Raw genomic sequence first — 61,318 nt, 5'->3', positions numbered from 1 at the left:
AAAAAAAAAAAAAAAAAAAAGGGTTTTGTGGTATTTGAGAGGGTGAACATTCACTATTATGTAATTTTCAATATATTATTTCAAAATGGTCTCAAAACAATATTATATATTGCAATAATTTCTGGAACAATTTATCGTCCAGCAAAATTTTTCATGACATGTCAGCCTACTCAGTTCACATTTTGAGCTTCTCAGAAAATTTGAATAAGATCAATAAAAAATAGTTTTCAGGCATTTTTAAATCTATAATCATTAAAACTAATAGAAACAAAAGCTTGAAATATTTCACTTTGTGTGTAATGAAACTGAGTCACTTCCTGAAGTTTTCATAATATTCTAATGTTGTGAGATGTACATGTAGCTTAAAACAACCTGATCATTTCTATTTCAATCTGTCTATGGTTTCCTATATAATGGTGTATTATAACTTTGTGAGAAATGTAAAAAAAAGAAAGAAAAAGGAATCTACACATGATATTTAGTTGACCTGAGAAACCCTGAGTAAAACAATTGAATCACTGTAATCGACAGAGAACATTTTAAAAAACAGAATCTATTAATAGCAAAAAAACCTTAAAGCATTTGCCAACTCAAAGCGTCTCGTCAAAAACACCAACCGAGGAAAAATCATGTGAAGACTGCAGGCAACTGCTCTTATTAAGATCCGACTCTGTGAAAACATCATTTCAGGACAGTATAGTCCAAAAATAATAATGAGTTAAAAAATATCTCTGGAAGATGAACAGAAAGTGAACTGTGACACCAACAACCACCAGCAACAACCAATGCAGCCAAATTGAACTAAAATTAACAACTTTTTATCTCAAATGTTCAGCAAAATGTTGCTTTTATGAAAGAAATCTGAAGAAATAAAATACTCAACGAGGAGTCACTAAGTTATAAATCATTAGTAAAGCTGAATAACCAAATATAATGTAGTGTAAGCTGCTAACGGGGTGAAAAAACAAATTGTGAAAAACCTTTGTGTTTAATCAGCACTTTGATCAACAACCAAACATCTAGAAAGAGCAAAACAAAATAGGAATAACAGGTAGGATGACAAATATCTGTAATCGGATAAGTGAACATCAGAGGAAGATTGGCTGAATTTGGGGTTGAAGTCAGGTGAATCCGGTCAGTCAAATAAATCAATTTAGAAATGACCAGATTATCTTATATAAGCCACATGGTCCATTAAATGTAGCCCTACTACTTATTACAGCACTAGGTTACACACATGATGAAATATAGCAACTCTTTAAACATTTTCATCACCAAAACTTTAAAAAACAAAACAATTTACATCCAATATTAATATCCGTATTGATTCCGATATTGAAAAAACTCTAGATCGGGCAACATGACAATATGTCTAATCAATGAGGGCAGATCTATTCAGTCTAATTCTATGCTTTCTTATTTATTTTACATTATATTTATATTTCAGTAAAACTGTGGATTGGTGCATCCCTAGCGAGTTAATAAAAGAATAAATGGTTTGAAAGGAAACACCTTTGGCTTAATTTAAGGATATTTAAGCTGAATTATAAAAACTAGGTAAAAGTTAGCTGTACTGATTGTGACCCAATTCCTGCAGGATCAAACGTTCCCACCAGCTCCACCAGTCGCTCTAAATGCTGCCCAAAGCAAACAAAGAAAATCAATCAGCCCTCAGTAGCTTCCATGCACTGCAGTGCACAACTTTATACAGCAACAAATATCTTTATACTTTCCTTCTAAGCAGTTAGACCTTTTAAATTAAGCTTTGCAAAGGTTTTTTCAGTCAAAGATAATTCAACATTGTTCATAATGCATTTTTTCAGAGCATGTCAGGTTCCTCAATTAGCACTTCTTAAAAGTCATCTTGCAGTCGTCTGCTGCGTTCATGTTAGCAAAACGTCACATACTTAAAATGGAAACAGGATATGAGCAAAAAAAATAGTCAGCAGACAATCAGTAGCATAAATATTTACTCAATGTTTATGGTGGAAAAAAAAGTGATGAAATTGCAGCTACTGTAAGACAACACTTAGGAAAGTCCTACTGTGCTTCACTGCAAAAACAGCACCGCTCAAACTTTATTTTCCTCTTTCTGTGCATCTAGAGAGAAAAAAACAATTTTCTCTGAAATATCTGCCTCATGTTACTACTTTTGTACTTTCTATGATACTGAAAAACTCTGTAGTTAGATCAGGATAACAATCAAACTTTTGTGGCATATTTTGTGAATTAATTCAAAGTACTGAAAGTGAGCTTTGCTTCACAAATACTTTACTGCGAATTGTCTGTAATTTTCAAAAGAACTAAAAAGTCTGTAGACAGGAAGAATCTCCTGAAGCCGATTGTGAAGAATCTGAAAATGTTTCTGACAGAGAGGGAAAGATTTTCAACAATATTCTATGCTGCTAGGTAGATTTTCTGTCAGTTTTGTTTTCATTAGTAACATTTAATAGCTTAAAGTGTTTTAGGTGTATATTTTTCACATGCAAATGATTTGTTTTGCCCTCCTTGTTGAGCTAACCAGATAATTTCTCTGCATGCAAAGCTATCTTGTTTCAGGTCCAAAGTCCTACAGTTCTTTAGGTTTTCCTGCTGCAACAAAGATGTTTTTTTAAATTTCTTACGCATCAACGCCTGCAGAAAACTGTTAATACCTGACATATCAAAAACATACAGGAGACTACGGAAGATTTTCCCTGCTAAGTATTAGTTTGTACTATTCTCCTGCTGTGTGTGTAAATGCCACTCCCAAAGCAAACATTTGTTGTCTTTTTTGTTTGTTTTACATATTTGCATCCGCATAAAACTTTGGGTGGAGTCTCACACAGGCTTTAAAGAGTCAAAGAAAAGTAAAATAACCTGTTACAGTATATTTCTTTACTATAAAGAACTATTAGGGCCACTGAAAAATAAAATAAAAATCTGACTTTAATGCAGAAGGACAGCTGGGAGTAGGAGCTTCAGGAGGAGAACTAGCTTTCTGGAAAAAACGTGGTGGACTTTTAATGCCTAACTGAATTCTGACCTTGGAGCTAAAATCCTGTTGCTATGGAGTTGCTATGACAACAATAAACCAGACACAAGCTTAGAACTAGTTCTCGCCTTGTTACGGCATTAGTACATTACAAGTATTACTGGATTACAATTGTTAACGTATGCAAAGCTTTTTTTTGTTCAAATTCAAAAATACTTTATTAATCCCAAAGTGAAATTAAATGTTGCTGTAACTCATTAATTTAGATTCTTCAAAGAGTTATTGACGATGGTGATGGCTGTTGGCAGGAAAGATCTCCTGTAGCGGTCTGTACAGCACTGAATCTGAAGAAGCCTCTGACTGAAGATGCTCTGCCTTCCCAAGGCAAGTTGGGATTGAAGTTATGGTTCATCTATGCTTTGCAGTGCGCTTGCCTTCCAAGATGGCATTTTAGTGGTGCGGATCTGCATGCAAAGTACAATGCACTTCTAGTTCAGACTTTTGGAAACTATGTATTCCGAGAGAAAAGATAGAATAATTAGTGGAAAAAAAAATTCTGAGAGTAAAGTAAAAATTCTTAAGAGGGCAAAAAGTCAGGATTCTTAAAATCTGATTTTTTTTTGTGAAGTATAGTCAGAATTCTAAGGTAAAAAGAAAATTCAGAACAAAGAATTCTGAGAAAAAATTCGGAATTCTGAGTTTTAAGTCGGAATTCTTAGGGAAAAGGTAGAATTCCGAGTAATTTATTCTGTACAACTTGACAAGCAACCTCAATGTTCCCAACTGTAGAAATGGCTAAATATTAAGGTAAAAATTGAAAAACATGATCACTCCATACAAATCTTAACCACTGCAACAGCTGCAGAAAAAAAGGTTTATATGTCAAAAATGTTATACAAAGACTTATGCATGGAGTAATAATCCTCAACATCATTAGACACAGCTAAAATAAAGATTATCAGTGTTTAAATTCTTTAAAGGTTCATGAACTGGATTGTGACACATTCTGGACTGGGGTTGATTTGTTACTCAGCGATCATGTGGTCTAAATAATATTAAGATCTGGGAGCTGTTTTGGAATAATGAAGGAAGATTCCCGTCTGTTTGTCCTTGTGCAGCTCTAATCCTTTGCTAATCCTCCCTGAAAGGGACAACTCCTTCCTATTTTACACCTCGCCATTCATCGTAACCTCAGCAGCCGTTTCTACTTATTTTGCACATTTTAATGGGTTTTCTAACCCATCCGAAGCGGCTTGATACACTGACTCGAGCTGTTAACAGATGTAACTTTAACACGCCAATTCCCACGCATTTCTTCGATTTGAATGTGTTTATTTAAAAAACAGACTATTCTGTTATAAAAGAATACATTTAAAAAACCTTTTAAATCCATTCAGGCTTCGCTAGTTTGAGCCGTTAGCTAACGTTAAGCTAGCTGGTAACGTCCAAGCAGAAATAAAAAAAAGCCTCACCTTGAGTAAACTGAACACCGTGAATCTCGCCGTAAGGTTAACTGGACCATAGAGGCATCCGGTTTAATGTCTTATACGGCAGTTAACGGGTCACACAGTTCCGTTATCCCGGTGGCAAGGTAGTGAGTGATACACCCGCTACTTGCTGCGCTTGCCGGGTCGCTCCTCCTTCCAGAAAATAAAGGATGCGGAGTGATGCGTTCAAGGCCCAAATCCTCTTATCAGGAAAAAAAAAGTTGAACGTGTAATAAACTGAGGTGGGTAGAGAAGCGAAAAATTGTACTCCAGGTAACCGTCCAAACATATACTTTTTACTTTATTTTGTCTCTAATTTAATGCCGAAAAATGTCAAAACAATTAAAAAAATTAATTATGCAAAAACTTTGGTAATTGAAAGACTAATATAAAAAAAAAGAAAAATGAATGTTTACATTTGTGTGAAACTGAGTTTCACATAAATACAAACATTGTAGCATAAACGTTCGGCTGTTGAACAGGACCGTTCAAGGTCGCTCGTACTTATTCTGTTCTCTCTCCCTGAAGGATAAGCCCCTTTTTGCTACATTGTTTTGCTTGCTTATCTTCCACCAGAGCTTTGGAGGTGCTCTGCACAGCAGCTCATATTACCGTGTAGTGCGGTAGCTACCGCTGCCACCAGGTAGGTACTTTTTGTCCACATAAGAAAGATTTCCACACATATCAAATATGTTGTAAAAAAAATCATAACTTTATAATGAATTTGTGTGTTTTTAATATGACATAGAAATTATTACTAAAAAAAAAAAGAAGAATCAGTTCCACTTAGGGGGCCCCCTAGCAGCCCTGGAACCCTAAGTGACTGCTTAGTTTGTTTTTGCCTTGGGCCAGACTTGCTTTTCACAATAAAAGTTTATTTCTGCTGAGTCACAATGAACAGTTGCACAGTAAGAGTTGAGTTTTTTTATTTTGTTTTTACCAACAGTTCTGAATGCTGCATTGCATCCTGTTTTTAACCCAGTTGTTGCCAAAGTGTGGGTCAGAAAAAAGTTTTTAAAAATGTTATGTAATAAGATAGATTAATGGTTGTTGACTGTCTTTAATTAGTCTAGTTGTTAGTAATGTTTGCTTTTAAGCCGACAACACCTCATTTACATTTCAGTTATTTTATCTATTTGCTTTTGTGGAACTGTAAATGCATTTAAATTAAATCCAATGAACAAATATGCAACCTGAGATAGGATAATTTGGAAATAATCAGAAACAAGCAAAAATCTAAAATTTGGTCAAATCTGGTAAAACCCAAATTGCAACTATTAACTTTACTCCAGCAGATTGTGCACATTTTTTAATTACTCTGCTTTGTTGCATTTTATATTTGAGTATCCAATTTTTAATAACCACACAAAACTTTTCCTTTAAGTTGTACATTTGCTCCTACAGTAGTTTATACTTTTTTTTTTACCTTTGAATCTTCATTCACTTCACTGCTGCACCTCAAATTCTCCACTTTTCTAAAGCATTAACTTCTTTCTCGCAAGTTTACAAATCAGATTTAATTATGAGGTTTACTCTCTCATCTCTACAAGAAACAAAATTGTGATTGTTAGAAAATACATTTGATTTAATGTAATATGCAGTTTTAGTGTTATCAAATCTTGATCCAGAAGTCTTTATTTCAAACATTGCTACCCATGTACGGTTCAAATTATTCAGACTCCAATTTTTACAATAGCTTTGGAATTTTTTTTATTTCAGGTTCAACAACACTTTTCCTGATATACATTTGGACTAAAAAACTTTTTTTTTTTTTTTTAAAGTAGTTCCAGAACAAGAAACCATACAGTTGCAGTTAATACGTATGAACAGGGAGTGGTTAAAGAACACCTGTGTTTTTCTATTTCCACTGGTCAAGTTTTCAGAAATATTCTAATAGAAAATGTGCATTTTCCACAACAGCAGGTATCATGATTGTTCAGAGCAGAACTGGTATTAGTAGGACTTTAACTGGTCCCACGAGCCAACCGAATATGCATTTCATAAGCATAAAGGAATAATCTCTTCTCCAATTCCTTTGAGAGTCCCACCAACATCCACCAAATGGCTTTAAATAGGAAAACAACAACACATAGAAGAGAAATGTTTAAACAGCATCTTAGAAACTAACTCCAAAACTAATCTTCAATGTGTTCTCCTGTCATCTTGCTAATAATTTACAGATTTTTAGGAAAAAAACATAGAAATACTGCAATGTAGCACTCCAAACTTTCACCTGCAGTGATACAAATAACTGGAATATGGACTTATTTGCCAAGTACGGTGGCCAGGAGGGCCATTCTGATATACATGCCGTTCTCAGCTTGACGGAAATATGCAGCCCTGGGGTCTGTATCCACCTCCGGACTGAGGGGGACAAAAGAAAAAGTCAAGTTACTCTGGAAAGTTTTTGTTTTTTTAAATGAGTTTCGCTGCACAGCAAAAAACAAGGAACTCACCTGATTTCATTGACCCTGGGCAGTGGATGCATCACCACCATTTTCTTTTTGGCAACAGTCATGATGTGAGGAGTGAGGATGAACTGACCAAAACACTAATAAAAACACAATAAATTAAGGATCTTCATAACTGGACTGGAACGATTAATCGTGATGAATCAATATTAAAACAATCAACAACTAATTTAGTAGTTGATTAATTGCTAACCTGAGTTTAGAGACTCAAAAAAAGCCATTTGGTGAAAAAAATGCATTCCCATAACCAAATTTTCTCAGGCGGTAGAGTTTCAGCTTCAGTTAATTCAGATTTACTAACCGCATGCTATGCGGTGACCTCCAGAGTACTGGTCTAGTTTTCTGTCTAACTTGTAATTTAGATCATTTTCATAGTAATTTCCAATGATTCCAACAATATTTGCATTTTGCTGTAAAATAAGCATTTAGGTTAAAATCATGGTTGTTTTAAGTTTTAGTCTCAGCAAGCAAATGCCACCCAAATCTGATTTTTTTTTTAGGCAATATAATGTTGCTTAATGGATTATTGAAATAATCATTGACTAATTTAGTAATTATTAATCACCAACTGGAACAAAAAAACCCAACAAAAGAGAAAAAACTGTATAAAGAATGTAAATTTTGCGTTTAAAATAAAAAGCACATTGCCTGTAAATCTGCCTTAGCATCTCAAATGGTAATTTTAGCTTCACTTGGTTTACTAAAGGAATGTTACAGTATTACATATGAGGCAATAAAATGTTAATTATTAGTTTATCATATCTTTTTATGTATTTCTAATAAATGGTTCAATAAAAAAAGCTCCAGAATGTGCAGTTTTTCATTCTTATTAATCGTCAGAATAATCGATAGATTAATCGATTTCAACAATAATCATTAGTCGCAGCTCTACTTCATAATTTTCTGTAAATGTTTAAAACTAAAACCCAACTTACAGCTTTGTACTCATCCTCAGATCCGAATCTCTCCTTCTGGATCCTCGTCATGTACAGGACGTCCGTCTCAGGCAGAGCTTCCTCAATGCTGTCAAACTCTTCCTGTTACAAAAGTAAAACTAATCAGTTTAGTACGCTGGAAGCCATTTTTACACTCTGGGTTCATCTGTGCACTGCAAAAACACAAAATCTTAAAGTATTTTGGTTAAAAAATGTATTTTAAGTTAGTTTCAATACATCTGCACCAGAAACTAGATCAAAAATACTAGATTGGCTGTGTTTTCTCACCTGCTTGATTCCCTTCGAAGCCACATAGCTGATGATCTCTGCAGGCATGTGGAGGTTTTTAGGCGCTACGTAGCGCAGAGTGATGCGGTACTGAGTCAGCAGCTTGGCCAGAGAGTGAACGGTGCGGCCATGTTTCAGGTCTCCGACCATCGTGATCTAGCAGAAAACAAACCGTAAGTGTTGTGCTCCTGATCCAGATTAGGATCCTAGTTTCCCGGGTTTTACCGTCATCCCGTTGACCGTCCCAAGCTCCTCCCTGATAGTGAAGACGTCCAGCAGGGCCTGGGTGGGATGTTCCCCGACGCCGTCGCCGGCGTTTATCACTGGTTTACGGCAGTGACGGGATGCACTCTGCAGATAAAATATAACAATTAAAATACTAAACTGGTTCACAAATCATGCAGCTAGAACGTGACCTCCAGAGTAGTGGTCTAGGTTTCTGTCTAACTTGTAATATAGATCATTTTCATAGTAATTTCCAATGATTCCAACAACATTTGCATGTTGCTGTAAAATAAGCATTTAGGTTAAAATCATGCTGGTTTTAAGTTTTAGTCACAGCAAGCAAATGCCACCCAAATCTGATATTTTTTTTGTCCCGTATTCGACTTTTTCACAGCAATCTTTTCACCCCTCTCTTCCAAAAAATTAATTTTGTGCTACTTCCATATGTGGTATCAAGAAGACATTCACAGCGAGCTTTAATTGAACTCTAGTTTGTTTGCCCAGAAAGTCTGAGTCGACTGTGGAGGTGTGAATGCGCAATCGAACTCTGGTCTGCCTACAAACCTCGGTTTCGGTTTGGTTGAAGTGAACTGATGTGCTGCACGCCAAGCAGACCGGAGACTACTCCAAAAGCAGGAAGCGGACTGCACCGCCAGGCATTCTGGGTAAATTCAATCAAAACAAATGCAAAAGAAGTGGCTTGTGATCTTTTACCAAAGACACAACAGAAATCTTGCTACCGCTACTAAAACTGACAACAAGAGCTTCACAAAATCTGCTTCCATTTGGTGAAGAAGAAAGTTTCACTCAGTGTCTTCTTCAGAGGTTCTTGTATCATTTCCTTCGAAGTTCTTGATGCAGCGCCCCCACAGGTGAGGAGGGGAACAGGTTGCTCAAAGGGTTTAGTTGGTTTGACATGCTGCAGCGTGAAAGAGAATCGCAATTGTTGTATCTTTGGTCCCCAGTTGAACAGAGTCTACCGGTTCTCTTAACAGGTGTATAAACATCCTAAATCAGATACGAATCCGATAGTTTTCTAAGTGTTTGTTGCATTTAAATGTTTAGAAAAGCAAGAGCTACAAAAATCTGTTTGTATGTCTGATGTCCGGCAGACACTTTGCAGACACTGTGAAGTTTAAAATATCAGGATCAGCACTGACAGGTATATCTCTTCTGCTCTTTTAGATTAACAAAAACTACAAAAATTCAAAAATAGAAGCATGAACCTCTAACCTAAACATTTAAAAGCAAATTAATGAGAAACAGGCAGTGATCTGTAAGAGCAACTGCAGGTTATGTTTTGCCGATAGGCGGACGTCTGCCCTTGGTTTCGAGATGACAGATAGCAAGAATTGAGTTACCAAGCTGTATCAAAAAGAAAAACACACAAAGCCAAAGACAATAGCTTTCCAGCAGTTCTATGTTAAACGTCTTGGTACAAATTAATGTCAGTGCAAACAACTGCAGGTAATGTTAGCGTTTGAAAATTTAAGAGCAAAGCACTCAGCCAAAGCTTCTTCCACTCAAATCTTTGATTAAAAAAACTCCTTACCGCCTGATTGTTGAAGACTTCCCATCCACACTGATCTACTGAACTAGAGTAAGAAAATAAAACCTAAGAAACTAATTGATTGGGGAAGTTACGTTTTTCAGATATGACATAAAAAGAGCAGACATGTTTAATTTGCATCTGCAAAAACTTCTCAGTTTGTCATTGTTTTATGAAAATGTGTCTTCAGCCTGATCGGCACAAAAAGGTTCTTCCAGACTGATCAACACCAACACCTGATCAAAACTTATTCAAATGCAATACAAACAACTAAGTGTATTCATGAAATATTGCTGTTAAACAAACAAACAAGAAAAAAGAAGCCAAAAACAGGGTCAAATAAGGGAAAATATTTAGAATAAGTGTTTGATTTTGACAGGATGGTTAACAGCAGCTCCAAAAGGGACAAGTCCAATTATCTTTTCTTTGCATTTAACCAAAAAACTACAGGAGGAAATTAATTGCTTATTTATTTATATTGAGACAATGTACATTTCATTAACCTTTTAAAAAGGAGAGAGGTGTGATTCCAGCAAAAAAAAATATATATATATTTTCACCTGTAGTCCCAACTACCTGTAACTGTCCTTCACAAAATTTAAAATGTTCCTTTAAATTGAAAATATAAACAAAATATGTTCTTAAATGTTCAGAATCCATGTGGGTAAACTTGTTTCTCTGGTCTTCATGTTTTAAATTGGAATAAAGTTAAACTTAATGATTATAAAATGTAATTTAAAACCTTGAAAGCGCCGTCTTGTCTGAAGTTCTTAAGAATGTGTGTTGATCCAGAAACCCACCTCCACAGCTCCGGGAGTCGGGTGTCGCAGCACCAGGACGTCAGTGTAGCAGCACATGGTCTGAACAGAGTCTGCCAGCGACTCGCCCTTCTGGGAGGAAGACGTGGAGTCGCTGAAATGCACAACGGAGCCGCCCAGACGCTGCATGGCTGCTGCAAAGGAGCTGCTGGTTCGAGTGCTGACCTCGTAGAACATGGACGCCATGACTTTACCCTGATAGTGGAGGGTAGAACAACAATTAGACAGAAAATATAAATGTTAAAGGTGACCTTTAGTTATTCTTTGGACACGTTAGGATAGGTCTATGGCTATTAAATTTTTTACACAAAATCAATTTTAGATAATGAGATTTTAGTCTGTTGAGTTGTTTGGGGGTCTGTCACTTAAGCTGCTGCCGGCCTCACCCCCCAAACTCAACGTTTACAATCACATGTGAAAATGGCTTCAAACAGATACGCAATTATACAACTGTACGTCTTTCAAAAGCAGAACTGGAGCCCCCTGCGCAGTCAACAAGAACACAGAAAGTGGTTTCTGGATGCTAAGCCAGCAATAAAACTCCTGACTTTTCCATCAGCCATTGTACAGCACATGCAAATGTGATTTTATATCTTATTTATTTCATATTTAAGTTATGGAACAATTTGCCATTAAATATCAGAAGTGTCTACTTTCAAATAACAGTTTTATTCTTTGGCTTTTAACACATGTTGAGACCAAAAAACATTAATTTATGGCAAGAAATGACTAGGTTTTTCATGCTTGGGCTGTTTGTAGAAGCACAAATGGAAGTTCAAAAACGTGAAAAATGTGAATTTTGCATAACGTGTCCTAAGATAAGTTACCTTCAAGATTTCCAGGCTTCTCTCTTTCTGAACCAACAACCGCAAAGTGTGAGCAACATTAAAAAGGTGGGACATCTGAAGGAGACAAAAAAACAAAACAAAACTTGATTGTGATTAACAGAACTACAGTCATATTCATGCCCTGCATGAGTTTTTGTCATGGAGGTACCTGCTCTTTGCTGAACTGGCTGACAGTCAGGATGTGCTGGCCCACCAGTGGGTGAAGCAGGGGAGACGTCTGGAAGTGGGGCACCTGGGAGGGAGTCACCTGTTTGGACTCGGACAGAGGGGAGAGCAGCCTGGACAGAGGCGGAGGATGACTGTAGGCGTCACCAGAACTGGAAGGCGGGACCATGGTCAGGTCTGCAGGAATCAGTAAAACACAAGCAGCAGTCCATAAACAATGCCGTTCCTCTGGAACAACTCACAATAACTGCATTCCCATCAACTTTGCAAAAAAATGGTTTTGCGCAGGTTTAAGTTGGGTTTTTTTTTTTTTTTGCTTTTACGAAAAGTTAATGCGTTTCTGTTTCCTATGTCGGCATTAAGCCTGTCGAAATGGTCAATAAAATAACTGCATGATAAATTAAAACAAGCTTGATAATTTCCATTTGCATGAGTGTTTATTTTTCCCATGTCTCTTTCTACCAAACACTGACAAAAGGCTTCAGTATTGTGCTTTGGTCTCACCTAGCTTTATTTTTGCAGGGCACATTTGTTTACCCTCAGTATCTATTTTATTTGTTGTTTCAGTTGTTTTGGCCATTTGTTTTGGATATTTAAAATGTCTTCTAGTTCAAGTGTTAAATGTTTGTTAAAAATGACAGCTTATTGAAATCAAAACGAATATACAGACAGATCTGTTGACAGCAGGTTTGACTGTGCTGAGGCATGATGGGTATTGTAGTACCTGGTGGCAAACCAGGATCAGAGGAGCGGTGGAGTCTTTGCGGCAGCAGGAAACGGGACTCTCCCGGAGCGCGTCTGGGACTCGGAGGTCTGGCCCGGACGTGTCCTTCACGAGGAGGAGTTGGACGCGGTCGCTCCGGAGACTGATGGAACAGGAAACAAACTTTCTGAATAAAAATAATCTCAAGAAACTTCTTTTTTTTTTAGGGTTTCAGGTTGAATACCAGTGGGATGTCTTTAACTGGTTCAGCTGAGTGTATGGAAGCAGCAGACCAGGTCTTCACATCCTCACCGTAACCAGGAGGCACCAGAACCTGGAGATCACACATATTTTACTTTAAACTCAATAAAACATTCATGAAACAGACGATGTGGAGCAAGAAACCGACCTGTCCGTCGATGTAGGCCACCTCTCCTCGCAGGACAACGCGCAGAACTTTACCCTTCACCTTCAGGCCTTGGAACGGAGTCCACTTGGACTTGGTAAACTGCATGGACTGAGGAATAACCCACTCTTGCTCCAAATCAACCTGGGAAAAAAAAAGAAAGAAAATATTTAAAGTAGAATTACTTAAGATTATTATTATTATTTATTTCAGTCATTTTTTAACCTTTTAATACACAATAAAACACAAACAAAATGAAATAAGTATTCCAACTTGTTGTACGTGTCTGTTTTTCTTTCCAAGACAAAACTAATAAAGAAATAAATAATGTTTAAATTTCTGTTAATGGCAAGAAAACAAAGTGCGTACTGAAAAGTGTTTGTTGTACATCCAAAATAGAATCTTCCCTGTATATTTTATCTCCAAGTAATTCCAGTTGAGTGTGTAGTTAAACGCGTAAAAGAATATAAACAATCATAATCAAAATTTATTGTATTTGTTTAGCAAGTTAATTTTAATACGTTTTTATTTAAATAGTGAAAAACAGTTTCAACCCCTTTCAAATTATTCCACACCAGAAGAACTTAATTGCTTTTAATATTCACCCAAAAATTCAGCTTTTTTTTTTTTTTTAACAAACCCTTCTCTCAGTTTTTTTCTTTAATTTTGAATCACTTCTTTATAAAACTTGGAAGGAGATTAGAAAAAAATATGTAAATGCACTCCTGAGCTCTACAAAGGCATACAGTTTTATAATTGTTAGAAATATTTAATTAGTTGAATGACAATCTGATTAAGTTATAATGTGGACAGCTTTCTCCTGATGTGTGTAGACAGGTTTTGTTGGTTTTATGTTTCCCCAGATCTCCTCACAGTAATTCATGTAACAGTACAATTTATAAAGTGATTTTTCTTTTATTAGAAAATATTTTTATTTTATTCAATGTTACAATGGTGTCTGATTTTTTAAGCTTTTACATTATTAACATTAGCAGTCCAATGCTATTTGTAGTCGAGCATAACCCCACAAAAAAATAATCAGATTTCATACACTTAATCTATTTCAATACATTTTATCATGAGCAACATATCTTTTACATTATCTTGTTACTGCATATTAAAATTTTAGCTTGCCACAGTTTAGTTTATTATTATTTTTGTCACACCATTTCTTTAATACATGTAATTCTCCTGTTTTTACAGTTCCTATGGGAATCTTCATGATTCTTGGTAAAAGAAAGAAAAGAGCCACAGCTTTAATGACGTACCTCCACGTAGGTGTTTTCCTGGACAGGCAGGTTGAAAATCTTGCGTGGGTTGTCATAGAGACGTCTGATGATGTCATCTAGAGTGAGGCGGCCATCGCTGACGGCGGTCAGCAGGAGCGGCAGCATCGTTTCCAGGCCGGGGTAACCGGGAGGAGGACGCTCAGCGCTCTTCTCCTCTATGGAGTGAGGAGCTGTCGACAAAAGGAAATAAAACTAAAGGTGAACTGTTGTGCTTCCTTAGAATAGGTCTATAGACTCTCCAAAATATGTTCATTATATGCTTTAGTTCATTAATTGGTACCTACTGATACCCTCATTGAACTAACGGTGGAGAAAACTGTAAAACTAATCCCAACAATATGGATAGTTATGAGCGATTTTAAGGAGCACTGATTGGAATTTATGGTAAAAGCAATAAATCAAAATTAATAAAACTGCAATAAATGGTAAACGATACAATAAATGCCCACCCCTGGTTTTTAGAAGCAGTTGAGACTAAAATGAAAGTATAAAAATGTGCAAAATGTGAATTTTGCAGAATAGATCCCCTTAAAAAAGTATTTTCTTTGTGAAACAGCCTAAAATTGGCGCTCACTAACCGTGATCTGTAGCGAAGCAGTCTATAACGTCCAGGTTTTCCCACAGCGCCTCCATGTCTTCGCGGGCTCCCAACATGGGTCGGACCTGTGCTCGCCCCTCTCCGATCTCCGTCACGTTTTCCTCGCACAGGAAGAGGTGATGGGGGGCCACCTCACACGTCACCTGGATGCCTTTCTGCTTAGCGGCTCGGATGACCAGGATCTACAAAACAACGCATTGGTGATGGCGAATTTATAGATGTTAGGTCTGCACCGTCCAGCTGGATATGAATGGTGACTTACCTCCTCCTTTTTGGCCACATGGCAGATGTGGACGGGACGCTGGTAGAGCTGCGCCACCATCAGGATGGCAGCAACAGTTTGCTTCTCAGCGTGAGCGACGATGGGCATCTGCTTGGGCCAGTTCTCAAAGTGCTGCAAAGAACGATCAAGTAACTATTTTAATTTCAGTTCTTATAAAAATGCTGCTTATCAAATATGACTTGAAAGAAATTTGATTTTATAACTTAGCGCCTTGAAATTGGGCCTTTGGCTCTTTAAAAACGATGCTCTTTCAGAAACTCCGACTTCAGGAAGTCATGACAACATGGCTTCTCTAATAACCCATTTTCATCGCTTTTACCAGTGTTTCACTGATAAGTAGCTCCTATAATGAGCTCAGCAGAAGCGCAGATCCACCAGATACTTGCTAATTTCTGCTGACTAGTCTGAAGGAGCTGAGTGAGGGAGTCGCAGGGAAGAGCTGCTCTGTGAGGCGGAAGATTGAAAAATGTTTTTGATAAGGGGAAAACATAACATGATGTAAAGCTAAAAAATTTTTTACATAATGCTTCCCCTTTAAGAAAAGAAAGTAAAAAATGTGCCTTTAAAGGATTTTAATAAAATCATTTCATTCTTCTGTAAAATACTTAAAATAACTTGGGCAAATAACTGGAACATATTAAAGAAATGTAAATAGTTTCCATCTTTTCAAAAAAAAAAATTAAAAGAAGCAGTTATGGAAACTAAAACTAAGGTTTCATGTTTTCATTTACCAAAATGTGGATGTTTTTATTTTCTTTTAAGAAGCGAATAAAGTTTCGAGATGCATTACTCTTAAAATTATACTTTCCTTAAGGGACTGTGTTGCAAGAAAGTAAAATAAATAAAAAATAAAAATTTAAAGATGGTCTTTTATTTAAATTCTATGTACAAAATGTGGAAAAAATAAAAAAGCTAATTTTTTGAACAGTCACTGGTACAGAGCTTTGAGGTGAAAACATCTGCACTTTTTGGATGATACGTTTTGATTTAACCAACCTCCATCCACAGAGAGACGTTGTCCATCTTGAGGGTGGAGTACGTGTCGTTCAGGTACATCTTCAGACCGGCAGTCTGGGCAGCGACGGACGGCAGGGTGGCAGCGTTGTCTGCAGCAGCGCCAACATACAGGGCGTAGTCACAGCGGCAGCCCGCTTTGGCAAGCTGATGACACATTACACATTCAACACCATATCTGGTCAAATACTCCTGGTTTTGGTTATACAAAAGACTTTTTACAGATGTTTATCTAGAATTTCTACTTCAAATGATTTTTGTCTGGAGGCGTACCTTCTGTGCCAGCGCCAGCGTGCTGGCGTCTGTGATGGCAGGCGACGTGTTGGGCATGGCACACACCAGAGTGACGCCTCCTGCTAGAGCGGCGGCCGTGCCGGAGGAGAAATCCTCCTTATGGGTGGCACCGGGTTCCCGGAGGTGAACATGTACATCGATTAGACCTGGAGATCAACAGCAAACTGGTCATTTTATGCTGCATTAATAGGTTAACAGGTAAGAAAATAATTTCTACAGAAAATGTATTTATATTAGAGCTGGGCTTTAAATCAATTTTATCAATTAATTGTATTTGCTGTTTATAAGATGTAACATTTGGAAAATCTGTCTGTTTATTTGTACTTTAACTTAAGTATAGTGCCCAGAAGTTATTGGGATAAACAATAATAATATTATTTTGATACCATTTTCAAGTAAAATATTGGAAATGGCAAAATAATTCAAGGACACATTCTCAAAGATCAACAATCTTTAAATTCTAAAAAAAAAATAACACTGGAACTGGAAGAAATGTTAAATATTCAAAATAAATAAAACAACAAAAACACCAAAATAAATGAATTAAGTTCCTGGAAACAAAAATATATTTTAAAAAGGGGCTAGTTGAGACCAAAGAACCAGACTGAAGACTTTTATCATCCAGTTTTTGGTAAAAAGAGAAAAACAATAAATCTTTCAAATGGAAATTATTGAGTTATTTTTAATTAATCATGGGATTCATAGATTTATTGCTTATTGTTGGGTGACAGGCCAACAGTGTTTAGTATTTCTCCTTCACTGGAAGTGCCTCAGTTGCATTTAAAGAGACAGGTTGCTCTCAGACACACCTCAGTACGAAGGTCAAAATGTGGAGATACAGACCAAAACATTGAAGCTCCACTTTATACAAAACACAACAGAAAGTGAAATGTGTTGAATATAAAAGGAGATAATAAAATAAATGTATGGATAGTCCATTTAAATCAGCTAAGACAGAGAACAAAATAAAAATATTCAACACTTTTTATACTACTGCTGAATACCCTCAGACAATCTGAGGGTATTCAGCAGTAACTCACCAGGCAGACGGACGAGTGTTTGGGAAGTCATGCAGTCGATGTGAGTTTTCACAGGCGGCGATCGACCGATCTGACGCAGTGCCTGCAAACAAATCCGTCACGTGAATATTTTTAGATCCTGCCCAGCAGGTTTTACAAGCCTCGCCTGGAATCGTGCCAGGTTACCTGAACAAAGAGCTTGGTGCATTTGATGTCAATGATGAGCGGGACAGAGTAGTCCACGGCCATCCGCCTGGTCCGGTAACCCTTGGTGACGAAGGAGGACAGGCGCCGGCCGCCGCTGTTCCTCATGGAGAGGTTGATGACCAGTTCGAAGTGGTTCTCCTCCAGGTAGTTCATGATGCTGCGCTGCCTCTCTTTGGTGGGGCCTTCGCTCTCATCTTCCTCAAATGGCCAGTCCACCGCAGTCACCTGGAGAGGAGGAGCGAGGTCACACAGACTGACCGTTAGTCTAATAAACAATTATTCTGATAATTAACTGGATAAAAAAAAATACTGGCACATTCTTCTGATTTTTCATTTAATCACTGAAGTCTTTTTATACATTAGAAAAATACAAGCGCAAAATAATTTGCTTTCTTTTTTAAATAAGAAAATAAATGTTTTATTGCCTAAAATGCAATAATATAACATTACTTTGGTAAACGCCTGATCATTTGTAGCAAAGGATGCATCTGCAGCTAAAAATATATTTGTCGTTGATTTTTTTTGGATTATGAGAGGAAAGAAAAAGTTAATAGATTTTTTTTTATCTGGCGAAGCTAAAACTGCAAGTTGAGAACTTCAGGGCAGAAGTAGGCTTGTCAAAATAGGCAATAAATCACAATAAATTAAAACAAGCTCAATAATTTCCATCAGTTTTCTCTTTTCTCTCTTCTTACCAACTAGCCCCTTTGTTGAAGGACATTTTTGTTTACAGAAGCTTCACAGTTCATTTTATTTGTTGTTTCTGTTTTATTTATTTTGAGTATTTAAATTGTCTTCCAGTCCCAGTGTTAAACGTTGATTAGAGTTTAAATTTATTGATCTCTGAGAATGTGTCTTTGTATTACTATGCCATTACAATCATATTACTTGAAAATGTTCTCAAAATAATATTATTTATCGGAATAATGTCAGGGACAATTAATCATTCAGAGAAATCTGTATATATATTTTTTAAAGTTTCGGTTTAATTGCCGTTATCAGTGAGTTGTTCTTTTAGTAAATGCCCTTTTTAGAGTTTGAATATCCAGTTAATTAATTGATAATTTCACTAATCAATTAATCACTTCATCATATGCATCAATACATGAAAAAGTTTGTGAGTCCTACCTTGACTCCATGCTCTGTGTAGAAGTCGGCAGTTCCCAGACTGGCGTACAGGTCGTAACCCAGAGACTCCAGAGCCTTCACAGTGGGCAGCAGCTCGCTTTTGTTCTGACGCCACACAATTCAAGAATCAGTAAAAGGAAGTCAATCTCACACCGCTCCAGTCTTAACTCCAACACTAAGCTATTCTATTACTGGTAAAGCATTTTATTTTAGCTTTATTTACAGCTTTATATGACAGGTTTGTTCACATAATGGTTCAGTTGTCACAAAAACATTTGTTAAACTCAAAGCACGTTAAAAACCTTGTAGCTGCCGATGGAGAGCAGGATGTTCTTCTTGGGGATCTTGAATCCGGTGGAGAGCATGGCTTTGAGGTACGCCTCGTATCTGTTCTCCCCAAAGCAGGCCACTTCCCCGGTACTGGTCATCTCCACCCCGAGCACCACATCGGCCCCGGCGAGGCGAGAGAAGGAGAACTGGGGAACCTGGAGGATGAAAGACACACGGTTATCGTTTTAACAGATGAAGGAGAGGAGAAGCATGTCGGGTTTGAGTCGGATTATTTACCTTAACTCCCACAATCCCTTTTCCACGCATTAGACCGACTGGCTCTACCTCGACTCCCATGATGACTTGAGTTGCCAGGGCAACAAGATCCACTCCCAGCGTCTTCGATACGAAAGGGAAAGAGCGGGAAATTCGGACATTGCATTCGATCACCTTCAGCAGGTCGTCCTTTAGAGAAGGGAAGAGTTAACATTGATAAATAAACTATGCTGTATGATTAAAGTAATCAATGGTAGTATACTCAAAATAAAAAAAACACTGAAATTATTAAATATTGTGTCCAGTTATTGGTATGAATTGTACCGCATAAGCCAAAGTTATTCAATTCCTTTAATATAAGCTGAATAATTTTCTTAAGTACTTATAAGAGCTAATAATGTCAATTCATTTGTAAAAGGCCACAAATTTAAAGCTCAATGGATTTGAAGCCCAAATCTGGCTCACCTTGGCGATCAGCTGCAGGTTAAAAGGTCCGGTGACCTGCAGCTCCTGGCCGATGGCGTGAACGATCATCATGATCCTTTCGATGGTTTTCTGGTTGAGATCCTGCGGAGGCGTCACCAGGGTGGCATCGCCAGAGTGCACACCGGCGTTTTCCACGTGTTCAGAAATCGCAATGGCCGTCACGACCCCGTCACAGGCAACGGCGTCCACATCTATCTCCTGGTAAACACCAAAAAAAAAAAAAAAGAATTTCATTGCCGTAACCTGAGGCAATGTTTTCTACTAGTGTGTAATTATCGTATAGTTTATCATTTATAAGTTGGAAGGATTTTCAAGAGCAGTATTTGCATTGGTGGAGATATAATTTCTGTGTTTCCATTACAAACTTTGTCAATATTCTGCTAATTTTTCCATTAAGCCAATTTATTTTTGAAACGTCAAAATGCGCAATGGAAACACAGCTAGTGTGATACAGTTCAAACTTATTATCACAATGGTACAGCAAAATAATGTGATAAAACTTTAAGTCCGTATTGCCCAGCTGTAGCTTTAACTCACCTTTGCTTCCTGTATGAATTTAGAGATGACGACAGGATGTTCTTTGGATACCGCCACTGCGCTGCTCAGGTATTTCTCAAGGTCGCTGTCGCTGTACGCCACGTTCATGGCTGCACCGCTGAGAACATAGGAGGGTCGGACCAGGCAGGGGTAACCCACCGTCTCACAAAACTTCACAGCAGACTGCAGGAGGAGAGAAAGAAGAATTAAAAAACTGAGCAAGGCACTGAAGTGACCGTCCCTCCGGCTTGCCGTACCTCTGTGTCTGAAAGCTCCTTCCACTGAGGCTGGCTGATCCCGATGGTGTCCAGCATTCTGGAGAACTTGAATCTGTTCTCTGCGCTGTCAATGAACTCGGGTGACGTTCCCAGGATGCGGCACTGCTGGCGGTGCAGCGACATGGCGATGTTGTTGGGCAGCTGACCCCCCATGGAGAGGATGACCCCCTCTGGGTTTTCACTCTCGTAGATATCCATCACCACCTAAACAAAGTAAAAAAACTTCCTAATATCTCAGAGTTTCTTTTAGAGATCTGCTTCAACAGGCGACTCACCTCAAAGGAGATTTCATCAAAGTAAAGTCGGTCACACATGTCGTAGTCCGTACTGACCGTCTCAGGGTTGTAGTTCACCATGATGGTTTTATAGCCCATCTGTAAATAAGTTCACAACTTAATAACTTGAATTCAGTTGAATTTGTTTTTAAACTACCTGTTGGGAAATTCTCTTGCATCTCTGAGGATGAAAATAATTATAAAGCTGCTCGGGTTAAGAAAAACTGAAATTCTGAAATAAGGTTGGGCAAAGTAACTGATATAACTTTGGTAATATCATGCAGTTTGTCTCTCGTCTTGTTTAAAGTCAAAGTGGTTTGTACGATTTCAGCAAAGGACTCAAACATGACAAACTTGCGAGAGCATTACACATACAGTCGCTGCAGACTTTTTAATTTTAGTTTAATTTTGAATTTGTCTCAGATGAAACAACAAATCCGTAAAGTAGAAAAAGTTTTACAGATCTAAACCACAATTAAACTGGGGAAAAGCCAATTCCTGTTTGCTTGCCCACGCAACTATTTCACAGAGAAAAATAAATAAAGATAAAAAGTGTTTTGAAGTTATGTATTTGTTTGGTCAAATCCAATAAAAAAAATAAAAAAAAAAGTGCAGTATCGTCTGGGATGTTGTTGTTGACTGTTATCTTTTTAATATCACACGCCTCTTGCTCAGCTTATTGCTGACTGTCAATAAATTCATCCGATCTCTCAGCCTTACTATGAGGCCGTTCTTTTAAAAACTGCACCATATTTCGACCATTTCCAGTGACCGCACCTTGCGGAGCTCCGTGATGCAGCCGACGGCGCACCAGTCGAACTCCACGCTGCTGCCGATGCGGTAAACGCCCGAGCCTATGACCATGACGTGCGGCTCGTTGAAGCTCAGGTCGTTCTCAGTGCCGTGGTAGGTCAGGTAGAGGTAGTTTGTGTGCGCCGGCCACTCGGCCGCAACCGTGTCGATCTGCTTCACCACCGGCAGGATGGAGTAATCGTGACGCAACTTTCTAACCGCAAGCTCCGTACTACAGGAAGGAAAAACTGATTTAAAGAAAAACAGAAACACAACGATCAAATTGGATCCAAGGCTTGATTCCTGCCCACCTCTGTATAGCCAACGCGATCTGCTTGTCCGAGAAGCCCAGCTGCTTCGCCTTACGCATCACCTCTAGAGGTATGGTGCTCTCCACCTGGATTTAGAAGGAAGAAGAAGAAAATTCAGAGTGCAATCTGATTTTAAAGATAAGCTCATAATGATCCAACCGGTTACCTGGTTGTACTTCTCAAGCAGTCGCTCGTGATCTGCAATGTTTTTCATTTTGTGCAGGAACCAGCGGTCGATCTTTGTGAGCTCATACAGCTGATCCACCGAGTAGCCGGCTTTGAATGCAGATGCCAAAACAAAGATTCGCTTATCGGTGGGAGTCTGCAGCTCCTGCAGAAAGGAGAGGGACGGAAAGATACGACCTGACTCAAATAAATACGCTCAACTCAAAATTAATTCATTTATCCCAAAAGGATTAGTATATTTCCTTTTTTTTTATCTTAAAAGCAAAATGTATATATTTTTGCATAGTTTTGTCTTAATTAGTGCTTTGAATATGCCGTTCTTTTAGCAAATTACATTTTTTTGAGTGTGCATACTCCAGTTAATTGATCAATTACTAAATTAGTTGACAATTATTTCAATAATCTATTCATTTAAAAAAGGTTGGCAAGAGTCTGTGAGGAAATCCAGGCAGGATTCACAAACCTTCTCAGAGACGGGTTTGATGGTGTGGTCAAAGCCGACACAGTTCTCATCCACCATCCTGAGAGCTTTCTGAAAGGCCTCCTCAAAGCTGCGGCCGATGGCCATCACCTCCCCTGTGGAGAAAATAAAATTAAAATAAACTTCAAACTCACTGAAAAGAATATGACTGGACAAAAATGCCTGCAGCTATCCGAGTTTAAATAAGACAAAAAAAGGATTCTATGAAAATTTGTTTCTTTTTTGTCTTCTTTAAAATATAAATACGCAAATACTGTGAAGTTACAGCATATTTGCAGTGCAAGGGGTTTAAATTTGGAATCTGCAAACACAAATGGGGGGAAGAACGGATGGATAGATAAACAGACGGGTGAACAAACAGGAATATGGATGAATGGACAGACAGATGCATGAAAGGACTGATGGGCAAACAAGAAGACGGAGGGTGAAACAAGCAGATGGATGACTGTCAGATATGGGATGGAAAATAGTCTGAAAATCCAAATAACTTTTTTTCCACACAACAGATCTGGAAAACTGAGAGAACAATAACATAAACTTACGAAACAGATCTCTGCAAGTGAAGAAAAGTACTTCAAGTCAGGATGCAAAACATGTTCATTACGTTTTTCTCTTTTTTCAAAAAACGCAAAATAATTTTTAGATGAGATTTTCCTCGGAATGAGTTGATTTCTGACTAAAATATCACTGGCAACGCCTCTCAACTCAAGATTTACACTCGCACATGAAAATGGTTGCAAACATCTGCACAATTATACAACCGTACATCTTTAAAAAGTAGCAGTGGAGCCTCCTGCACAACCAACCAGAATGGAGCAAGCAGTTTCTGGATAGTAAGTCAACAACAAAACACTTGTATTTTCCAGCAGCCATTGTATTCAGCGGTAAAACCAACTGACCATCTCTGCTTGGGTTGCCAGGTAATGTGGCACTGCCTGGCAATTTTGACTTAATAAATTGTGAGGTTTTTGAACTTGTGATTAATTAAGTCAATTATAACTATAAAAGACATGAAACTTATTGCTGTAAAACTGCTGGATATTTTTTGATCATTTGGATTGTTTCTAGAAGCAGCAGAAATCCTGCTAGAAGCAGGTAAGCAGGGTCAATTTTGCCGTTAAAATTACTGAGGAAAACATTGAAAACTTATATACTTATACTCTCTTACCAACGCTCTTCATTGAACTGCCGATCTTGGTGGAAACCCTCAGGAATTTGCTGAGATCCCATCGAGGCACCTTCACCACACAGTAGTCCAAACTCGGCTCAAAGTTTGCTGTGGTTGAGTTGGTGACCGAATTTCTAAAAGATGAAGCAAAAAATCACATCAGAAGCAGCAATATATCAAGAAGAAGATTACATTTTAAATGTAAGCTGTGAAATTAGAGGATTTGTTGGTTGATATACATACTTGAGTTGGGGCAGCGGTATTCCCAGGCCCAGTTTAGCTGCTACATATGCCAAAGGGTAACCAGTTGCCTTACTGGCCAGAGCAGAGCTCCGCGACAGGCGAGCGTTCACCTCTATGATGTAGTACTGCAGAGAGAGTATTAAGGATTACAGCAATGCACACGTTTACAGGTAGAGATGCCATTAATGAGCTAATATAAAGCTGATTGATCCTATTGACAAGCAGCCATTTTCTTAAAAACCAGAGTTTTTTTTTTTTATAAACATCTTGTGTTTACATCTTGTGGTGTACCTGATCAGATTCAGGGTTCAGAGCATACTGGATGTTGCACTCTCCCACGATGCCCAGGTGACGGATCACTTTGATGGCCGTGTTTCTCAGCATGTTGTACTCGTGGTCGTTTAGTGTCTGACTGGGAGCCACAACGATGGATTCCCCTGTATGGATGCCCAGCGGGTCGATGTTCTCCATGTTGCACACCTGAACAGCAGCAGGAAGGGAAAGTTAAAGTAAAAAAAAGGTCTTCCAGGTAGAATAAATCTGACACGAGGTACTCACAGTGATGCAGTTGTCGTAGGCGTCTCGGACCACCTCGTACTCGATCTCCTTCCATCCTTTGAGGGATTTGTCTACAAGAACCTGAGAGGTGTGAGCAAAGGCTGACATCACCAAGGAGATGAGCTCTTCTCTGTTGTTGGCGAATCCAGAGCCCAGACCGCCGAGTGCGAACGCAGAGCGGACCAGGACGGGGAATCCCAGGCGCTCTGCAGCAGCAATCGCCTAGAAGGAAAATTCAAAGTGACTTAGGGCTGGACAATATAGCTTGAAAATAAAATCTCAGGTTATTTCCATTCCAGACATGACTTCAATAAGCTTTTTGTGTTAGTTTATTTTCTAAAATTGAAATTACAAATGACAGAAATAAAGGGTTATTTTCAAAAAGTGGCTATCATCCCTTGTAAGGCAGAGAATTAGAGCAAAGCTGTTTAATTATGAGGATAGTCATAATATTAGCAGACTAAGATGCAACTTTACCAGAAAAAAAAACATTTAAAAATTATGAGAAAAAAATAAATGTTTTAATCAGAAAAAAGCTACCAAGATCTGAAGTCACCACGTCAATCAACTTTAAGATAAAAACAAAAATAAAAAACTTAGCTTGGCCCTAATATTCTGTCGTAGAATTGTCCTGAATTCAAAGTCCAAATAAACAGCAGATTTTTAAAAAATGTCATTTTCAAAAACCAAACATCTGATCAAATTGATTTATCGTCAAACCCCAAACACAATTACACAGTCATCTCATTTAAAAAACCAAAAAAATCTCCAGATTCTTGTTTTTGCAGTTTTTTAGTTGTTTTTCGCACATTTTAAGTATAAATTAAGTTTAAATGTGACATTTCCTTATAGATCAGTTTCTAAATGTAGAATCTGCATAAACAGAAATGGAAAGAGTGGATTAATGTTAAATTGAGAAAGGAATATATGAATGATTGATGAATAATGGTGCAACAGATATGGAAACAACTTTTAGATGATGGGATATTAAATTTAGTCTGGAAAAACTGTGAGGTACACTGACATTAACGTGAATCAAAGTTACATTTTTATCTCACCTGCTCTACTGAAAGAGCCGCCTCACTGGGAGCAACATGCTCATTGATCTCCTCCATTTTCTCCACAAAGATCTTCCTGTCCTCCGTCATCTCGATGGAGGCGACCGGCGTTCCCAGAACCCTCACTTTGTACTTCTCCAGGACGCCCATCTTGGTCAGCTCCACGCCGCAGTTCAGCGCGGTCTGACCGCCGAACGTCAGCAGGACGCCGTCCGGACGCTCGTTCTTTATCACCTGGAGACGGGACACAGCGTGTAACATCGCTGCTTTCTCTATAATTACATGATTATTTGGTTTATCGAAGGGAAACGATGAATCCACACCTGAGTGACGTAATCTGGTGTGATTGGCAGGAAGTAAACTTTGTCAGCGAGACCTTTGGATGTCTGCACAGTGGCAATGTTGGGGTTGATCAACACAGTCTGGATGTTCTCCTCCTTCAGAGCCTTTATAGCCTGCAAAGGAAAACAGAGTAAGTTAGCATGAGAAATGGGCATAAATACTTAAATTTACAGGGTTAGTAAATTTTTCCCACAGTAAAATTCAAGCACTTTTCAAGCATTTTCAGGCTAAGTTTTCAAATTCTTCCAGCATGAGAGAAAAAATACAATACAAACTAAAAAAGAAAAAGTTTCAATTCATTATTATATGACCTTATTTATATTTTTGTGGCTGTATTCTACATTCTGCACTAAAATATAGAACAATTTTACATATGAAATTTCTCTGTCTCACACAAAGTTCTAACAAAATAATCTCCCAATTTCAATTACTTTGTTCGACTTACAAAATATAAGACAATCAATAAATCATTGACTCATTAGAAATAGTAAATACTCATTACATTGAAACAATCCAAGCAAATTGTGGGTAAATAACATTCCTGCTCAAATTACTTAAACACAATATACAATGAAAATGAGGGGGAAAAAATTTGTACAGTCAGTTTAACTTCAGACTGAAAAAAATATCTCTCTTTTTATTTGGCGTGTGAAAATACGTGGTTTTGAATGTAAATACCGTTTTACAAATCTAGGCTTTTAATCAAACATTAGATTGCACTTTATTCCTAAAGTGTGCCTTGAAAAACACCTAATCAAAATTCAAGCATTTTCAAGGATTTAAGGCACTTCTACAGACCCAGAATGTAAAAAGTAAACATACATTTATTTGGATGTATTATAATAATCTTAAAGGTGACAGTTCTTTAATGTCGGACCTGAGATCCCGAGTAGTCGAACTCTCCGGCTTGTCCGATGGAGAGACCCCCAGAACCCAGGATGAGGACTTTCTTGGGCCTGACGACCTCATCGGGCTTTGGGGCACCAGAGTATGTGAGGTGGTCCATCAAACGCTGCTTCACTGGAAACAAAACACTTCAATTATGAGGGTGCAACTAACGATTATTTCAGTAATTAATTTAATCGGATAAAACAAAACAGTCACATTCAACAGATTTTTCATGCAAGACATTTTAAATAATTAAATGTAAATAATTACATTATATAGTAATAGTAATAAACATTTTATTGCCTAATATGCAATTAAATAGCATTTCTTTTAGTGAATTTGAAGCTAAAATTAGGCAACTTGAGGAGTCTTGGCTAAAATACATTTCCAAAGGTTTTTGTACAGTTGTGACTTAATTACTGAATATATTTTTCTCAGCAAGTTGCCATTTTTTTTGAGTCCATTCTCCAGTTAATGATAATCGATTACTAAATTAGCTGAGGACTTATCATAATTAATTGCAATTAATCCAATTAATCATTTCAGTCTTATTTGCTTTTACATAATTGAAATAAAATAGTAAAAATCAAGTATCTGCCCTTTTAAATCTCTAATCTGTTTAATGTTGCATAAATTAGACTTTATAATGCAGGGAGAATGTAAATACCAGATTTTCCTGCGCTGCCCTCTTTGAAGTCTTTGACTGTGTCCAGAAAAACATCAAACAAGCTGACCAGATCTGTGGGGCCGGCCATGTGCTCGGGGTGGAACTGAACGCTGGGAGATGAGAACATTTTCTGTTTTCATTCACATGAAGTCTCTGCTGTGAGTCTTCAGTTGGGTTTTTGGGTCAAACATTTACCTGAATAAAGGTTTGGAGTTGTGCACGATGCCCTCGCTGGTGTGGTCGTTGGCGTTGGTGAACAGAACGTCCCAGTCGTTGGGCAGGGTGTCGGGGTCGACAGCGAAGCCGTGGTTCTGGCTGGTGATGAAGCAGCGGTTGGTTCCGTTATGGAGGCACGGCTGGTTGTGGCCACGGTTACCATACCTGAGATTATAAACAGGAAAAGTTACAAAAAGACGTTTTTTATTCAAAAAATATGACAACCAAGATGTACCATTTATAGAGTTCACTTGTGAACCATAAGAAGCCTTTTAAGTTCAGTATTTTATTAATATTATTACTGGTAGTAACAGCAGAAGTGTAAGAGGTATTGGCAATATTAGTTTTAATCTTTTTTATTCCTTATTTTATTATTAATTTAGCTATTAATAAACATCATTATTGTTTTTCTATTAATTTTGCAATTTATTATTATAATATTTAATATCATACTTAGCATTGATTTTGCAATTAGTCTGCTATTATTTTATTAATTTTGCTTTTATTCAAGAACTTAGATTGAGAATTTTGCTACTAGTTATACTCTTATAATTACATTATAATGTAATTATATTATTATAATTTTAATAGTATTAATTTTTCTATTATTTTGAATAAACTGCATGCACATAATTATCTCTCATATGTACGACTTGTACGGTATTTTATTAATATTTTACTTTTTCAAGTTTGCTTCAAGGTATAGAAAAATTTCATAAATCAAATGTAACTATTACTCTCTTGTTTTTTTTTTTTTACATTTTTCAAAACCTTACATAAGGCATTTTCCACAGCTATAAGGAATGAGTATAAATTGATATAATTACTGTCTAATGTACATTTGATGAAAACATAAAATGTAAATAAACTGTAGTGCATAAAAGGCAAAAACACATTAACTTCAAGTTGAGCATCAAAAGTGATTTCCTTATTTTTCAATAGCTGAGTATTATTTTTGTTAGAAATTAGCACAATTGAAAGGGAAAAATTTGAATTTCTACCTTGAGAAAATAATTTACAGTTTTTCTATCATTTTGAACCCCTTTAAACTCTCATTTCAGAATTATTAAAAAAAAGTTAATCAAATGGTTAAAAACAGGGAAGAAAACATCTGCATAGCTGTAGTTTGTAACAATGAGTCCAAACAAACTGTGAGGAATTAAGCAACATTCATCTGAGCAGTGGGAACGTTCACCGTCCTGATAAAGCTGCCTGACAGGCTGTCTAATCTCCACTCGCTGGGTCTTTGAGGCTCAGGGTCGCTGGGTTTATGTTGCAGCTTCTGACCAGTCCAAATCTCCAGAGCTCATTCAGGAGACACCAAACTGCTGAGGACAGCAGAATCTGCTTTTCACAGCTTAAAGAGTGAAAGCACCAAAGCTGGAGGATTCTGGGAAAATCAGGTTACTTTATCTGAAGGCTCATAATTTAATCTGGTGTGACTGAGACGTAAAGCTGTTATCTTTCCAACAGCACTGATCTTTTCTTCAGAGTTTAGTAGAGCGTTATAATTTGAATAACGCTCTACTTGCTCTTTTCTTTAAAAGAGAAAACTCACTTCATCTTGTAGGTTTTTGCTCCAATCACCAAGGAGAGCAGCTGATGTCCGAGGCAGATCCCAAAAACAGGCTTTGGCTGATCCACACAGACCAGCTTCCTCACGTTGCTGATGGTGGCCTGGCAGAACTGGGGGTCGCCGGGGCCGTTGCTGATGAACAAACCATCAAAATCTGTGGAAAACGATGAAACGAAATGATCCAAAACCTCAACATTAATCAACTGGTGGTCCAATCTAACCAAGAACAGCTTTACAATGTGAAGTACTGACCGTTAGCGTCCAGCGGATGGTCCCACGGTACGACAGTAACGCGGGCTCCTCTTTGAGCCAGGCACCGGATCTGGTTGTACTTGATGCCACAGTCGACTGCCGTGATTCGCAAACTACCACTTGGGTTGAACACTCTTGGTTCCTTGAGGCAGAAATTATTATTATTATTATGTGTCATCAGTAGTTAAAATCAGGAGATTAGCAAAATACCAGGCAGAGTAGATGAGAAATATGTTACAAAAGAGTAACAAAAACCACATAATTTATGTTATATGACAATTAATTTATGCATATCCTGTTAAAATTCATGACAGAATCAATAGTTTGCCCCATGTAGAGTTAATGAATGTCACATATTTAGTCTTCTTGGTCAGCCGTAAATGAACAAGGTAAGTCTGAAAGTACCATGCCACACTGATAGGGGGCAGTGCTGAGCCCTTTATGCACAACTGGCAACAGGTGCTCTTTATCTACACGTTTAAATGAGTGAAAATAAATCAGAAGAAACATCAAAACATAGGGTTGGAATAATATATGTGACTAGGTTTCCTGCTGAACTTATAGGCATCTCTGGTAAAACTCAGAAAAACTACCTTAGCAAATACTTTTTAGACTCCTTTTCTCCCAACCCAGAACAGGAATTAGACCAGAAGATACTTATATTATCTAGCAACCCTGAATAGAAGTATCTAGTTTATTTACTTTGGATCAACATCTTCTTTTGCTCTTTCTTTTGGTTTGTTATTTTGTTTGTATTTCCTTTTAAATCCTGTAAAGCACTTTGTATTAACTTGTTGCTGAAAATGTGCTATATAAATAAAATTACCTTTACCTTTATAAACATTCTGGGTGAGTTACCTTCATAGACACTTCCTGGACGAGGTTCCTCTGATCAGGGTTATCAAAGAGGATGCTGTCCTCTGGAGTCCCATCTACAACCAATTTCCCCAACATGGTGCCCTTCTCTCTTATCTTTTTAGTCAGACAGCGAGTGTCAACACCTGGAAAGAAGGAAAACAACTTTAAAAGCCTCAATTTAGCAGTGTTGCTGAATAAAAGGAAAACATGCATTTCATATTGAAAGAATTTGCTTAAACATAGATTTTCCTGACCTTGCAACCCAGGAATGCCATGCTCTTTGAGCCACTGGTCGAGTGATTTTACTGAACTCCAGTGACTGGGATCCTCAGACAACTCTCCGATAATCAGAGCTGCAGCGTGAATCTTGGAAGATTCAAACCACTGAGGAGAACAACATGAAAACAGGGCTGAAACAAATTATCCCATTAATCCATCATCGAAATAATTGTCAACTAATTGTTGCTTTTTGCAATCCAATTAACTGATTAATCGAAGAAAATTAAATTGGCTCTACATTGTATTGATGTGAAATACTGCAAAAAGGGTTGAACTTTTCACGTTATTAGAAGTATTTTTGTCTGCAGATTGCATTTTAGGCAATAAAATGGTTATTTTCTTATTTAAAAAGGGGAGGTTTGTTGGATTATTCACATTACTTAATGTATTATTAATATTGCAGAAAATAGACTTGAGTGGTTAACTAAAAAATCTGTAGAATGTATACTTTTTAAATCTGATGACGCCATTAATCATCAATTTAATCAAATGCAAAAATAATCTTTAGTTCCCGTCCTACATAAAAGCAAAAATTACTAAAATCCACGTTGTGTTTTCAGCCTATTAATCAATGAAGTTCATTTGTACACCACATTTTAGCAACAAGGCACTTGACCAAATTGTCAACAACTTAGAAAACCAGAAACAAACATTATATTTTGATTAGCGCCATTATCAAAATCATCAATACACAGCAAATAAACTCCAAATTAAAACTCCATTTCACTTCGTCCACCTTATCCCACCCTGATTTTTCAGTAACTGTTGTTACCTGGCTAAGTCCAAACTCTCCCTCTGTGTCGTTTGGTACTCCATAGTTGCCGATGAGAGGGTAAGTGAGAGTGAGCAGCTGGCAGCGGTAGGAAGGGTCCGTCAGAGCCTCAGGGTAACCCACCATGCCTGTCTGGAAGACTAAACACACAAAACATTCCTAAGTACAACACAAAACAACATCCGTCTGTTTTTATTTAATATCCAAAATGTCTTTTTTCCAATTTTTTAAGATGGTGCAACGTTTTTCTCTGGACTTTATGCTTCTTATGCTTTCTGATGACTTTAGAAGTAGTGTTGTCATGTTGTTAACTAAATGGATTTAAAGTTTTAACAATATATTTTGTGGTTCTATTGTAATAACAAACGTGGTAAGAACTACTACCACGTACAGCAATCATAGCCCCACAAACACTGATCTTGGAAAAACATTTGAAATGCACTTCTTTAAGACACCTGTCACAATAGGAAGTGTTATTGATATCACTAAAATGCACACAGTAACTGTATTTAATCATATTTTCAAATGTATTGATACTTTCATTCAACAAACAGTTAAGAAAATAGTAAAACCAAATCCTGACTATATGGAAAGTTTTGGGTGGTTTTATCTATCAATTAGAATTTATTGTGACAATAGCAAATCAAAATACTTAAGAAATTTATCACAATAAATCATGAACAATACAGTAAATGCTCACCTCTACTGTTAAATATAGATTTTTATTTTAGAAAATCTAAGCAAAACTAATTGAAATTGAAAACAAACAAACATACTCCGGTCCAAAGAAAAGTGCAAGAAAGGTCATTTAAGAAAAGTATAAGTTGTCCATATTTGTGCAAAGAAAACAGTAACAGGCTCTTTACAAGCCTGTTACTTTTAAAATAACAGGCTTTACAAACAATTTAAAAAGATATAAGTCTGTTCTAAGAAGTGATGGTTAGAAAATCTTACTGCTGCTTGGAGGAAGAATCTGTGATAATGCTCCTTTGTGCAACTAGGATGGCATTCTAGCTACAATGATTCAAAACTGATAATACAAGGATTCTTGTTCTCATTGATAATCACGTTATAACTTGAGTGTGGAGTTGAATACAATCTAATGACCGAATTAAATAACTGAAAACCTGAAATATTTGTCAAGCTGGTTGCACTGTAGCACATTTTGGCAATCAACACTTGCTAACTTGCTCATCAGTTTTCACTGAAGTTTAGAACTTGGTTCTTTGGAAGTAATTTATTTTACGAGCTGACAAGAAATGGCATGTTTGAGAAGAATTTCAGCTTATATTGACCGGATGGATGGAATCCGGCCACACAACTACGCTGTATCTACAGTGTAGATAAAGGACAAGTTAGCAGAGTCTGGTGCTAAACAACTGTGATCTGTGACTCCAAATTCAGAGATCAGGGTACAAAAAAAAAAGGGGTCAGTCTGAAGGTAGCGAGATATCCAATATATTTAATACAGACAAGGAAGTTAATATACATTAAATATAGCTAACATTTTCATATTACTTACCAACTTCTCCCGAAACAGACACATTCGCACCAAAAAGTCTGCCCCTAAATCTTTCTCCATCTTCCAGAATCAAAGTAGCTAAAGTTGCCATTTTTTACTATCAAAAAGCTAAAGCTAACAGGCTTGCAGTTTAAAGAACGGTCCCCACGTGAACCTTGCGCCACACAGCGCGCGAGATGCACAGGTTGAATAAAATAGAGATAAAGACGAGCTTTAAGAGTTAAAAAGGGTTAGCTAGAAGCGGTAGTGTATGTTGCGTCAATGAAATGAAAACAAAGGTGAAAGAAAACGAAATTAAAGAGTTTGGCGGTTAAACGAGCAGGACAGATGCTAGAAAAGTGTTCCACACGCGCCGCCAGCAGCGTGGAAGTCGGCCCGCGGTGAATAGCCGAATGTTTGACGCAAAACGAAATTTGAGCTTCCGGAAAGAATTTTCAAACTAAAATCAAAGATCTGAACGAGCTAAGCCAAATTGAGCTGAAAAATAAAATAAAATAAAATAAAATGTATTTAAATTGGTGTTGATAAATTGCTGTAAATGAAAAGAAAGCATGTACCAAGTCATTTAGTCAGATTATTTTTCTGTATAAGGTATTAAAGAAGTCATACGTGGTTGATTTATCTCATGAATATAAAATGTTAGATAATTTTTAAGAACAGAGAAGCCTTAGATTTTTTAGCACAATTTTTAGCACGATTTTGAAAATTTGAGAGTAAAATGTTGTAAACAATGTTTAGATAAATACATACAAATAGATAGTGTTTCCCACCCTGTCTAGCAGCTTTAATATTTAAACACTTTAAAATAGTTATAGTTGCTTGACAAGTATCAGATTAACTAAAGAATCTAATTTCATAAATGGCACAGTAATGTTGATACAATAGAAAAAAGTTGCTATACCGCTGGTATTTTAATTTGAAAATAAAGTTTGTTCGTTTCCATGTTGACGTCATACGGTAGACTGTTTTTTTAAACATCTATTTTTCATTTATTTTTTTTTTTCCCCAGTGCGTGTTGTAGTAAAGTTGTCTTAAAATGCCACGTTGGTCAAATAGCTAATCTGCTAAAAACACTTTAGACATTTTTTAAATGACAGCTGATTTGTTTTTGTGTGTTTTGTACAATGTCGGATTTATTTATTTATTTATTTATTTATTTATTTATTTATTTATTTATTTATTTATTTATTTATTGGACCGAATCCTTTTCCGTACAAACTATTAATTTAAACAAATTATAAAATTAACTTCAAAAATGCAAATGAAAGAACACATTTTCCCATTCCCTCTATAAACATCCCATAAGATGTTTGTCTTCGCATATTACGTTATGTTTTGCTATATTTTTGGTTACAATATATTAATTTAAAATTAAAATTAATTTAAAATAAAAAACGTTTTAGTTATATTTATTTTTTTACAGAAATTAAATAGATACATCGCAGTACATAGTCATTTATTTACAAATTTCAGTTATTTTTATTCTTTTCTGTTTCCTTTTATTTTTGGGAAATTATTGGACAATTTATTTTAAGGCTTTTTTGTTGCTGTTGTTGTTGTTTTACTTATGTTTACACTGAGTTTATAGAAGTGGATGGCGCTGGTAGCGTTTTGGTACCAGAAGAGGGCAGTGTTGCTTTATTTTACTGCAGGTTTGAAGTCTGCTGACTTGCAAGTATTTGCAGAGATCTTGATCAAGAAAATGCTAAAATGCAAATAACAGATGCTTATGATGCCTTTTGATTAAATGTAATATGATGACGGAATATAAGCCCATCGAATTGCTGTGATATTCTTATAGGTGATATGCGGCATTAACAAGCCTGTGCTTCAGCAATTATTTCTTTTTTGTAAAAATATGTGCCTGCAATTATTTAGTCTATTCCTTAAAAATGCATATTTGTATGTATCCAAAATAAAGCCTGTTCATTCACTTAGATTAATTAATTAATTAATCTGCATTAAGCAAACCAAAAATTCACAAAAGCTGTAAAATTATAGCAATGTTTTTTAAAGAAACAAAAAAAGCAACTAACAACACTGAAAGTGTTGTGTGGTTATTATTTCCAATATTATGTTTTTAAACATTAAGATTTGTTCATTGTTTCTAGCAAATGTTGTACATTTTCAGCTAAATTATTATAGATTAAAATATCCACTTTTTTCATTTGAAATAATTTCATATCTTCGCTTGAAGAAGCGTCTCAGAATTATCAGATACCAGTCATTTAAGTCATCATCTGTGTAAATTTGTCACTTTCATTAAATAACATGAGAATGACTCACTGTGAGAAAGAAAAACCAGAGAAGTTGGCACAAAACACAAGAATCTCCCTAATTATCTCTGCGGGTTAAAATAGATGGGACTGTTCGCAAATGTTCTTTTAATTTGTAATTTCTCATCTTTTTTCATCCTATGATTAACATTTATTAGATAATATTAAACTTAATTGCAGTGATTTAGAGCAAAAGTATCTTCTGAGTGAGTTTTAGGTCAGCGGTGTGTCACATTATTTACTCCAAGTGGCAAAAATAAAACTGTCATCTCAGCCAAACTTTTCATGAAATTCCTCCATCATCTGCTGACGTTAAACGACGTCAGTGAGAACAGAAGTAAGCTAAGCCGGTTGAATAATGCAGAACATTTTGCCAAGTCTTGCTGCCAGGCATTGCGGATGCTTTGCAGACAACAACAGGCAATTAAATTAAGAGCTGGACCAAATTTCCTGTCAGATTCCTGAGAAGAGGAGACACAGAGGGAAAAAGTGAAAGATATTTAAGGGGAAAATGAGTCTCCGTACATTGACACCTGCATGCTATTGTTGTCATTAGCAACGGTTGAGTTGACTGTTGGACTCCTGTGAGTCATGTGTGCTTATGGAGCTGAAAGGTGTAATGGCCGACAGCCTGAGATGTTTCTAACTTTTCAGTTTAGATGAATTATGTCCCTTTTCTAGAATATAACAAAATGAGATAAATGTGCTTTTAAAAAGGGGGTTAGCTTGAAGACGCAAGTGGTAAGTTTGAAAGATCACACATGCTTACATGTCCAGAGAGTTGGGTTATACGTTTACCCAGTTACATTTACTTGAGTAATCTTTTTGAAAAAATATATTTACTTGAGTAATTTCTTGAAGTACAATCTCTTGTACTCAAGTAAAATAAAAATTGCCAAAACTATCATCATGTTGTGACACTATGATATGAGACATATAATCTGGGAAAATATCAATCTAGTCCATCTCCTTCTTGTGTTGCTACTGTCATATGAAGAAATGCACAGCTCCCGATCAAAAACAGCCAATCAGAGCAGTTTTTGATCAGGAGCTGTCAATCAATTTCGTGAACTCACCTTTACAGGAAAACCGTTTATCCACTACAATAACTAACCTTAGCTTTCATGACAGGTTCTGCTTTATAGAAAGGTGGGGAGCAATGCACACAAAGATTGATTGACAGCACTAAGACCCGCCTCCTGGCTCTGATTGGTTGCTTTTAGTTAGAAATGGGAGCACTGGGAGAAGGCTGAGGAGCTGTCAACATAGTGACAGTTTCAACAAATATGTAAAAAATATTTTTTGTAAAAGTTACGTACTGGTTTTTATAAAATAATCTAAAAAAAAAAAACAAATCTAAAAATGTGGAACAAACAGTTCATATGGTAGGTTAAGTGGTTTGATGCTATTTGACACAGAGCCAGGTTAGTTTGGATACCTTCTTTTCTCTCAACAAAAAACTAAATCATCAATTGAAAACTGAAATTTGTATTCAGTGAGATTATCTTGGATATAAAAATTTGTGAAATCTGAAACATTAAAGTGTGACAACAAAAAAAAAAACTCAAATCAATGTGAAAGGGGAAAGTATTTTTCACAAAAATTCTGGTGGTTACATATTTGAACTCCAAATACTTCAAGAAATTTAAACATTATAAATGATCTCCTAATTATCTGGTCATATTTTTGTTAGTTAGATCATTTCTATACTAGTTCATAATAAAAAAAACACACAAATTTAATCTGTTTTGTCTCCTACATTTTGGTTGTTTTAAAGGGTTTTCTTTTGTAACTTTTTCCTATTTTTTAAAAGTTCTATCTCATTTATAACTGAAGTTTTGCAAACTTCAACATAAAGTGTTCCATGTTGTGATTATGGGTTTGTTTTTATCCTTTTGAATTATGCAAAAAAGAGATTTTACCCCCTCTGAATAACAGGTTTGATTAACCACCTGATTTTAATAATCCCAATCTGTGGCTCTTCAGAGCATCTGTGGTGAGTCTCAGCAGTGATTATATAAATAATTTTACTGGAAAAGAAGAGATTTCTCAGTTTTTTCTTATTCAAAAGAGTGCAGAATCTGTGGAGAATTTCAGAAGGGCGTATGCTTGTTAGAATGTGTCATCCAGTCAATAATCAACTGGATAAATGCTGCATTGCATTTTTTGACCATATTTTTATCAGTTTTCTGTCTTCTGTTTATTCACTTTGCTAAATTTTGAGCCTAAAGCAAAGGACAGATGCAAGAATTGGGGAAGAAAATACAAATTTGACATTTAAAACTGTGATTAGCATCTTACATTAGCGATTAGCACTGCTAGCATTAAAAAAGCAATACTTGGTAGACAAAGTAGATCCTAAGTCTTGATTTTTAGATTTCCAGAATGATGCCAACATTTCCAAATCCAGCATGATTTGCAACAAAGGTTGTAAGTTTAAATGGATAAACACAGCAACTTTATTCTGTTTACTCTTCCTGTTATCTGCTGAATGTTTTGCTCTCTCTCACTCTCATGCAGCCTGAATGAACCACACAGGTCTTTCTGCTAACTCCTCAGTTTCCATAAACATTGAGTGTTACTATTAAAAATAGAAAGCTGCTTTCTTTTATTGACAGTTTGATGTTTTTGTTTGATCAAAAACTGTATGGATTATGCTTAAAGTTTAAATCAACTCTACTGGTCAGATATCAACCCAGAATTATGATGAAGACTAAAAATTCAACTTGCTGAGTGATAATTAGCCAAATATTGGTAAGTATATGTATAAGTTTGAGCCTGTGTGAATAATTTGGATATGTGTAGATCAGAGAAAATCCACAATAAAGTGAAAGCCATTTTCTGTTTTTGCATAATTATTCCTCGCTTGGAAAAATAAAAGTTTAAATAAATAAGTCCAAGAGCCAAAATGGATGACGTGCGTGCCGATGATGGCCGCACGGCAACTTCACACTGAGGTGTGAAGAAGGTGAAGAGAGGATCAACATCCTCCACCTCGCCACCTGCTGCAGGTGTTTCTCGGTTCAGATGCACAGACCAAACTCCAAAGAGCCGCGGAGAACGACATGTTAGCGCAGAAGCTAGCTCTAAAGGTTAAAATGGCAGAAGAGGTTTTAGTTTGGGATGGTGACCTTTATCTTCCAGTCCTCCTCCTTCCTGTCCTGTTTGCACAATCACAACACAAGCAAAGATCATCCTTCAAGAAAATGCAAGCAGCGCGTGCCGCCACATCAGAAACAACAGAGTCCAACACGGTTCTGGTTCTGGTTCTGGTGGGATACAGAAAAGGACAGAAGAGCATTGCATTCATCTAAGAAAAAAAAAATCTAAATATCTCATAATTCTGAGAAAATGTCATAATTACAAGATCTTATCTCCTAATTATGACAAGTTTTCTTGAAATCTTATCTCACAATTACAAGATCTTTTTTTGTAATTATGAGATCATCTTATCTCATTTATGAGACTTTATCAAATAATTATGAGATAAATTATGAGATATTTTCTCAGAATTATGAGATATTGTCTTGTAATTATGAGTAAATGTTTCATAATTACAAGACAAGATGTAATTACAAGAAAAGATCTCATTATTATAACCTCATGTCTCATAATTATCTCATCTTATGCTGTAATTAAAAGATTTATTCTTGTACTTATGAGATATGTCTTAAGATCTCACAATTATGACATATTTTCATGTAATTACAAAATAAAGCCTCATTATTATGATATCTTATCTTTGAATTCTGAAATTATTTCTTGTATTTTTGAGATCTTAGCTCATAATTACATCATCTTATTTCTCAATTACGAAATTTTTTCATGTAATGAAATATTAACTCGTAATTACTAGATCCTGATGTGGTAATTATGAGATAAGATAACGATATTGTTACTTTTTTTGTGAATGCAATGCGCTTCAGTAGAAAAGGCTGCAGCAGACCCAGAAGTGCAGCAGTTCTGTGTCTGCTGCAGCATCCGCAGCGACGCTGTGTTGACATTTCAGCGCCGGTTGTCTCCATCTCTCACTCTGCATCTGAATCACTCATCTAAAATTCAAACGAGGCTCAGGAAAGTTGACGAGAAAAACTAGCAACAAAAGTGTTGTTGATTTGGCCGGTGCAGAGGTGTGAATGTTTCTCCCATCGCGCGGCGCTTCGGCCGTAGATTAGCTGTAAGAGACGCTCATGATGTCAGGAGACGCTGGAAACAGATGCACAATGTGGTGAGTCATGCTGTGGGCCAGAAATGACTCAGAGTGCATTCCTCCAACAGAAACAAACTTCAGTTTTAATAAAAACTTCTGATAGGATTCCTACAGAGCCTGGAAGAGCCTGGAAAGTCTGGAAGAGCCTGGAAGAGTCTGGAAATCTGGCATCTTGAGTCAAGACTTTTCCAGGCAAAACAGAGAAAAAAGTAAATAATTTCCTTCCTTCCTTCCTTCCTTCCTTCCTTCCTTCCTTTTCTTACTCTGTGAAGAAAAAATGAAAAATAATCAACAGTTTTCAAATAAAAATCTCTAAACTGCTAAATGTTTATATGTTTCCAGCCTACAGTTCGATTAGAATAAATAAATAAAAACTAGATGATTTAAGCGTGCAGTATTTTTTCCTCCAAAGCTGCTTTTCATTTTGTGAACTAAACGCTATTTAAAAATAAAACTTTTAGTTGAAATAAATGTATTCTTGTTGCGGCTTGTGGAGGTTCTGCACTGGGTCAACCGGTCCAGTCATCGCCTCGCTGTCAGACCATGTGTCACCTCTCATGTATTATTAAACAGATGATCCAACTGTTGACATTAGAAACCAAACAAATCTGTTCTGCAATAACTGTCCGCCATACGCGGATCAGTGTGTGTGTTTGGTTTGCTGATGGATCGGGTCAATGTTGGCCTTTTATACTGATTTAATATTTATTGCTACAACTTTGGTTGGAAATTAGAGGAAATTAAACAAGGAGGAAAGTCTGGATGGGAACGTGTTTGGTTTTCTTCAGAGCTAATAGCTAAAACTGATTGATTTATTTAACAGACATGATACAAAACAAAAACAGGGAACAAAAATATCTTCATTTTCTGAAATTGTAACGTCACTACAAGAGAAAAACTGCAGGAATTAACCCTTTTAAAGACAGTTAGCTCCAGTAATTTAGTAATGTTTAGGTTTTTTAGAACATAAATTTAAAACCTTGTTTCTAATTTCAGTTTTAAAAGCTGACAGTTATATCTTAGTCTTAGACATTATGATATTGTTTTTAATTTTTTTATATTTCAACAGACCTACAAGGAAAATGATTTGCTTATTATGATGATGGATGTATCAATAAAGACGTTTTTCTCTACATGAATAAAACGTCACAAGTCTTAATAGAATAGAATAGAATAGAATAGAATAGAATAGAATAGAATAGAATAGAATAGAATAGAATAGAATAGGTGAATTTTAGGTGAATTTTAGGTCTAAGATCAGCAAAGTGACATCAATGTATACATAGATTCACACAATGACAAAAATATTAAAATAAACACAAAGCAAATCAAACTAACTAAATTAAGAATAATATACACTAGAGAAAGTTCTAAATTACAGCACAACGTGTGTTAGTTAGCAAAAATATCAAGTTTACAATCCCAGTCATGGCCTCGCACTTCAATTTTAGTTTTGCCAAACTAAAGGACACAAATTCAGAAATAAAGTATTTAAAGTTGTTTTATTTTATGCTGGGTTTAGAGTTATGGCTTCTTCCTTGCTGAGCGGCCCTCCAGCCTGTAGGTATGGGATGTGGATAACAATCTCTCACCATCTTCAGCCATAATTTTCACTTTCAATCTTTTGTTTTGTATGTTTTAAACAAAATATACTTTCATTTCTGGGTTTTGGAAGAAGCTGGAGTATTAACGTTGTTTGGTTTCATTCATCCTAATTTCACCCCCAGCTAAAACCCATTAGAGGCTATAAGCAATAAGGTTGGCCTGAGAGTGCTTGGACTAGGACAATGTTCAAACAGACTTCTTGTGAGTTGACAAAACACTCCAGGTGAGGGAAACTACAAAATTTCCCATTTGGAAACCAGAACAGTGACACGTTTCTAAGAAAATGCCAAACACCCTGGTAAGTCAGAAGCTCATTATTACAAAGAGGGAAAGTGTGAAATCATCTCTCTTTACATAACTCTTTACCAGTTATGTAAAGAGAGCTGCAGTGTGAAGAACTCCCTGGACTCCAATAGGAAGCAGCAGTTTGTTGGTGCTGATTCAGTCAAAATGGCACCATGATCCACCTCCGTGCAGCAGCATGGCAGATTGCTTGGCGGTGTCTCCTCACACTCGTCTTTTCTTCTCCACATAAAGCGTGGAAGAGGAAAAGTCAGAAACTTATCTAACATAAGAAATTCTAGATATTCCTGTTAGTGTTTTCTTATTATTTGCTTTCCAGATATTTGCATTTTAGTTTGCACTAGTTGAATCATCTACCATCAAGAATACATTTAAAGGGGCAGAATTATGTGTTTTTCTGTCATAAAGTGTTATTTTATAGCACAATCAAGTAACTATGTTGCCTTCAGTTATTATAAAATGCTGTTTATCAAATATAAATTAAAAGAAATTTGACGTTGTAATTTAACCTTGAAATTGTGCCTCTGTCTCTTTAAGAAACTTTTGCTGTTTCTGAAGTCATCACAACATGGCTCCTCTATTTACCCTTTACCGGCGTTTCACTGATAAGTACCTGAGGAGATGTGCAGCTCCACCAGGTGTTTGCTAATTGCTGCTGGCTAGTCTGAAGGAGCTGAGTGAGGGAAGGCTGCTCTGTAATGCAGAAGCTCGAAAGCTTGGAAACTGCAGCTCAGAGGAGCAGCTTCATCCCCAAAGGTGGCACTCTGTCCCACCAAGTGTTTTGCACAGCTTAATGGTTGCCATGGAGATTAAAAGATTTCTTAAACATGCACAAACGAATCAAAGCAACACAAGTATATTTTTGATGGAGTAATACCATTATAGCTAAAAAAGTCAATTTACATAACACTGCCCCTAGAAGATGCCTTTAATATTGATGTTTTTTTTATCTTTAATTTGAATTGTGATTTTAGTCAGAAAAAATGTGAGATCTCTCAAATCATAATTTAATTGCTGATATTGCTGACATATATGTTTCAGATTGTAATTCGTTGTAAATATTGTGAATTGAAACTTCCATGCAACTTAATAGTAAATCTGACATCATTACTCAAAATGTAATCTGAGATATCTCAAATACATCTTTTGTGTAGTCAAAATATAATTAGATATATCTTAATTAACTAATATATCCAGTCTTAAAGTAATTTCAGACACCTGGAATGTAAGTGTGGTGACGGCAATTTGATGTCAAAATGGCCTGCCATACATTTCGGCCGTTCGGGAAACCTCCCGAACCCCCGATGGCCAACGCGCCTCTGAATGAATCCAGCCGCACCAAAGAGTCACAACTGATTTAAAAACATAAAGGATAAAATTCTGTACAGTTCAGAGATGATCCATCTGGAGAAACAAAGACGCAGAAATCACTGAGTTTCTTTGCCTCCCACGTTTCAGAACCAGGAAGCTGCTGCTTTGTGTAGAAAATGCATCTGTCTACTTATAACTCACAGGAGATGAATGCAGTGGGTTTAAGACTGCATTCAGGGCTGTGGGTGGAGAAGTGGAAATGATTGTGTTCCTCAGCATGGAAGCTTTGCAAAGCTGTCAGTTTAGTTACTAATTTAAGATGTTATGTAAATAATGATAAAAAAAACTGAGGGGATTAAGACCAAGAAGACAGAAAGAAAAGAAGAAGAGAAATAACTTTTCTTGTCCCAAAGGGAAACCCAAAGTGACGGCAAAATGGAAGAATCCAGATTCACACAAAGGTTAAAATATAACAGAAAGTGAGCTAATAATACTGGAAAGTAAGAAAAATAATACATCACTTTTAAAGAAATGTCATCTGAAGAACTTTCTCAGGAACCTGAAAAAGAAAAATCCTCTCATCATGAGTTTAAACTTTATGTGGTAAGTTTGACAGGAGCATCACTCAGGACTCATCTGTTGGGTCCAACTGGGTCAAAACGGACCATCACAGCCAGATTAATGACGTCCTGCAGTTGCCAATAGATTGATTTCTAAAACAAATAAGCAAAAGAAAGATTATGTTTTCATTTTTTCAGGCTCAAAAATGTCTTATTGATCTGTTTACCTCTTACCTGCTGTTTCTGGGGAACTTGGAGGCTTTTTGGACTCTGAGGCATTAGACACAGAAATGTTCATTTCTTCTCCTTATTTACTTTTAATTAAGCTGATATTTGACTCATAAAGTATTTATTCTTACTCTTTCATGATAATATTGATTATAATAATTAAAGATACTGACAATGATAGAATAACTGTCAAAGTACTGATCACAATGATAACAATATGATGAAAACATGATCAACATTATTTAAAAATAATTTTTAGGCTGGATGTTTATTTTTAATGAGTGATCGCTGTGGTGGATTAGCCTGCGCTGCTATTAGCTAATCTGACACAGCAGTGGCTGAGAAGCTAATTTAAACATCTGATGGTCATAAATATATTTCAAAGTGAGTCAGAAACACAGGAACCTGAAAGCCAATTTTCCTTCTGCGTTTGTTTTCATCGCTCTTTCTCTTATCGTTTGTTCTCGACAAGTCGCTCATGACTCCATCAGCTGTCACTCTTCATTGGACTTCTTGGATCTTTAGCAAGACTCTCATCAACAAGATGAGACGGAGCAGATGACATGAAAGTGATGACACATTTCTCTCTAGTTTATTGGTCGCTCTCCAGCTAATCCGATGCTCTAATTTCACAGCTTGACTTTTGTTTAAGTTGCAACATTTCTGGCAAGATGTGTAACTCTGCAGAGAACAAGGAGCTCTAAACTAATGACTGATATTTTGGCTTCCACTTGGTGTGTGAGTATGCCTACAAATGTAGATAAAACAACAACAACATAAGGAAAACAGGCAGAAGTTGTTTATGGACGTGTTAGAAACTGATCTGGGTTTATTTCAAATGTAAAGGACATGGAAAGAAAGGAAAATAAAAAAAAATAAGTGGAGAGAAAACATTAAAGAAGTCTGTTTCTACACCTGCAGAAAGAGAGAAAAACCACAGAGAAACTAAAAAGTACACAATGCTAATTAAATCACATTATATTTAGTGGCAATCGCAGCCCAAGACGGAGCGTAAAGACTCGGATCCAAATGGTGTTTTAGCATTTCTCAGCTTATAAGGTCAAATTTTACAACAAATGCTTAAACTTTGAGGACTGATGGCTCTTTATGGGGTCCAAAGTGACAGTAAAAAGAAAAAAAGTTCTGGTTTTGGGTTAGTGATTACATTTAGGACTGTGGTATGAACCGAGTTGAAGTTAGGATTAGAGTATTGCTTTGAAAATGAATGAACAATGAATTGAATATACATTTAAAGGTAAAATAACAATGGTTAAATATTTAGTCCATTTTTATTGTTTTGCATTGGACAAATGTGTAAAGACGTTAAAACTTGTTGTAGTTTAAGAAGTACTAATTGAGCAAATTTCATGAGTTTCATCAATACATTCTGCCACAGATGAAAATGAGCTGCAGAATATTAAAGAAAATGGGTTTAAATTAAAGTGATTTGAATATTTAATTTAATCTGCAGTTCTTACAGTTTTAAGATATTTCTGACCTTCACAATGATGCTGTTTAAAAAAACCCACAGCACAATGAAAAATAAACTAATATTTACAAGAGAAGTGAAAACACAATTTTTACTGTAATCTTTTTTATTACAAAATATAAATGACAAAAAGCTTTTTAAAACTGTGTTGCTAAAACAAAGACAGATGTGACAGACATGAATGAAACTAAGCTTTTTTTTGTTCTTTTTTCAGTTTACATGCTACGGTTTATAATGTACAGGTGAGTGTGCTCCTGCTCAGGTAGAAACTTAAAGACGTGAGTGGAAATGGAGATGTCTTGATCTGAAGGGAAGTCGTAACAGAACATCAGTCTCCAGCACACAAACATTTTCCCTTTTTGTTCAGAGAAATTATTCCACAGTTCTGAAGACAGACAGCGAACTGTAAGTAAGTGTAAATTAAATTTTTTAAATTGTATTCCCTAAAATGCAATAAATTCCTTTAGTGAATTTGATTTGGGTGAAGCTGACAGCAGCCACTTGAGGAGTTTTGGCAAAAACATATTTGCAGACAGAAATGTTTTCACCTTAAAAGCAAAATTTATTTATATTTTATAAAGTTTTGGCTTGATTACTGCTCTAAATATGTTGCTTTTTAAGCAAATAGTCTACTCCAATTAACGATTAATCGATCAGTTGACGGTTATTTCAATAAGAGATTCAACACGATTAATAGTTTCATCCCCAATCAGAAGTGGTTTCATCTAAATAAGTTAAAAGTATTTATGTTTCTTAACTTTATTTAGTAATTTTTGGAATGTGAATCTTTTCCAGACAGTTTTGTTTGGACAGAAAATAAAAACTGTTCCTGTCTGTCTCAGAACTATTTGTGGTACCATTCACACCCTCATTCATCAATCCTCTGTTTGTTTTAGGCACGGATTCAAAGAACAGCTGATTTCCAAATGACAACATTGAAAACAGACGGAAGGACGTCGGATGGTTTCCTCTTTATAAGCAGATCCACTACAGTTCAGTTTAGCGGGGATTGATGGGAATGAGGGCGTCTGAGAAGTTCCGTGTTTTCCGTCACCGTTCTTCAATAAAAACAAACAAAAACCACATGCGTAAAATGGCACCATGTGTGCGTAAAATGTTGCCAGTGGGGAAGGCAGGCGCATCATCTCAGAGGTTTTGGACTCTGCCATGGAGGAATCCCCGGGAAGCTTCACTTCCCCACCTCGTCGAGCACCTTGCGGTTGAGCTGAGCCTGCTCCCGCTGGCTCTCCATCTTGGCCATCTGGATCATATTCCTCAGCAGGTGGAAGGTCAGGTCGATGGAGAGCGGCGGCTCCTCGCTGCGCTTCAGCAGCTGCTCCGCGGTCCGCAGCGCCTCGTCCTCCTCCTCCTCCGCGCCGTCAACTTCCGGCAGCAGCAGGTGGAGGCGGTCCGGGTCCCTCCGCTGGAGCAGCCGCAGCAGGTGGTCGCCCACCAGATCCGAGGCGGCGCCTTCCGTGGCCGCCCTGAGGAGAACATCGTCCACCTGCTGCGTCTGGAGGCGGCTGGTGCCATCCAGCCAGCCGGGGAAAGAGCGCGGTCTGCCGGCGGCGGGGCGGGGGTGTGACGAGAGGAGGACCGAGGAGAGGAGCAGCAGGAGGGGGACCGGCTTCATGTCCTGCAACCGAAAGGAAATTACGATTTTTTTAAATTAGTTTTGAAACTTAAAACATTTGACAGTGTAAACATTTTGGCAAAAATAAAGTAAATAATTTTTTTTACATGACATTTATAAAAAAAATCCTGAAGAGATTTGTCTCAGTTAAAGATAACTATGACCTTTAGATGGATGTAAAAAGCTGCAGAACTCACTTGATTTTCGTCAGTTGATGCAGCTGAACTTTTCAGAGTTGTCTGGTCTGATTCTGGAAAGTCCTGTGAGCCGCGGCTCCAGAGGTCTGCGGGGTTTTATACGTCCAGCCCGCTCCTTTTTGACGTCAATGCAACAACATGCCGCCGTCTTGGAAAGCGGGCAGCTCTAAAAGACGCACAACGATGCGGCAGCTGGCGGAGCGCGGATGGAGCGAGAATATAAGCAGCAGTTTTTACAGCTTTGTTTGTTTTCCGTCTTCTTTTACAAGATGAAGGAAGAAAACGCCAGAATCTTCACTGGCTCCTTTTATTTGGGTTTAACAGCCCGATGTTTGTTAATAAAAAACAAAAAAGATTTATTTGATAAATTTTGCTCCTTCCTTATGCTTTTTGAAGTTTGGTCAAAACATTTGTTTAGCATCCCAAACTATGAATTATCTTTCATTTATGATTTTCAAAAGCTGGCATGAAAAATTCAATTCAAAGTTTAAACCCAACAATGAAGCAAAGAAAGAAAATTAAACTTGGAAAAACATTTTTTCTGTGGATTGAACCAAACTGAGCAGTGAGCTGTCCATGGTGCTGAACCTGCTTCTACATTGGATTTCACATAACAAAAAGGAATATTTTAAAAATCAGATAATTTCACACGAGTTTATTATAAATCAGAGAAACATGAATCACTGTCTCCATTTGGCCACTTAAAATACAACTAAAAACTCAACAATTCTCTGGGCTGGCAGAAATGTTTTTACGCTGAATAATTAGATCTGAAGTTACTGCAAAAACAAAACTTTTATGTAGGTTTTTCCGTCCTTACTGACTTCAAGTGAGCGAACATTAAATATATTTTGTTAATTCGGAACATGAATGTGGAAAAAAGTTGATTTTGTGTCTCTTTGACCTTTTCTGTCTAAATTTGGCCAGAGTTCAACACTGAGCCTTAAAAGGTTTTCAAACTGTCCCTGATGTCCTGCAAGCTACACTGCAAAACCACAAAATCTTATCAGGAATATTTGCTCTTGTTTGTAGTGCAAATATCTTAGTACACTTGAAATAAGATCAAACTAAGGAGAAGCTTTTAATATCTATGGAAAAATAGTTAAAAGTGAAATAATCTCCTTGATTACTTCTAGTATTTTTTGTCAATAAATTAAAATGAGCTATTTCTTGCTGAAAAGTTACTAGTAAGTTAGTTTTGCATCATTTAAAGTATACTAAGACATTTGCACTAGAAGTGAGTCTAAAATAATTAAGATTTTGTGTTTTTGCAGTTTAGAGCTGGACAAATATGTTTTTCTTGATTAAAATGTACTCAAATTAAAAGTTTGGATTCTTCTACATTTTTCAGAGTAAAATCCTGACTGTATTTTTCAAACGGTTTTTAAGACACTTTTTCTGCTCTGCATAACATGCAGAAATAATGATTGGACTGAAAATCAGTGCAAAGGAAGACCAAGTTCAAACAAACACTTCAAACTTCTGACCAAGGCCACATCTGAAGTGTTTGGAAGCAAAATATATAGAAATACTCCAACTTTTGTGCATGGCTGCGTCCAGATGAACTCCGCCCACCCTCCTGTTCAGGTTACTCTGCAACAACACTCCACTCGTTTTATCACCTTGGCTTAATTTGAAAATCACAGGCAGTTGGAGTGCTGCTTCAAAAACCTGCAGCGCTCTGGGTAGAGCTGCTCCCGTCCCTGGAGGGGGTAAAAGAGGCTGTTTGGCGGAGTTTCAATGCATTCGTCAGATGCTCCCCGCTTGCAGATATAGCCTGAGTGTTTGTTAATGTGGCTGCCAGCGAGGCTCAGCAGCCTCCAAAAAACACAACTACTCACCAAAACTAATAAGTTTCCCCTGAAGTTCACTGAGGGTAGACAGTCCACTGGCATTAACGAGCAAACTTTTATGGTTTCAAACATTATGTAGGATTTTTATTTGTTAAAATGTGCACAGTAAATATTCAACGTGTTCCTTAAAGTATGGAAATACCAACCTGGTTCATACTGACTATTGGGGGAAGTTTTTAAGATGATGAGACAATGAAGGTTCACTTGAACTAAACAGATCAAAACCAACATGGTGAAAATATAATTGCTGCCCTCGTTAAATCATCAATTAATTGTAATGAATCAATTTTTTTTGCTACAACCAGGTCTGGCTATCCTCTTACCCGTAGATTCAATAAACCACTGAGGGTGAAAATATTTCAAAAAGCAACAAATTATGCCCTGATCTACAGACATTGAAGTAGAGATGTGAAGAAAAGTCGTCAATATTAATCAGTCTGGACAAAATTAGAAAGTCAATTTCCACAAACGAGGCAAAGTGGTAAACAAACGATTAAAACCAGTCCATAAACACCTGGAAGACTCGTCTAGGAAGGAGAGCCTCAAAAAAGTGTTTCCAGTGCAGTTTTGTGACATAAACCAATTTCAATATTCCTCACCGTAGCACAAGAACTTTTTAATAAAAACCGTTTTTGTTTTTAGAAACTGGCCTGTTTCCATGAAGCAAATTTATTTTCAAAATGTCAAATTGTGCAATTACGTGGTTAATGGGAATGCAGGCGAGATTCTTCCAAATCTAAAGTTAAACCAAAACAAAGAGTAAACCATGATGGATAAGACTTTTAAACATTTAGAAAACAACATTTTGTTCCTGAGGGTTATTAAAATGCTGGCAGGAGAAACCAGAACAAAGTACAACAATGAGTCAGGTGGAGAAGAGTCCAGTAAAGCAAACATGTAAATCAAAAATACATTATGAGTGAAGCTCATCGAGGCGATGAGGAGAACATTCCCTTCATCAACCAGCAGGTGTTAATGTAAGTGTGGCTCCACTGCAGCTCTGCAGCCAAATCCCATTTCCATAAATAAACTTTCACAGACGTTTCTGCAAAAATGCAAGTTTGACTTTCAAGTGCGAATTTGTCACTCAGAGTAGACGAGCAATCCTCCCCGACCTTTTACATGTGATTCAGTCACAGTTTTACACTTTGGAAATATCAGAAGACTAAAGTAAGTTGTGCTCATTTCTCACACACACTCGCAGTCTACAGTACAAATAAGTGTAAAAATCATCATCAACAAGACAAGCTGGACTTGTGAGGTTTCTTCACATCTTGTTGGCCTTCCAGGTCAGGTAGGAGTTCCAGGCGACAGCGACGATCTGGACGACGGCCAGCCTGCAACGAGGAGCAAAAACTGACCATGTGGGAATGCACTTAAACTGGGTTGGTAGATTTAAATTCACTCTAAAAATATCAACTTTTAAATACATTTGCAGATTTAGTATCTTCCAATATGACTGGAAAGAAACAGAAGCATAAGAATCTCACCTGTGATGCAGCGGGACGAAGTAGAAATTAGCAATCTGGACTGGAGGCCACAGCTAAAAAAATTATTAAAACCAGATGAGAATTTATGTTTATAAAGACTAAGTAACCTCAAATTAATTTTCTGCTGATAAACAAAAGACCAGAGGTGGATGGAGTAGCCACAAATGTTACTCAAGTAAAAGTAGTGCTGCTTCAACATATTTTTAAATAAAAAGAAGCTGCCCAAGAAATACGTCAAGTAAGAGTAACAGAACAAAAAATCAATAATTTAATATTTAAAAATTACACAATCAGATGGACCAAAATATAAAGTTAAGTTTAAATTTCGATATTCTAAGGATGAAATAGACAATAATACATCTAAGTAGAAAAAATAACAAAATCAGGTGAAATAAAATGTTTCCAAATCAGTTTCTTTCAATTAAAAAACTTCTGAAACTTTAACAAAATCTGCAGGTCTGTGTCTGTCTGGGGAATCTCTGGTTAAAACATGTTGTTTATTCAGTGGATAGAAAATCCAGGAATTTTACTCTAATAAGAGTAGAAATACCTCATAATAAAATTACCTAAGTAAAAGTAAGAAGTACAACATAGTAAAATACTTTTAAAAATAATTTTTTTTATAAAAAGTTACTAAAGTAAGCGTAACTCAGTAAATGTTACTACTTACCACCCAACCCATGGGATCTTAAAGGTTCCATCTTTATTTATACTATTATATGTATTTATTTATATGGGTGCATTTTGACATTTCCATATAAATTTACTGAAAACTGCATGATGAAACTTTTATTTTTTTTTTACATATTTATTAAAACTGTCATCATGTTGTCATAGCGTAATATAAAACAGATAATCTGTGAAAAAATTCAAGCTCCTCCACTTCCTCGCTGAGCTACGATAGCAATCTGCAAAAATGCATGGCTTTCAGTCAAAAACAATCAGAGCCAGGAGGAGGGTCCTGGCGCTGCCAATCAAGATTGTGTAATAGCTGTTAAATGGGCAAACGGCGGAGAAACAACTTACCATTACAAAGAAACTGTTTATCCGCTGTCATCAATGACTAGCTAACTAGCTTTAGCAACCTGGCAGAATCTGCTGTATAGCAGAAATAAAGGTATGAGAATCATACACAAGCATGATTGACAGCACTAAGACCCTCCTTGTGGCTCTGATTGGTTGTTTGACAAATTTTCTGTTTTCTGTAGTCTGTTTTCTGGAAGAAGGCAGAGAAGCTTTTTTTTAAACAGATTATCTAATGTCACAACAAATATGTTAAAATCATATTTCTTAAAAAAAGTCACAAACTGCAGCTTTAATTGTGCAATGCTTGGCCTAAAACCATCTTAGTGCTGCCCTCCTCAGGTTGAACGGTGCAACTGCAGTTGTTTTTTTTCTAACGTTTACAACTCTACAGCTTCGTTAGTGTCTAAATCAAAGTCCTATGTTTGGGTGTGAAAAAATAATCTCACAACCATGACAGAAAAACCAAAACCAGTTAATTCAACATCAGAAACTTACATAGTAATTAGAGATCAGGGCATCTGTGTAGTCCTGTGAGAAAATAAAAAACATATTATTGTACAGAGAAAAACAAGTAATGCACTGCACTTCAAAATAAAAAAAAAAAGTCCACTAAACTACACAAACACATGTGCATAAAGATATTGACATACAAAAGCAAAGACATAAAATTCAGATACTTCAAGAAATTTATGAAAAAAAAGGATTACATCTGGAATGAATTTAAGCATAGAGGGATTGCTTAAGAAGAAATAAAATATTTTTTATATACAGGGTTGTATTTGTCTCTGAAACTGAGTCTAAAAATGGCTCAAAATGAACTAAATAAATGTAGAGATCATATTTTCTTTACTCTTTTTGTGACACTGATGTGACCTGAATGTTTTTTTTGTCTAATCATTATAACTATTTCATGTGTATGCAATGTATTGTATGAGTTAATGTCATAAAATGAATAAATAAAAAAAGAATTAAGAGGTAAAAATCAAAACAAACATTAAAGATTTTATCTCTTAACATTTAGAACCAAACCAGATAAAATCTTCAGCTTCACAAACAGAATCTGCATAAAAACTTTGCTCCCATTTCCTGTTGGAGGTCTGTAGAAATAGTTGATGCTCGGACAGAAACCGTTTGCATCTCTGGATGTTCCTTGAGTTAAGGTTCTGTTTCAGTATGAATATTTAATTTCACATTCAGCGTCACAGCCCAACAATCGGTGCAGACAATGATTAAATTCATTCAAGAAACATGAAGTTCTCTCAGCCGCCGAGGAACAAGTTGCTCACATCCTCGTCATGAAGGCCGGAGAAAAGAAACAAACTGGAAGAAAATGTTCGGCTGGGCTGAAGGACTCAGTGAAACAGTTATTAAAACTCATGCTCAAATAATTAGTTTTAATAAAAAAATAATAAGTTTTTTCTGTTTTAATTTGAATTCCTGCCCCTTCACATAAATTAGTATTCCACCTGCAGAAGAGTGAGGGATTGAAGACGGAAGAAACATTTAAAGCAACAGAAATAAAGAGCGAGCCGGGTCTGTCGGATCGAGACGAAACATTTTTTATTTCTAAATCATATAATTTCGCCAAATTGGAGTTTAAGTACAGATATTCAATAGATCTGGAAGAAATGTATACAAAGATGAGGACCGGAATGAAGAACCAGAAAACCCAGAGAATGGAAAAATGAGGATGGAGGGATGAAGAAAGGACGAATGGGAGGAAAGACAGACGATTAGATGATCTCTGGTGGTTTTTAAACGATCAGAATAAACAAAAGTACAGGAAGAAGAAAAAGAAATAAAGTAACCAAAACAGATGATATTAAAGAAAACACACTTTATAATGTGTATTGCATTAAATACGCAGTAATGATCGACTCTTGCTTGAAATATAATTAATTTTGGGGTTTAATCATACTGAACTGCAACAGCAGGGATGATTCACCTGATCAGGATGTTAGTAACTGAAATATTTGGGTCATTAATCAGAGAGAGGTTAATCCAGAACCTGGACTATGATCAAAACCACAAATCTTAGGTAAAATATGTACAAATGTGGTTATTACTGCCTCGACCTGACTGTGACCTTTTGACCCCACAGTAAATACTAAACAAGACCATTTGGTAGCGCAGACAAAACATTACAGAAGTAAAGTTTCATGTCATTCTACCTAAAGGTCACCTGAATGTGTCTCGGCGTATGAAAACAACAAGCCAATGTTCCTGGTCTGTTTTTTTTCTTTTTTTCAGGCTGAAACACTTTTCTAATTATGGACAAACAAGCTACTTCACCACCTGAGGTTAAAACACGTCACAATCTTCAGAAACAGAACAAAAGGAGACATTTTCGACCCACTTTAAAGGAGCTTGTTGCATTCAGATCAGTCTGTGTTTGTGTACCAAACAAAAACTCAATTTATATTCTGAAGGAGTTCAACAGAAAAACGTATTAAAACTTTAAAATGACGACGTCATGAAACTTTGTTCTGTTATGACCCTTTTTTAAAGATGTAATTTCGTGAAATATTTGAATATTTGAACAAATATTCAAATGAAAAATAAATTAGAATTTTGCTTAAAAATTGTTTTACACAAAAGTTGTGTAAAAAACATTTTTTGTACAAAAATGTGTGAAAATCTTTTACACAATTTTTTGTGTAATTTTTTAAATGTTTTTACACAGTTTGTGTATTTTTTACATAATTTTTTGTGTGTAAAAAATTATTTTTGTTACACAAAATTAAAATATGTTTTCAATTGAAATTATTTTCCATTGAAATTATTTTTCAAATGGAACTTGATGTTTTACTCCTAACCTCTAGGGGGAGCTAACGGAAAATTATTAGCACAAAGTAGAGGACTCAAGACTGAATTGTTTTAAACCACCAAGGTTTTACTTTCAGTTCAAAATGTTTCAGTTTATCCAAAACATGTCAGTTTTATAAAACTGACATGTTTTGGATAAAGTTTGGATAAAGTTCAAAATTGTTCCCATTAATTGAATTTATTTCCATGATTTCAATTCCATCTTCTTGTGAATGAACAGCTAGTGACGGACTGATGCATCCTAGGCGCACAGAGGAGCGTTCTAGCACATCCTTCCTCCTCCATTTATATTTTTTCTTCACCTGAATTATCCCACTTTGAGAAAATAAAAGATATTCCTATTCTAACTGTGTCTGTAGAGTCGGAGATGACGCTTCTGGAGCATTGCAGGGTCAGACGCTGGGTGAATTTGTTGAACATGAACTCCTGGGAAGACTGGCAGCTGTCTCAACTGTTTTCCATTTGTGACCGATTTGTCCCATTGTAGATTGATGGACTTCAAATTGTTTGGAAAAGATGATTGATGGGCAGAACGGTTTGTTTTCTGAGGTTGGGATGCTGAAGCTGATGGCAGTGTGTCCTCAGCTAACTCCTGCTGTTTTTAGAGCATTAACCAATTAATCAAATCACATAAGTGAAATGAATTTCCATTCTGACAGTTAATTTTAAATGGGAATTTTGATTAAAGATGCATCAAAATCTTTTTTTCTTAATGGTTTCAGTTGTGTGGTTTTTATTCCCATTTTAAATTTGGTTTGTTGTCTTTTATTTTGGATGTTTGCTATAACTTTCCGTTGCAGGGTTAACTGTTCTTTAAAAAGTTAAAATTTATTCATCTTTAAGTGAATGAAGTTGCATTTTTTGTGTCAATATATTACGTGAAAATGGTCTCAAAACAACATTATTAAGTACTGATGCTAGATAAAAGATAAGAGAAACAAAAATCACACCAAAAATTTGTGTCTTCAAAATAAAAAGTGTCAATAAATAACAGGGTTTTTTTATTCTTTCATTTGGAATTCAACTGCTTCTAAAAACAGCTGAAGTGCTTAAAAAAAGACAAAGCAGTTTTTTTGAGACTAAATTAATGTTTTGTGTTGCCTGGAGTCAATCTTCGGGCACTGCGCCGTTACCTAGCAACCCCAGCCAAGCCCAGCCCGTTACATAGCAACCCAAGAAGAGCTCTAGCAGGGTTTTACCACTGTAATCGCTGTACAATGGCTGCTGGAGAAGATAAATGTTTTGTTGTTGGCTTGTTGGTTGTGCAGGAGGCTCCACTTATATTTTTCAAAGATGTACAGTTGTGTAATTGCAGCTATTTTCATGTGCAAGGTAAAATGCTGAGTTAGTGGGCGTGGCCAGCAGCAGCTTATTTGGATTTAAAGTGACAAAACGCCCTAAAACTGCTCAGAATAGGAAGATAAATCTCATTTTGTGCAAAAAAACTTCATAAGAATGTTTTGTAAAGCCATATGAATATCCTGAGCTGTTCGAGGAAGCATAATAAAATCTTGATGTTCAATATGCATTCAATAATTGGCTCAAAAACATAAAAAGTGTCCAGACAGATTTGGTTTTGTGAACAGCGGTTTAGTCGCCCGCTGCATCAGTTTTCCTCTCACGCTCCCGCGTCGCCAGGCGTCGTTGTAATGAGCTCATTTGTCATTTATTTTGTGTCCTTTCTGACATTTACCAGGTTGGCCTCTCAGGTCCAAGCCTCTCCTTTGGTAAATAATTGATGGTGATCAGCGGCACACTGGGTAAGCAAAGCGCTGATGGACGTTTGAGCAGCTGGCACAACACGACGGTTTGCTCTGACCTGGCATACAAACACACGCACGCACACACACACACACACACACACACACACACACACACACACACACACACACACGCACACTTATATACGGAGCTATGAGTCACCCTGGCTGGTTCGACAATCCCTCCTCCTCTTCGTGCCTCTTCCTCCCTCCCAGGAAATAGTTTCCAACATTAATGAAGGTGTTGGAGGTTTTCAACTGTTTCTCCAAGGAAAAAAAATCAAACTTCCTCCTTTTGTGTCAATATTTGTAACAGCTTTTTGGACAGTTTGTGTCAACCTGCAGAATAATTTTAATCCCTAAGGGTCACTTTTGTAATGTGCATCACTGAGTGGTTACGATAAAAACATCTCACTGGTCATATGTTGAACAAAAAGTTTTACAAACTGAAAGGTTTTTTTCTTTTTATGAAAACAGAACAAAAAAAAGTTCAAATATTTGGCCCTTGTGCAAACCCGCCCCCCCAAAAAAAAAAAAACAAAGACAAGCAGATACATAAAACACCTCTGCTGTAAAGACACAGGATTAAAACTTCACATTATGTAACTCTGGCTTAGTTTCTTTCTAACATATTTTATGCAGTTAATTATTAACTTCAAGGGAACAAAATTACATTTGATTGCAAGTATATTAAAGAAATACACACATGCCTTGCCATAAGTACATTATGATATGACCAATGGGACTGCCGTATTTCCCTGCTGCCACAGTATCACAGAAAATCCAAAATCACTCCACATATTGGTGATTAAAACAAGTAAATTCGTCTCTAGCGTCCTGCCTGAAGGCCTCTTGCATTTGTTTGGTGTGGAGTGCTTTAGAAAGTAGATTAATCCACTCATTTTCTGCTGTGGGACTTAATTAAAACCAATAATGTGTTCATCCTTTTCTGAATGAGGTGGGCGACTAATGTTTAGCTTATTTGGCTGCTAGTACCTTTATGTGCTTTATCTCTATAAGATCAGGCTAACAGTATTCAAGTATTCTTCTTGAGCTTAAATTTACTTAATAGTTCAGATCTGCATTTGCTCACCCTCTTAAGTTTGGTAATGTTCTCCTCCACTGTTAGTCCGTTCAGGGCTCCGGAAATACAGAGGAAAGTTCCCAGGAAGCACGGAGCAAAACACAGCTGAGAACCCAAACAGATAAAAAAACAAACAAACAAAGAAGAACGGAATCAGAAGGAATCAGTGGTGCTTCTGCTAACGCTAAAGATAACGCTAACGCTAAAGCACTAATCACAAACATTAGCTCTGGCATAATTTACATGTTCTATTTTATTTCTGTTTATATCTACTGTTAATGTATTATTTTATTATTTTATGTTCCTTATTTGAAATAAAGTTATTGAAAAAAAGGAAAAAACATCAGGAGAGGAAATGGAACTGCTGCGTAAACAGTACATCCACTTCAAAATAAGAGCATGAATGTAAACAGCAAACTATATGGAAGAAATTTTACACCTAAAACTTCAATATAGATGTCAAACCTTACTCAACTAAACATTTACAAAACAGCCAAGTAAATTGACACATTAGAATTTATCTAAAAAAGTTTATAAGCCAAGTTAAGCAAAAATGCCAAGAAAAACATTAGCTCTGCTAATTGCACATTAGCAAGTTAACGGATATTTTCCCTCCACTGAAAGAAATCTTGGGTACTGAAGTGACTTTTGACTATAACAGTAATTACAGACAGAATAAACTTAATAGGCTGTACATAATTTACAGTCAACGCTAATCGCTGTTTTCTCTCACCTGGTCAACAAGCATTTTCTTCATGGCATCAGATTTAGAGGCTCCAACCACGATCCTGTCCAAAACTTTGTACCAGCTGCCGATTACCGGACCCTTTAATGTGGAAAGGAAACAAATTATCCTCAAACTTGAATGCAGATGTACAAAAAAAACCTGAACAAAAATTAATCTTTTATATGGCAGTAAAATTATTTCACAGATTTATTTGGAAAATTCTAACACATTTTGTGGCATTTCTTGCAATTCCTGTAAAACAAATATATAGTCAGTTCTGTGAAAAAAGCTTTTACCAACTTAGTAGTTTCTTTGAATTAATTCTAAAAACAGACAAAAAAAAAGAGTAAAAGTAAACTTCAGTTTGGAAAAAAGACAGAATTTTTAAAAAAGAGGAAAAACACCAACCTGGCTAAAAAATTATTAAATATCAACCAACTGCTACATTTCATGAAAGATAAATATATATATTTTATTACTGCCAGACATATTTAACAAAACAATCACTTAAATAGAACTTGTCTTACAATGTTTTGTCCTCAGTTTGTTGCTCAAAAACAAAATGGAGGTTTTGAAGAGACCTAGTCAAAGTCTGAACTGAAATTTGATTGACAAACTGCGCATGCTAGAAAACTCTACAGTACGATTAAATTTAAACAATTCTGAAAACAAGAGGCTAAAAAATTCTCTACTGATCTAAAAGATGAACAATTACAATAAGTTGTTTACTTTTCCATAAATATTTCCACTGATTTGCACAGATCTTAATCGAAAGGCTTGAATTTAAAAAAAAAATCTTTGATGTTACTGCAGCAAATTATGAATTTGTTTTAAACCCTAGAATTATGGAGTGTAATTTTAGACCCAACAGAGGAAAAATATAAACTGAAAAATATCTCTAAACCTCATCACATTTAAATCTCAGCATTTTCTGCATATATTTTTAGATCAAGAGTTCGATAAATTCTGGATTTAAGACGATTACTGCAGCACAAATAAAAGCTTTCGTCACAAAGACGTAAGAATCAAATGTGAAGCTTTTAAAGGTAAACCGTACAGCTGTCACCAGGCTCTACTGGATGAACTATTAGAGTCTGACAGAGAAGAAATTACTTTTGTTGAATGTAAACGTTAATAAAAGAGTCCCATCAAACGATCATAAATGACACAATAGATAAATAAGAACCACTTTTACCACAAAGAAGAATCCTATACTCATCATCCGGGCTGTTCGTCCCACATTGTGATGAGCTAATCCTCTCCTCTCAATCAGCTGTTGGGAGATGACATCACCCACACCCACTAGAGACCCTGAAGGACAAAAAAGCTGTCAGGACACGCTGCATGGTGTTATATGAATGTGATCCCTGCAGATTCGTTTCGTAGCTGCAGAGACGTTTTCAGTACGAAGCTTTTGTTAAATAGGAGCAGGATGAATGCAGCTCATTTATTTTGTTGAATTATGGCAGAATGCAGGCGGTGATGCTCAGTATTTAGCTCTAAAATGGCAGGGAGCTATCGCAGGAAGAATGCATTTCCAAATCTGTCTGATTCTTAATGTTCTGGCATTTAAAAAGTGTGTTTTAAATGTTGTCTCGGCTGCCTGAATATTAACAAAGATGTCCAACAAAGTAATAATAGGACATGTTTGGTACTCCAGGTTATCAAGTCAAATTTAAGACTTTTTAAGACCTTTTTTACATGTGATTATTTGCTTATTGCAACATGCTTTGGCATGCACACCTCCAAATTGTACAAAAAGGCTGATTGCTGAGATTAAGAAAAGTTGTGATTTTTTAAATTGCACTTCAAAACCAAAATGAATTCAAAGAGATTTAGGCAATCAGTCACCTAAACTACTGTACAAATGGTTAAATAAAGCTTATGGTGTTTTCTCCTCAACAGCATGGCTGAAACTGATAATTATTTTACACTAATTTAGATTTTCTCATGTTGACATTCAGTAAATACAGGTTTTTCAGGCAATCAGTGTTTTATTTATCAAACCTACAGGACATATCAGGGGTTAATGAAGGCTAGAGGAAACCTTCACACCTGGATCAGAGAAGCAAACAACCCCTGACCTTCCTGTTATCACGTGACAGCTCTACTTCCTGGAACAAATTTATTCCAGATGTTTGCTCAATTTTCCACCATGCTGCTGGAACATTACAGAGAAAACCCTGTCTGAATTCATATTTAATCACAAAGTTACAGAAAAAATAAGCTAGAGAACGCTGCATAGAATAATATGACTGAAGCTGTAATGTAGCAAAAATATGCTTATCGTTTAAAATTGGGACGTGATTTATCCAGTTTGACTCATTATTAAGAACAAATGTCCTTCATTTGTTTACAACCTAGAGCCAATGAAATAAAATAAACATCAAAATTAAATAAAGGTGTAAAATTTATCAAGGCATAAATACAGATATGAATATTCTATTGATACTTGAATTGGATGTTTTCTTATCTTTCCTGTTTTTAAGAGAAATTGGTTTTTGCATCATCTTATATTTGTATGCAACTCTATCAAGATAAAAATACAAAATATTAAATAAAATCTTGGATTTCTATTTATTTTACACAAATTTAAAATAATAATTTCTTACAGTGGGATTTTGTTTCACAACTGAATAAATACTCTTAATTTAAAGAGTAGATTTTTCAAATTGTTTTATTGTTGCTGCAGTTAAAGATGAACTTACTTTAAAGATTTTGAACACCAATACATTCTAAGAGATGCTGCTTGCATGAAATAAAGTAGATCAAATTGAATTAAAGTAAACTAAATATCTGAATTAAGTAGGTATCAAATTTATTTATTTAAAAATAAAGTTGCTAAAAAAAAGATATTTTTATTTTTTGGGTTGCACAACCAGTAGTGAACAATGTAGTCGAATAAACATGGCTAGAGACAAGAAAAGGTAATAAATCCAGCTTCACTTTAAATCTGTTTTATATTTAATAAATATATATTTGAAAAATTATATGTTCTGCCGTTGAATTGAAAATGTATTTATAGCAGTAGTAAAAGCCTAAAGACGGCAGCATGAGGGCAGCTGCTGCAGTCGATGCACTAGAGATGAATCTAATAGCAGCTGAAAAAAGGTAACCTTTACTTTAGCAGGTTTCCTCATAGAGGAGCTAATAAAACGGTTTAAATGTGGTCAAATGTCAACGCTCAACTCACACTTTCAAAAAACAAAACACAAAAAATTATTTATTCTTTTATGTTAAACTGTGAAACCATAGCTAGTTTTTCATTTTTACTTTTATTGTACATATCAGCTGCTTTGGAAATATATTCAGACTCCATCAGCTTGTTTTAAATATATTTTACTGCAAAATCTGATGTATTTTGTTTTTTGTTCATTAAAAATGCACACTATAGTTTTGAGGATTTTAATTTAAAAACAACAAATCATTTTCCTTCCACTCCCAAAATATGCACCAAGAATACAAAGATCTAAAGGGCAGTGGCAAGAGCAAGTGAGGTGGATTAGCAGAGCTAGCCAACAACTGATTATGTCATCCAGGACATGTTAATGTGAAACGTTGTCTCTGTCAGGAGTGCTACAGCAAAGGTCTTCAGTCAGAGGCTACTACAAATTAGTTGCAAGGCTGACTGCTACTGGAGATCCTTCCTGCCCACACTATAACCAGTAAACAGTTATTTTAAGATACTTTTATTTTACCTTTGGGATAGATAATGTTTTTTTAATCATTATTATTGAATTTGTTACAT

The 61,318-nt window shown here is 36.3% G+C and overlaps 4 protein-coding genes across 6 annotated transcripts in view; all 4 read right to left on the bottom strand.

Moving 5' to 3' along the window:
- The window catches only part of dnajc5ga (DnaJ (Hsp40) homolog, subfamily C, member 5 gamma a), a 16,648-nt gene extending 12,011 nt beyond the window's left edge, over positions 1–4,637 (bottom strand). Inside the window, exon 1 of one of the 2 annotated variants that reach the window (XM_015035358.1) lies at positions 4,447–4,637. The gene's annotated coding sequence lies outside the window, so the exon portion shown is untranslated. The remainder of the gene's footprint in view (positions 1–4,446) is intronic. The other variant, XM_015035360.1, reaches the window with a different exon arrangement.
- A 1,508-nt stretch (positions 4,638–6,145) lies between these two features.
- Positions 6,146–33,388, bottom strand: cad (carbamoyl-phosphate synthetase 2, aspartate transcarbamylase, and dihydroorotase). Of its 2 annotated transcripts, XM_015035354.1 has the most exons (44): positions 32,993–33,083; positions 31,471–31,610; positions 30,674–30,803; positions 30,420–30,562; positions 29,562–29,703; positions 29,292–29,463; positions 27,713–27,898; positions 27,518–27,627; positions 26,840–26,982; positions 25,944–26,075; positions 25,621–25,854; positions 24,563–24,784; positions 24,296–24,484; positions 24,005–24,129; positions 23,762–23,895; positions 22,576–22,688; positions 22,093–22,257; positions 21,927–22,012; positions 21,601–21,847; positions 20,824–20,922; positions 20,528–20,752; positions 20,271–20,453; positions 19,713–19,931; positions 19,269–19,436; positions 19,004–19,186; positions 18,702–18,806; positions 17,553–17,798; positions 17,388–17,469; positions 16,327–16,493; positions 16,036–16,200; positions 15,019–15,150; positions 14,737–14,938; positions 14,138–14,328; positions 12,873–13,013; positions 12,708–12,797; positions 12,485–12,626; positions 11,744–11,937; positions 11,575–11,649; positions 10,730–10,942; positions 8,381–8,506; positions 8,156–8,311; positions 7,868–7,969; positions 6,918–7,012; positions 6,146–6,825 (listed from the first exon to the last, which is right to left on the bottom strand). In XM_015035354.1, exons 1-44 carry the CDS (start codon positions 33,081–33,083, stop codon positions 6,726–6,728), a joined length of 6,705 nt encoding a protein of 2,234 aa, XP_014890840.1. In that variant the 3' UTR covers positions 6,146–6,725. The 2 variants fall into 2 exon arrangements, with proteins under 2 accessions (XP_014890840.1, XP_014890841.1); XM_015035355.1 differs by lacking the exons at positions 6,146–6,825; positions 6,918–7,012; positions 7,868–7,969; positions 8,156–8,311; positions 8,381–8,506 and adding an exon at positions 9,537–9,975 and having other exon boundaries at positions 32,993–33,388.
- A 12,172-nt stretch (positions 33,389–45,560) lies between these two features.
- uts1 (urotensin 1) lies at positions 45,561–47,137 on the bottom strand. The gene is made up of 2 exons (XM_015035353.1): positions 46,805–47,137; positions 45,561–46,610 (listed from the first exon to the last, which is right to left on the bottom strand). The coding sequence occupies exon 2, from the start codon at positions 46,605–46,607 to the stop codon at positions 46,164–46,166; it is 444 nt and encodes a 147-aa protein (XP_014890839.1). The 5' UTR covers positions 46,608–46,610; positions 46,805–47,137; the 3' UTR covers positions 45,561–46,163.
- A 1,574-nt stretch (positions 47,138–48,711) lies between these two features.
- Positions 48,712–59,222, bottom strand: mpv17 (mitochondrial inner membrane protein MPV17). The gene is made up of 6 exons (XM_015035352.1): positions 58,766–59,222; positions 57,577–57,669; positions 56,853–56,948; positions 51,669–51,701; positions 50,148–50,200; positions 48,712–49,994 (listed from the first exon to the last, which is right to left on the bottom strand). The coding sequence occupies exons 1-6, from the start codon at positions 58,790–58,792 to the stop codon at positions 49,925–49,927; spliced, it is 372 nt and encodes a 123-aa protein (XP_014890838.1). The 5' UTR covers positions 58,793–59,222; the 3' UTR covers positions 48,712–49,924.
- Between the last annotated feature and the right edge of the window lie 2,096 nt (positions 59,223–61,318).

The sequence above is a fragment of the Poecilia latipinna genome, unplaced genomic scaffold (genome assembly GCF_001443285.1).
Source record: "Poecilia latipinna isolate Pla-1442-1.1 unplaced genomic scaffold, P_latipinna-1.0 Scaffold332, whole genome shotgun sequence".
Taxonomy (NCBI): Eukaryota; Metazoa; Chordata; class Actinopteri; order Cyprinodontiformes; family Poeciliidae; genus Poecilia; species Poecilia latipinna.
Note: the sequence above shows the minus strand (reverse complement) of the source record. Positions and strands in the feature narration are given on the sequence as shown.

Bases quoted from the DNA above. Each gene is read 5' to 3' on its own strand.
- cad (XM_015035354.1), bottom strand. From the start codon at position 33,083: ATGGCAACTTTAGCTACTTTGATTCTGGAAGATGGAGAAAGATTTAGG. The intron at 17,799-18,701 runs GTAGGACTCACA...CCTCCTCTCCAG, and splicing joins ACACAGAGCATGGAGTCAAG to GTGACTGCGGTGGACTGGCC. The intron at 17,470-17,552 runs GTAACCTGGCAC...ATTTGTTTGCAG, and splicing joins GCACCAAGCTCTTTGTTCAG to GCACTGCGTCAGATCGGTCG.
- mpv17 (XM_015035352.1), bottom strand. From the start codon at position 58,792: ATGATGAGTATAGGATTCTTCTTTGTG. The intron at 57,670-58,765 runs GTAAAAGTGGTT...TCCACATTAAAG, and splicing joins GTATAGGATTCTTCTTTGTG to GGTCCGGTAATCGGCAGCTG. The intron at 50,201-51,668 runs GTAAGTTTCTGA...TAATTTTTTTAG, and splicing joins CCCTGATCTCTAATTACTAT to CTGTGGCCTCCAGTCCAGAT.
- uts1 (XM_015035353.1), bottom strand. From the start codon at position 46,607: ATGAAGCCGGTCCCCCTCCTGCTGCTCCTCTCCTCGGTCCTCCTCTCG.